Source organism: Trichosurus vulpecula, chromosome 7, assembly GCF_011100635.1.
Source record: "Trichosurus vulpecula isolate mTriVul1 chromosome 7, mTriVul1.pri, whole genome shotgun sequence".
Taxonomy (NCBI): Eukaryota; Metazoa; Chordata; class Mammalia; order Diprotodontia; family Phalangeridae; genus Trichosurus; species Trichosurus vulpecula.
Window position 1 is genome coordinate 170,207,238 of NC_050579.1, and position 72,089 is coordinate 170,279,326.

At 37.4% G+C, this 72,089-nt stretch overlaps 2 protein-coding genes and 1 pseudogene across 2 annotated transcripts in view; 1 reads left to right on the forward strand and 2 right to left on the reverse strand.

The window, feature by feature from the left end:
* Window positions 1-21,374: 21,374 nt before the first annotated feature.
* CCNC (cyclin C) lies at window positions 21,375-41,308 on the forward strand. The gene is made up of 12 exons (XM_036767773.1): window positions 21,375-21,818; window positions 24,911-25,017; window positions 27,059-27,143; window positions 27,381-27,450; window positions 28,850-28,901; window positions 30,990-31,045; window positions 32,051-32,086; window positions 32,788-32,879; window positions 33,591-33,658; window positions 36,700-36,779; window positions 37,677-37,795; window positions 40,065-41,308. The coding sequence occupies exons 1-12, from the start codon at window positions 21,403-21,405 to the stop codon at window positions 40,117-40,119; spliced, it is 1,236 nt and encodes a 411-aa protein (XP_036623668.1). The 5' UTR covers window positions 21,375-21,402; the 3' UTR covers window positions 40,120-41,308.
* Window positions 41,309-57,693: 16,385 nt separating this feature from the next.
* Window positions 57,694-58,129, reverse strand: LOC118858210 (annotated as a pseudogene).
* Window positions 58,130-69,351: 11,222 nt separating this feature from the next.
* Window positions 69,352-72,089, reverse strand: part of TSTD3 (thiosulfate sulfurtransferase like domain containing 3) — a 3,631-nt gene continuing 893 nt past the window's right edge. The window contains exons 2-4 of the mRNA XM_036767559.1: window positions 70,614-70,787; window positions 70,296-70,455; window positions 69,352-69,997 (exon numbers count right to left, since the gene is read on the reverse strand). Coding sequence (XP_036623454.1) covers window positions 69,931-69,997; window positions 70,296-70,455; window positions 70,614-70,787 — 401 coding nt within the window. The 3' untranslated portion in view covers window positions 69,352-69,930. The remainder of the gene's footprint in view (window positions 69,998-70,295; window positions 70,456-70,613; window positions 70,788-72,089) is intronic.

The following is a 72,089-nucleotide window of genomic DNA, read 5'->3' on the forward strand; positions in this document are numbered from 1 at the left end:
GCATATCACAACACTCTCTGTCTCTTGTTTGTTCATAAATTATTTGCCTATCCATAAGTCTGATAGGTAATATGTTCCATGTTCTTCAAATTTTCTTGTATCTAGGTCATCCGTTTCTTTGTATCTAGGTCATCCATTTTAATCTTATCTTGGCAAATGGTGTAAGATACTGGTCTATGTCCAATTTCTGCCAGACTGCTCTCCAGCTTTCCCAATAATTTTTACCGAATAATGAATTCTTATCCTAAAGACTTAAGTCTTTACATTTGTCAAACACAGAGTAACTATATTCATTTGCTGTTGTAGATTGTATGTCTACCCTGTTCTACCTTTCTATTTCTTAGCCAGTACCAGATAGTTTTGATAATGACTACCTTATAATATAGTTTAAGATCTGGTACTGCTAACCTTCCTTCCTTTACATTTTTTTCCATTAGTTCTTTTGATATTCTTGACCTTTTGTTCTTCCAAATGAATGTTGTTATTATTTTTTCTAGCTCTGTAAAATAGTTTTTTGGTAATTTAATTAGGATGGCATTGAATATATAGGTTAATTTTGGTAAAATTGTCATTTTTATTACAAATGCCTTGCCTACCCATGAACAATTAATATTTCTCCATTCATTTAGATCTGATTTTATTTGTATACAAAGTTGTTTTTTTTTTGTTTTTTTTATGGCTTTGTTCACATAGATCTCTGGTTTGTTTTGGTAGGTATATTCCCAGGTATTTTATACTGTCTAGAGTTTTTCAAATGGAGTATCTCTAGTTATCTCTTCCTGTAGGATCCTGTTGGTAATTGTATTGTTAATGTATTTTTGCTTAATTTAAAGATCTTTCCCATTCATTAATAGGCCCATGTGACCTGCTTAAGTCGCATGGAAGTCTAAGTTGCAGGAAGCCTGTGGTAGAAGAAGCTTACTGAATGGGTGGTACAAGAAGGGTGGAGAAGGAATGGTGGAACAGGAAGGGTGGAGAAGAACCGAGGAATTTGATCAGAGCAGTTAGAGCTGCTGGTGGGGGGGGGGGGGGAGGAAAGCAAGTAGGAAGCTAGCTGTGAGTTTTTCTTTGTGGAAAGGTGTAGTATTAATCTGATTAAAGATCTTCCCCAGCCATTCAATTGGGCTCAGGTGGACCTAGGTGGGAAGGCCTGATTATATCTTTGTTTGTAAGTAGGCCTAAAGCCCCTACTTACTAGGTGTTAAGCCAATGAGGGTGTGAAGCCCTCAGGGTTCTAAGGGGAGTTCTTAAGACCAGAGCCAATAGTATGTGTTCTGAGTTCTAGTCAATCAGATGATGGCTAGGACCGCATATAAAGAGAGCCCAGAACTGGGAGCAGCAGGACTGGGAGCAGCAGGACTAGGAGCTGCAGAACTGGGGGCAGCAGAACTGGGAGCAATGGATCGGAGACTGGCAGGATTCAGAAGCAGAGAGCCAGCATCAAGAGTGCAGAGGGGAGAGTGCTGAACAAGAGAGAGTTGTGGAGATCAAGGAACTCGGAGTCAGCAGAGCTGCAGGAGAGAGTGCTGAGCAGAGAGTTAGGATTCATGGGTGATCTTTTACAGGAATGCCCTAGCAGGGGAAGTTACAAGTATGGCTTGTTTCCTTGCTACAATATTTTGTTATAATTTCCTTGTTACTACAGTGAGGTGGGCTTATCGGTTTTGGAATATTATTGCTACAATATCAAATTGGGGGCATTGGTCCTTGAATCTGATCCTCTGGAGTCTAAATCAATGTTATTCTTCCTCTGCCTTCTACCTAGAGAATTCCTTATACTTCTTGATTCCAAACCACTCAGGCATGTCCATGGCCCTCTCCAAGGTCATGAATTTTGCCTTACTGCTATAGAAGGCTTGGGGGTAACAGTGCCCCCTCTATTGTTATTATGTATAGATTTCTTTGTTCCTGTGATGGATTTGATTTTCTGGTGTTGGGATTTGGCTTTCCGGTGTTTGAATAAATGTTTTGTTTCTGTCTTTTATATAGACAGTCTGTTATATTTTGCAATTCAGAATCATGCTAGCATATTCATAGTCATCACCAGTGCTGTGAATATTGCATTGGCAATCCAGTTATATATAGGAGTGCTAATGGTGATACAGTTTTATATAGGAATGCTAATGATTTATGTGGGTTTACTTTATATGGTGCTACTTTGTTGAAATTTTTAATTATTTCAATTAACTTTTTGGTTGAGTCTTTAGGATTTTCCAACTATATCATCATACCATCTATAAAAAGAGATAGTTTTGTTATCTGATGCCTTATTCTGATTCCTTCTATTTCTTTTTCTTCTCTTATTGCTATTACTAGGATTTCCAATACAATATTGAATAATATTGGTGACAGTAGGCATCCTTATTTCATACCTAATCTTACTATTACATATAATGCTTGATAATAGTTTTTAGGTAAATGCTTCTTACCAATATAAGGAAAAGTCCATTTATGCCTATACTTTCAAGTGTTTTTAATAGAAATGAGTGTTGTCCTTTGTCAAATGCTTTTTCTCCATCTACTGATATTATCCTGTGATTTTTGTTACTTTTATTATTGATATAATCAATTGTGTTAATAGTTTTCCTCATTTTAAACCATCCTTTCATTCCTGGTATGAATCCTGCTTGGTCATAATGTGTAATCTTTGTAATATGTTGCTGTAATCTTTTAGCTAGCATTTCATTTAGGATTTTTACATCTACATTCATTAATGAAATTGGTCTATGTTTTTTTCTCTGTTTTTACTTTTACTGGTTTAAGTATCAGTATCATATTTGTTTCATTAAAGGATTTTGGTAAGACCCCTTCTTTGTCTATTATTTCAAATAATTTATTTAATATTGGAATAAGTTGGCTTTTAAATGTTTGATAAAGTTCATTTGTAAATCCATCTGGTCCTGGTGCTTTTTTCTTAGGAAGCTCATTTATGGCCTGTTCAATTTCTTTTTTCTGAAATAAGCCTATTTAGATATTCTATTTCCTCTTCTGCTAATCTGGGCAGTTTGTATTTTTGTAAATATTCTTCCATTTCACTTAAGTTGTTGAATTTATTGATATATAATTGGGCAAAATAACTCCTTATAATGTTTTGATTTCATCTTCTTCAGTGGTATATTTACACTTCTCATTTTTGATACTAGTAATTTGTTTTTCTCTCTTTTTTGAAGTCATATTAACCAATAGTTTGTCTATTTATTATTTTTTTCATAATACCAACTTCTAGTTTTATTTATTAATTCAATGGCTTTCTTACACTCAGTTTTATTACTCTCACCTTTAAATTTTAGAATTTCCAAATTAGTGTTTAATTGGGGATTTTTAATTTATTCTTTTTCTAGTTCTTTTAATTGCATACTCAGTTCATTGGCCTACTCTTTCTCTTTTTTATTGCTGTAAGTGCTTAGAGATGTAAATTTTCCTCTCATTACTGCTTTTGTTGTATCCCATAGGTTTTGATATGTCATTTCATTAATGCCATTTTCTTTAATAAAATTCCTGGTTGTTTCTAAGATTTGTTCTTTAACCATTCATTCTTTAAGATTGGGTTGTTTAGTCTCCAATTAGTTTTTTCTATGTTTCCATGGTCCCTTATTAAATATATTTTTTATTGCATTGTATTATGTAAAGGAAGTGTTTAATATTTCTGCTTTTCACCATAAAATTTTTGTGCCCTAATATGTGGTCAATTTTTGTAAAGGTACCATGTGCCACTGAGAAAAAGATGTATTCCTTTCTATTTCTATTCAGTTCTCTCCAGATAAACATCATATCTAGCTTATCTAAAATTCTATTCACTCCCTTAACTTCTTATTTATTTATTTTTTTGCTTAGATTTGTCTAGTTCTGAGAGGGGAAGATTAAAGTCCCCCACTATTACAGTACTTCTATCTATTTCCACCTATAATTCATTTAACTTTTCTTTTAAAAATTTAGATTCTATGGTATTGGGTGCCTATAAGTTTAGTATTGATATTGTTCATTATCTATAGTACCTTTTATTATAATGTAGTTTCCCTGTTTATCTCTTTTAATTAAATCTATTTTAGCTTTGATTTTGTCTGATATCATGATTTCTACCCCTGCTTTTCTTGCATTGACTGAGGCAGAACACATTCTACCCTAGCCCTTTATTTTAACTCAGTATGTATTTCTCATTTTTAAATATGTTTCTTGTAAGCCACATATTATTGGATTCTGATTTTTAATCCATTCTGCTATCTGTTTCCATTTTATGGGTGAATTCATCCCATTCACATTCAAGGTTATAATTACTATTTGTGTATTTCCCTCCATTCTATTTTTCCTCACTATAGTCCTTCTCAGACTCATCCCTCTTTTAGTTTATTTCTAATCACTACTTCCCTAATCCATACCCTTTTAAACAATCTCTCCCTTATCTTCTCCCTTTACCCTCCTTTTCCTTGTTCTACCAACTCCTCCAAGGATCCCTCCCTTTTCTTCTTCCCCCACTCTCCTAAATCTTAATCTACACACCCTTCTATAACACCCCTTATCCTGTTCCCTCACCCTTTTATTTCTGTATAAAATTAGAAGACTTTTATACCCTTCTAGATGTATATGTTGTTCCCTCTTTAAGCCAGATCTGATGAGAGTAGGTTTCCAGCATTACCATCTCTCCACCCTCATCTGATTCCTCTGTATCAGTTCTTCCTCTCACTCCTCATTTGTATGAGATAATTGCTCTTTTTACCTTTTTCTACATAATTTTGCTTTCTAGAATCACCACATCATACTAAGCTCTTCCCCAATCTCTTTCAAATTACACAATTATCATTACCTAATGACAGTCTTAAACATACAGTTTACATTTCCATGTATAAAAAGTAAACACTTTGTCCTTATTGAATCCCTTGTAATTGGTTTTTGATGTTTACCTTGTATTTCTCCTGGATCTTGTATGTCAAATTTTCTATTAAGCTCTGGTCTTTTCACAACAAAATCCTGAAAGTCTGTCAATTCATTGAATATCATTTTTTTTTCATTCAGGATTATACTTAACTTTGCTGGGTAAGTTATTTTTGGCCACAATTCCAGTTCTTTTGCTCTTCAATACTTGGTGTTCTAAAACCTGTGGTCTTTTAGGGTAGCAGCTGCTAGGTCTTGTGTAATTCTAATTGTAGCTCTACTGCATTTGAATTGTTTTTTTTCTTGTTGCTCATAATATTTTCTCCTTAATCTGAGGGTTTTGGAATTTGGCTATGATATTCCTGTAGGTTTTCATCCTGAGATCTTTTTCAGATGATGACCAGTGGCTTTTTTCTATTTCTACTTTTACCTCTTGCTCTGAAACTTCAGGGCAAATTTCTTTAATTAATTCTTGTATTGTATCAAAATTCTTTTTTTGATCATAGCTTTCAGGTAGTCCAATTATTCTTGTATTTTCTCTTCTAGATATGTTCTCCAGATCAGTTGTTTTTCTTATGAGATCTTCCGTATTCTCCTCTATTTTTTCATTGTTTTTTTGGGGGGGTGGTTTATTTCTTGGTATCTGATAATATCATTTACTTCCCCTTGCCCAATTCTAGTTTTCAAGGAGTTGTTTTCTTCCTTAAGATTCTAGATCTCCTCTTCCAGTTGGTTGACTTTCCTCTCATAATTCTCTTGGTTTTCTTGGATTGTTCCTATTTTTTTTTCTAATTTTTCCTCAATCTCTCTTATTTGACTTTTAAAGTCCTTTTTAAATTCTTCCAAGAACTCTTTTTGGGTAGATGACCATTTGACATTACTCTTTGAGGTAGGAGAAGCTTTTTTTTTGCTTCAGTATCCTCCTCTGAAAATGAACCCCAGTCTTCTCTATTCCTGTAGTAGCTATCTATGCTTAGGTTCTTTCTCCTTTGCTTACTCATTTCTTTTTTAGCAGCTTGCTACTATGATCTCTTCTAGTCTTGGGGCGAGGGGGATGGTGCCTCTGGCCTTAGGTCCTTCTTACTGTTATTTTTTTGAGCTTTGCCTTGGGCCCAACTTCAGTACTCCTTCCCCCTCCAAGCCAAAGCTAGGGCCCCTGGGCACACTATGATGGAAATGCTCTTGCTCCCTGAGGACCCTCCAGTGGCTGTGATCTTCAATTTTCCCCTCTGGCCTGAAACTGAAACCAAGAACTCCACTCTCCAGTAAGTGCCCACAGACAACAGTGTCCCCACCCCACTGCACAAGCTAGATCCTTTTAGCCACAGCCAGGACCAAGTCTCAGCAGCACATCTGGGCCTGGCATCTCTCAGCAGCAGAGGATCCTTCAATCTTTCCCTGTTCAGATGTTTGACCCCACACACTCTATGTGAGGTGAGAATTCCTCTGGCTAAGGCTGAGGCTGATGATGCCACCCCACCAAGCTGTCCCCAGGGCTTATTGTTTGTTGTTGTTTCAGCAGAGATGGCCTGGAGGTGTTTGCACTTCCCAGGGCTGAACCTCTGTCCCTGGGGTCTTTCCTCAGGTCTTCTCCAATGGTCTCTGCCCCAACTCTTATTTATTTTTACCACTCTACATTCACCCTGAGGTGCTTTTTTGTCTTGTTTGTGGAGGAAATCTGGAGAGCTTGGAATTTTCTGAGCTACTCCACCATCTTCCCAGGATCTCTGACTCACTGATAATTTCTTATAGCACAATAGCATTCCATTACATTCATATGCCACAATTTGTTCAGCCATTCCCCAACTGATGGGTATTCCCTCAATTTCCAATTCTTTGCCACCACAAAAAGACCTACTATAAATATTTTTGTACACATAGGAACTTTTCCCTTTTTTATGATCTCTTTGGGATACAGACCTAGTATGGTATTGCTAGATCAAAAGGTATGCACAGTTTCATAGTCCTTTGGGCATAATTCCAAATTGCTCTCCAGAATGGCTGGGTGAGTTCCACAACTCCACCAACAATGCATTATGGTCATTAAGGAAGAATTTAAAAGAGAAGGGGTATTTATGTACTTTACGCAAAAGAATTACAATAAAAAACAATTCAAAGGGCAAAGGAAAGATGCTTGGAAGCTGTAGCATATTGCTAGGTATAAAGTATTTAAGCAAAAGAAATACCCAGAAATAACATCACTAAAGATAGGTGTGCTTGATGGGGAAAGAATCTGGGCTGCTCATGTAGAAAAGGAAAAAACAGCAAATGGAGGAGGAGGAAAAGGAGGAAGAAAAGGGCCTCTAGTTTACTAGATGGGAGGTGGCTGGAAAAACTGGGAAGAAATTCCACCAACTGAGAAAGCATGCCAAGGTCAGAGTCTCTTCTGAGAGTTCAGAGACTGCTCAGAGCTTCCACCGTGAGTCCCCACCTAGTTGAGTACAAGAATCATTCAATATAGTCAAGTAAATGTGTTATCCAGTGCATTAAATCAGCTGTAAGATTTAGACCACTCAAATCCAGTCATCTGGAATGTTAGTTCTAGAATCAAGTCATTTGTTTAAAAAATAAAAGCATTGGTTGTTTTTGCTGAACTGTTGTTGTTTTTCATTTTTGTTAAAAAAATAAAAATAAAGGATCATTCACTGAATTGAAGAGGGGGGAAAAGACACATTGGGAAATTAAAGTAATGTAAAAACAAATGAGATCAATGCTGAATCCTGAGACAGAAGGTGAACACCTTTGCATGGGATGGCCCAGGGGCATCTCAGGGGATTTGACTGGGTTAGGGAGAGAAGCTTCAATAGCAGGAAATACATAACTCCCCATTTTTTGGCTAGGACTTCCACTCTACACTAGGGGTCTGAGTTTTCATTGTTGACAAAGATCATTGGAAAGGAAGTTCCTGCTAGTCTTCTTAAATTCCAGGGACCCTGAGGTTATCTCCATTACATGACAAAAAAATTTTGCTTAATTATCTGATTTGCCATGTTGTGTTCAATGCCAAGGCTCGGGATTTGACATTCTGCTCTATTTCTCAGTTACTGATGACTTTGAGAAAATTACAGCCTCTTTCCTGATCCCCTGAATTTGAGGAGCTTAGGAGGGAGTGGGGAAGAGAGAGGTAAGAGGACTGCCTAATTTCTGAAGTCCTTTACAACTCTAAATGTTATGAAGCAATGAATGTTAAACAAAAGACTGAGTTTGTTGAAATTATTTCAGCTATTAATGCAAAGTATTTGAGATGAGGTTTTCTTGTGTTCCCCTATAGTTACATGATTAATTTGCAGGAGGAAAGAAAAATGGAGGAACAAAGTAAAGTGAGAAAAGCAGAAGAGGGAAAAGAGAAAAGTGAGAAACTCTAATGATTTTGTCAAAGGGTTTCTGGCAGGTATCTTTCCCAGGAGGATGTTTAAATTCCAAGCCCTTATCTATGAGATACTTTCTCTATTAATTACCATTTCATCTCCAACACCCTAATGGCCTTTTCTGATTGGGAACATTTAGTAATAATCCTATTATCAACCTGGTGTTGTATTAGAGTCACCTAAGCTAGCTTCTTGCCTTACAAACCCACGCAGGTACAATTTGAAGCTCCTTGGTTCTAAGGCCTATTCTTTGTATCTTTTCTCCACATCTAGGTAAAATGCTTCCATAAAGCAGACCTTCAGCAAATGTGATTGATTGACTGACCAAAAAAAAATTATCCATTGGATGCTTCAGAAAATAAATACAACCAGCAAGTTTTGCCTTTCCTTTATCCCTATAATGTAGCATAGTGCCTAACACATAGTAAGCGCTTAATAAATGCCAGTTGATTAAATTGCAGGGGTTGTGAATTGGAGCATCATTAGTTCTTCTAAGTTTGTTTCTTCATCTGTAAAATAGAGATAATCCTATTTATACTACCTTCCTTATTGGGTTCTTGTAAGGATCTAATGAGATAATTCACACTTAGCAAAGTACCTGGAAGGAACATAGCAGTGCAATTCCTGGCACTATATAAATGTTAGCTATTGATGTAAAGTACTTTCTGAACCTAAATGAGAGCTATTTTTATTCTAAATGACATCACAAATGATACAATCTTCTAATGATCAACCACCTACATATTTTAGATCATCGCAGTTTGCCTAACTTTCTACTGATAAATGAGTCATTTCTGGCAAGAAATAGGAGCTCATTGCTTGTGATTTTATTTCATTTCATCAAAGTAGACACAAGGAGTTTTAAAAGTCTAACCAACAAATAATAAAGGAGTAGAGACAAAGCATGAGGCATTTGCTTGGCAAATGTTTCCTGACATGTTACTTCCAGTGACCTTTTGGGACATCAGGAGTTTGCTCTTTGGGGCCTTCCACTAATCATAGTAAAAGAGAAATGGAAGAGAAGCAGATCTAGAAACAAGAGATATAGAGTTGGAGGAAAGAAAAGAGAAGGGAAAAATCATCTTCCTTTAAAATACACACCCAATACAAATAGATGAGACTCTAGATTAGAGGAATGGGACCCTATTACTCTAGAAAGAATAGCTCTGTTAGAAGTCAGGGGATTCCTCAGTAAACAAGAACCTCATGGCCTTACTTCCATGCAAAGAGAAAAACAACACCATATGAGAAAAGAAACTGGTCTTCTGCTTCAATGACTGCAGGTTCTAAAGAAAAAAGAAACACACCTACAATAATTTCCACTCTTAATTTTCCCCAGGAAATCATCTCTATCCTACCATCCTTAAGAAAAACAATAACTAAGATAATGCTGATCATTCAGCGCTCTTCTCATAGCCAGGCCTGAACCATCAGTCCTATCATGCCGGTACTGCCCAGGTGAATGAGTGGACAATTGCTACTCTACCCTCTCACTGACTCCAAGAAATGTCTCCCCTGACCCTTAGCTCCTATGTCTTTGTGCAGCCTCCTTCCTACAGACTCCAACTCAGTAGCCCTTTTACTCCATCATCAGGAAGCTCTGGTCCAATAGTCTGTTGCAATCAGGCTAAAGCAGGGGACAGAGGAAGGAAGAATTTGATCAGTCCCCTCCACACCAGGAAGGAAAGATAAGAAGAGCTTTCAGTCACCTGGGGAATCTTTTTCCCAGCTCCAGGGGCTAGGTAGAAGAGAAATAAAATGGAAGGGAGTGAAGAAGTTCTTTGACTATTTTCCCCAACCTCCTAAAATCAAGTTTCCATTCCACTGTGGGTCCCCTTTCAAATACCATACTTCCTAGAAATAAACACACTGGTAGACTCTCAAGTTTGATGAATTTTGTACACACAGGCATAGTGATGGCAAATGGGGTAAGCATCAGTAACCAGTAAATGACCACTTGTCAGGGTTGCTATAGAGAAGGGGTTCTTAACCTTTTTGTTTCATAGACTCCTTTGGCAGTCTGGTAAAATCTGTGGAGTCCTTTTCAGAATAATGTTTGTTGTCCAAATTCACAATCAAGGGAAATGTTAAATTTCAATTAGAAGTCAGTGAAAATAAAGGTCTAAGTTTATCCATGGAGGGTCTAGAGTACCTCAGGTTAAGAACTCTGCTATAGGGAAATTCTTACTTAACTGGAGTTAGTCTAAAGGGCTCTTCTAGCACTGAGACAGTGATTTTTATGCCAAACTGTATTTTCACAGGAAAATAAGAAATCACCCTTTCTATCCTAGGTAAGATAATTGAGGCATGGGACTAATTATAGAATCCTGGAGTTAGGGATGCCCTAGTTATTGTGACCTGCACCTTCTGGGTCTCTTGGCTTCAATATACCATGCTATAGAGCCTTCCTTCTCTCTTGACCAAAGTGAAAGTGAGTGAGTGAATTATCCTGCTGGTCTTCTAGCCAGCCCTTTCACCAAGAAGGTTAAGACAGACCACCCAAGAACTAGGCCAAACCAAAGTCTAAATGGAGTAGTGTGGGTGATGTGAAGACTGAAAATACATTTATTGGGATATTGAGTCTCTAAAGAGGAAAAGCTAGAAGCTTCAAGAGTAACATGTGGACTTTATCCCCAGAACATCCCTGATGCTCTGCTTAACACCCCCAGAATTAGTTCTTAATTCCCAAAATCTTTTAAAAGAAGGAAGACCCACATAGGATTTCATTAAAATTCTTTTTTATGATTAGAAGCATGATCAATCAATCAACCAGTATTTGTTAAGTATTTATTAAGTAGCAAACTGTGAGCTAGGTGACAGGCAGACAAAAGTGAAATAGTCCCTGCTTTCAAGGAGTTTACATTCTGTGATGGTGATAATGAAAACAAAATGAATATTCCTATAAGTATTATGTACACATTTACTTTTTTTGATCTGTGCTTTCCAGCACACAGAAATAGACAAAGTTTCCATTCATTCCCATCATCTTCACATCCCTTGTCCATTCCTACTACTCTAAATAGAACCTTTTCTATTACTTAATTTAGTGAAATTTTTTTAAAGGAGACTTTAAAAGGGACATAAATTGAGGCTTATTTGAAAAAATCTTACACTTCCCTGACAGTATCCAGTTTCCTTCTCTGAGCCAGACATAATTTCTGCTAGTTTTATACATTAACATCCACAGCATTGGTAGCTTTAATTCACTTCCTGAAAGAGAAAAATGCAGGAAAAAAATCTATTTCATATATTAAACATTTAAGGATGAATGTGAAATAAAAGTGTGAAAAGTGCATTTTTTCTGTTTGGACACACAGCCATAAACAGAACTGGAAAAGCCTGGGATGGTATATGTTTGGGAATAGCCATGTGAACAACTTAACAATGGAATAAAACGTTTTCTAGCTGTGAATACTACTTATATTTGCATAGAATAATGTGTTGACTTCCCATAAATTTACTGGGCAACGCAGGGAGGGTTATTTTTTACTCTAAGGCACAAGCCATCTAATGGAAAATTTCAATTTATGAATTTGACAAAACACAATTTTACCTACAGTAAAATTTCTTAGCTGCAGTTGCTCCATATTTTCTGTGAACATTCCTCTAAGCAGTAGAGACCCGGTCCTGAGAAAGAAATGAATAACAAAGGGAAAGGTGTCATAGCAAATTCATCAAATCTTTAATTTATTTCTTATTTCTTTGACAGAGCTCATACCAAATGATAAAAGATTCTGGAGATAAAATGCAACAATCACCATTTTTCCAGTTTCCAATATTGATTTCCAATGTCATGTTTCCAAATATTGATATCACTGTAGCTTGTTGTAATAGGACTAAATCATCCAGCCTCAACTCCCAGTTTTGTCTTTATCTTTCTCTAATCCTCTGTGAGATGCCACACTGGCAATGGTACCCATCTCCTAAATCAGGACAAGAGAGAAAAATCAAAGGGTCAAAGTCTTGTCATGAAGTTTCATGATTATTCCAATGAGTTTTTAGCAACACAATGAGGCACGTTGTTTCTCCTCTGGTTACCCACTACTGAATGGTAGTAATACATGAGCCTTTGAACCCTTACCTACCTCCCCTGTGAGTTTGCTGCTCAGCATTCCAGTCTCCCTTCTATAGTGGCTTAATGCTAACGAACAGTGATCATCACAACTCATCATATTGCTTTAATTAGGGACTATTGGTTAAAGTCATAGAAAGCATTTGGGTTTTGGAAATCCACTGATTGTGTTGTCAACTTTTTCTGTGGTGGGTGGGAAGGTTGGAGGATTTATTCTGCTTATAGCCATTCTTAGCAGAATCTCATAAACAGATTGCAGCTCTTCAAATACATTTCATCTTCTTTGCAGTTTGACTGAGGACTGGGATTTGTGGGCAAGTCACTTCACTCCTGAGCTTCAGTTTCCTCCTGTAAAATAAAAGGTTTGGATCAGATAGCCTTTTGGGGTTCCAGTTCTGAAATATTAAGTAAGAGAACCTCCTGTAATTCAACATGAGAGTCATTTCCTTGCTGACTCCATCAGTTGGGTCCTTCTCCTGCAACATAAGATCTGAGCAGATTCAGTGAGGGCAGATTCCTTGGAATGTTCTAATACATAGGTCTCAAGAATGAGCATCTATCTCTATAAATAGAGACCATGGCAAAGAGCGCTCTTCCATCCCCCAAAAGTTGCCTTGGAAGTTTCTGTAGTCCTAGATGAGCATTTCTATAGCCAAGGGACACATAACAATTGCCAAGAACTACAGAATAAGCATTTGCTAATGATGAGTCTAGAGTAGTTGTGTTTTCCTAATTTTAGTCATTTCTTTCTGATTTCCAAGGGATTTAAGTCAGCCTTATGAGGTAGACAAGGACCAAATGAGAAATGGAGGCCCACATTGAGTTTGTGACTTCTCCATTGCCCCACAAGAAGAGAATGGCAGAATTTAACTCTCTTGAAAATATCCTATTGTAAACAGCTCTCTTGAGCTCTCTTGAAAGTATTATATGGTAAATCATAAAATCGTAGATCTAAGAACTGGAACTTTTCCGGAGATTATCTCATCCAGTCTACAGACAGATAAAGCATTATTATTTCCATCTTCCCAAAGGAATTAAAAAGACTTACTTAAGGGCACAAGGTAAGTGACAGAGCCAGGGCTAGATCCCAAGTTGCCCACCTCCCAGGGCAGTACACTCAATAATATGTGGCACAGAAGGGTCTTTTCCAATAATCAGGCCACTTGGGAGGCTCAGCACATCAGACTCTAGCATGACTGCCCACAGAGGAGTCCCACCAGATACAGGCCTCTGAGACAGTCAGCTATAGCAAGCCTGTTGATCAGGAGGCCACCTGGAGCCTGAAGCCTGGAGGGAGGAGTGAAGGGGAAGACGGTTGAGTGAAAGGGATGCCTGGAGTGCAAGTTAGGGGAAGCTCCTGGCACAGTCTCCACACAGCTGTTCCTGGTCCCTAGGGTAGGAGAGGAAGCAAATCTAAATGTTCTTCTCTGTACTAAATCCCAAAGTGGGAGCCCACCAATCTGGATTCTCCATGCATGCATGCACATGAGTGTGTGCACATACATACACATACACACTCCCTCTTCACACAAGATAGTTTCCATAGAAGTTATATATTCTAATACATAAGCACAGGTAGGGATACAATGAAACTCAAAAAAAGTTATATATACAGACATAGCTATACAAGCAACCCATTCTTACTCCAGATAGTGCTTAGATACTAGGAATTGTTCTGGGTTCTGGCTCCATCATTTTTATGGACCCAGTCTGTATTCCTGGGGACTATCCCTAGACGAATTTTACTGTAAAGGGAATTGTAAAACAACAACCAACACCCCCTCAGTCCTATCCTTAACGTATAGAAATAGATTGCTACAAAATATGACTGAAGACCAGAGAAGAGAGAAGAAGAAAAATAAGTGAGGAGAAAGAAGGAGGGGAAGAAAAAGAGAAGGGAAGAAAAAAGGGAAGGGAAAGGAAAGAGGAAAGGGGCTTCTATCAGACTGGAAACTCTGATATTGTTTCAATAGAACTCATTGCCTCTTTTAAATACCAAGTTTTCAGAGAACCAATTAATGAAGACATTAAGCAGGTTAGGCTTATATGATCAATCAGTAAACATTAAGAAAGCACTTAATTTATGCTAGGAACTGTGCTAAGCACTAGGGATACAAAGAAAAAGGAAAAAGAGTCCCTGCTACCAAGGAGATTGCATTCTAATGGGGGAGATAACATATGTAAACAGGCATATACAAAGTACATACACAGTAGATGAAAGTGACTTTGGAGAAAATGTACTAGCAGTTTTAGGGGCCAGGATAGACCCACTAGAAGAGGTGGTGCTTGAGTTGAGTTTTTAAGGAAGCCAGGGATTCTCAGAGCTGGAGGGAGGGAAAGCATTCCAGTCTTGGAGAACAGCCATTCCCTGGAGAAAGGAGATAGAACATCATGTGTGAGGGGTAGCAATTAGGCTGTAATGACTGGCCCACAGAGTGAGAAGAGGGGAGTAATATGTTGAAAGAGTGGAAAGATAAGAAAGTGCCAGGTTGTGAAGAGCTTTAAATGCCAAACAGAGGAATCTTTGTTTGCTCCTGGAGGTAACTAGGACCCATTTAAATTTATTGAGAAAGGGAGAGCGACACAACCAGACCTACACCATAGAAAAATCACTTCGGCGGCTACATGGATAGTGGGAAATGGTGAAGTAGGGTGGATCCTTGAGGCAACAAGTTCAATTAGTTAAGAAATGGTGAGGGTTTGTATTAGGGTTGGTTGGTTGGTTGGTTGTTGTCCTTTGTTCTCAAAGAGGACCAAAATGACATCACTATGCTTGAGTCAAGATTCAATGTGTCCCACTTTGGTTTCAGTTTCAGGCCAGAGGAGAGAACTGAAGGTTACAGCCACTGGAGGTTCCTCAGGGAGCAACAGCATTTCCAGCATAGTGTGCCTGGGGGGCCTAGCTTTGGCTTGGAGGGGAAATAACTAATATGGAAATATTTTTTACATGATAGCACATGTATATCAAACTGCCTTTTCAGAAGAGAAGGAGGGGAGTGGAGTGAGGGAGGAAAGGAGAAAAATTTGGAACTCAAAATCTTGTAAAAATGAATACTAAAAATTTTCTTCACATGTAACTGGGGAAAAAAATAAAATACTATTAGACTTTAAAAAAAATAAGCTGGAGAAGGAAATGGCAAACCACTCCAGTATTTTTTGCTAAGAAAATCCCAAATGGGGTCACAAAGAGTCAGACATGACTGAAATGACTGAACAACAACAAGCCAATTGAATAGGAAGTAAAACCTTTTTTTTTAAGGAAGTTAGGAATAGGTGAGGGTTTGAGGAGAAAGATAATGAATTCAGTTTTGGTCAAGTCCAGTTTAAATGTCTACAGGACAACCAGTTCAAGATGTACAATAGGCATTGAAGATGTAAAACTAGAGGTTAACAGAGAGTTTAGAGCTGTATTCTAGATTTGAGAATCATTAGCATTTGTTGGGTCCAATTCTTCCTGATCTCATAATGAGGCAATTGGGGAAGTATAAACAGATTGCCTGGCAGAAGTGAAGTCCCAGTTCAGATTATGTAGCATAACCCTAGAGTGGGCCAAATCAGCAAGAGGCCCCAATTTTCATCATGATTCCTGATTTTCTCTAGCTTTATTCAGCAGCACCTGAGTAGAAACAAAGGCAATGGATAGTGGAAATAATATTAGCCTAGGGTTTGACAGGGTAAGATCTTAGAAAGGATAACAAGTATGAGACTCAAGAGGACAGTATAGAGTTGAACTGGTTCTCCAAGGGGTCAAGGTAGGGAAGGAAAGAGAGTGTAGCCAGGGCAGGGGTGATGGCCTGGAAAAGAAACGAGGGGGTAGAAGGATTTGAGGTTGCAGTGTTCACAAAGAACAAGGTTTGGAGTTGGAAGGTATTGGGAGTGGTGGAACAACTATAGATTATGCTAGCTAAAAGTATTTCAGAGTTCATAAACATTACTTATGGGTGATAGCAAAATCAAGTGGGAGTAGACGGTGTAGAGGAATAGATCATGGGAAATGAGTAGGCTGAAGAGTAGATTACGGAGGACTATCGATATGTATGTCGTGGTCCCCTAGTTTGAGGGCAGGAGTTGGGGAAGAAAACGACTGTGAACCAAACAGAATTCATTGAATAAGTAAGGAGAATGTCCTGGAGATCTTTAGACAATGAATAGTTACTAGAATCTTGATTGCGTGATAATCATGGATACAATGGCCTTAAACCTTTGTTAGTTTTCTACATTTCTTGGCTATCAGACCCTTATTAGAAATATGTGATACAAAAATGAATCCTTTATTTTAAATAAAACTTCAATGGAACACTTGCTGTAAAACTCTTGTAAAATAATTTTAATGCCTCTTGGCTGATTCTTAAAAATATATTTAATAAGTAGTGGTAGAGGGTGCCTGGAGCACTGCTGTTACTAGTTTAAAATTCTTTTTAGAACCCTTCACTCATATCATTTGGACACTTAATAATTGGCTTCTGGCCTTAAACCTTTGTTAGTTTTCTACATTTCTTGGCTATCAGACCCTTATTAGAAATATGTGATACAAAAATGAATCCTTTACTTTAAATAAAACTTCAATGGAACACTTGCTGTAAAACTCTTGTAAAATAATTTTAATGCCTCTTGGCTGATTCTTTAAAATATATTTAAGATCCATTTTATTCTCAATCTAATAATAGTATAAACAACTCACTGAAAAGGATGTAGTTGTGCACTATCAGTAAATGTTTTAAAACTGGGGAGTAGGGGTGAAATTGGATGAAGTACTTTACCTTGTAAGATATTTCATAATTTTTATTTTTATTTATTTATGTAGACCAGTATCTGGGAAGATTGCTTTGATTTGTTATATTTTCACTTTTAAAAATCTGCATTTAGTTTTCAAATTGTAAATTTGCCAGAACCATAGAACTATTTTTAAAACTTTTGATACCATAACATACACTCTAAATGAGGATCACTAGAGATATCCCTAAATCGGAGATAGCATACTCATGGTTTTTTTTTCTTCTATATTTGGGCTTTGGTGCTCAAACCAAGTACCTGGATAATAGTTTCATCATCAGGATCTTGCTTGTTTCTTCACATTTCCTAATTTTATCCAATAATTTCTAACAGGCAACAGAACAAAAAAAAATGTATAGTGGCATTATTTTATTATTTACATTTATTTTCCTGAGACAGACCAACAACTAATAAATTGATTGTGCACCCAACAAACATTATTGAGCACTTTCAGAGATGTGCTGGATGAACCAGAGGGTTTATATGGTGAAAAAGTACAAGGTAAAGTTGAAGCCAAGTCAGTCAACAAGTATTATTAGGATGAATAGGCATATTGGGGTCATATCCTGAAGAATAACAGCAACCGTGGATAGAATAAGATCTTCTACCTTCCTTAAACATTTCTGAAGAACAAAAAAGTTGTATTGTAAATCCAATATTTCCCAAGAAGCCAATCAGAACTTTGAATATTAAAGAATTTGAGATTGCAAAAATGTGCTTAGCTTGTAATAACTGCTGGTACTCTGCTTGTCAGATATCCTTTCAGTGCTTAATAACTAAATGAGGAGGAATGCTGAGTAGGTGCTCAATGGTCAATTAGGCATCCAGGGAAGTCTATCAAGATTAAGAGGTGAGAATCATGAAGTCTCTTCTGATCAAATGTAATTAAACAAATATTTATTAAGTGCTTAGTATTGTAAGGTACTATAATAGGCAATGGGGAACAAAGATGCAACAAAGACAGAGGTGTTAAGTGACTTACAGTCCAATAACAGGGACCATTTTAGATCAAGAATAAGACAACTTTTTATCAAGTGATGGATTTCTTTTATTGTTGTTCAGTTATGTCCAGCTCTTCATAACCCCATTTAGGATTTTCTTGGCAAAAATACTAGAGTGGTTTGCCATTTCCTTCTCCAGCTCATTTTACAGATGAGGAAACTCAGACAAACAGGAATAAGTGACTTGCTGAGGGTCACACAGCTGGTGTGAGGGTGGAAGTGAATTCAGGTCTTCCTAATGCCAGGCTCACTGCTCTATCCACTGCACCACCTGGCTGCCCAATGGATTTCTACTAATCCCAATGATTCTACACAAAGGCTTTCTTTGGAAATCACAGAAAAGCAGACAAGTTTGTTATCTGTCATTATAACTCTTTCTGAGTCACAGACAAGTAGGACAGCTTACATGAACTTATTATATATGAAACATACATTATTTATATTTTATATGTGTTATTATATAAAAGAAAAGCAAGCTGTGCATAAGAAATCCACAGTTTCATATACAATACTCTTCTCTTACACTATGATTACGGAAACGCTCATTTTATTTGGTGTCTGTTATGTAGAAGAAAATTTTTTTTCCTTTGGGAAACTTTTGGTCTTCCTGCCTCAAGTTTCCCACCTCTCCAATATATTCTCTGTTCAGCTGCTGAAATAAATCTCCTAAAGGTCTGACCAAGTTACCCTCTCCTACCTACTCAATAAACTCCAATGACTTCTGATTGCCTCCAAGTTCCATGGAACTGAGTTTAGGAAATGCTGCTATGTAGACCTCTGCCCTCCCTTCACTTATCGGAAATTATTCTCCAAACAATTTGGACCTATCAAGAGAGTGTAGGCCCTTGTGTCAAAAAGGGTGAGGTATAATATAGTATTAAATTATGTCACTGATAGCAGGAATGTAGGATGTCATATACTGAAGACATTAAAAAGGCTTCCTACTAAAGAACATTAAAAAAAAGAACTATTTAAGACAATCTGTTTAATCGAATTAAGAACACTAACAATAAGCCTGGCACTGGTAGGTCCACATGTTTTAAAAGTAGCAGAGAGAATTCAAATGACACCATGTGTGTTTCTTCCTCTGTCCAGTCACTTTGGAAACTGAAGAAATAAAATCAGAATCATTGTATTGCTTCAAAATTACATTTTGTTTGTCTCAAGGGCCATGAAGATGCAGAAAAAAATCATAGTTGGCTAAGAACTTATGTTTAATCAAACTCAGACTACCCCTAGAGCAATTTTAACTAAAATGAATATTAGGGGCATTTCATTCATGTCTTTCTTCAAGCTTGCCAATGATCCTATATTTACCAAATCCAATGTTTTGGGGTGTTTTTCCTCTGTTCTCATCTTTCTTGAGTTCTTTGCATTTTTTGACAGTGTTGATAACCCTACTCCAGGATACTCTCTCTTCCCTGGGTTTTTGTGACACTGCTTTTTCCTAGTTCTCCTATCTGTGACAACTCTTTTTCAGTCTCTTTTGTGGGATCATCACCTGTAACCTGCCCTTATGCTGGGGATACCAAAGGTGAATCTTGGCCCTTCCTTTCTCCCTAAACTCTCAATGAGCTTAATAATCAATCAATAAACATCTATTAAGTTCCTACTATGTGCCAGGCACTGTGATAAGTACTGGGGACCGTTGTTTGTCCTTTGTTCTCAAAAAGGACCATGACATCAGGAAGGTGATGCCATGACTTGAAAGTGAATTGGATTTAAGTGAGGGAGGGCTGTGCAAAGTCACCAGTCTCACTTTCTCCTCCGAAACCATCTGGGTTTCAGTGGTAAGACGTAGATCAGGATGACTGGAGATGGCCCCTGCCACACAAAAAGAGGCAAAAGATAGTCTCTGCCTCCAAGCAATGACATCATGGGTTCAATTATTATCTCTAAGAAAGGGACACTCAAACCCACATATACAGCCCTCATTCTCTTCCGAGTTCCATTCCCATGGGCATCGCCAACTACCCATTGGATGTTTCCACCAGGATATCCTACAGGCACTTCAAACTCAACATATCCAAAACAGAACTCATCTTTCCTCCTGATCAGCCTTTCCTTCCTTTCTTTTTATTTCTGTCACTGAGCCCTTCCTGACTTCCTTTGTCTTCCTAATTCTACTTTCCTGGCACTCTAAGATCCAGCTGCGTTGGTCTATTTGCTGTTCTTCCCATCTCCCTGTTAAGTGCTCTAGTACTGGCTATTCCCCGTGCCCAAGAATACTCTCCAGAACCTTTGCCTCCTTGTTTTCCTTGATTCCTTCAACACTCGACTCTAACCCCACCTTCTGCTGAAGGCCTTCCTCATCCTCCCCTTCCCCACCATTCCACACCAGACCCTTCCTTTTGACATTGCTTCAATTTGACATCGGGCAACTAGGTGGCTACTAGTAGTGTGTGGGGCATGGAGTCAGAAAGACTCAAACGTGACCTCAGACACTTTCTAGCTGTGTGATCCTGGACCAGTCGCTTAATCCGGCTTTCTTGTCTCCTCATGAGTAAAATGAGCTCTGTCTTGTATGTATATAGTTATTTGTATGTTGTCTCCCCCATTAGAACGAGCTCCTGGAGGGCAGGGTCCCAAACGTTTGCCTTTCTTTGCATCACCAGTACTTAACACGGTCTGTGACGGAATACGGGTTTGATAAATGTTTGTTGACTGACTAGACTCCCCCACAAGCTCCCCAAAAGAACTAAGCTCTCTTCCGAGCTGTTCCGCACTTTTCGCAATGCCCGAGGGCACAGTGAGTGCTTGTTGAATTGAACTGAGGGTGACAGTGGTCGCGTGGTAAAACTTGGTGCTGGATTTGCAATCAGAGGATCCAAGTTTGAATCCTAACTCTTCTACTGAATAGCTATATGACTTTGGTCAAGTCTCTTAACCTTGCTGGGTCTCAATTTTCCCATTTGACAAATGAGGAGGGAGGGTAGGGATGGGAAAGTTCGATAACATGACCTCCGAGGTGCCTTCCAAGTTTAAATCCATTAACCTGTGAATTCATTGTCCTAATAATCAACATGGAAGGGGGGGCTGGGGTGGCGGATGATAAGAGTCCTTGACTATCTTAGTCTTGTTTGGCACTGCGTACAAGGCCGCCTTCCCTCTCCCTTACTCCAGTCCTGTGAAATGCTATTTCAAGCAGCATGGCCAGGGCACCCAAACCCTCCTTCGCTTCGCTCCGCTCCGCACGTCGCCACTGCCCATACCTTTGGTACCGCTACCACATGCACAATGTCAAGGAAGTGAGCGGAGCGCAAGCGCACGCGCTAAAGTGAGCGCCAGGACGGGGAAGTAGGTGAAGGAAAGACCCAGGATGGGGACGCCTGCGCAGTGGCTGCTAGCTTCGGCGGCTCCAGCGGCGGTCGCTTGCAAGCTTCCCGCGAGACCTGCCCTCACGGCTCGGCCCACGAGAGCTCGGGCACCTTCTCCGCCGGCCCCGCCCCCTCGTCTCTCCCTCTTCGGCTCTAGCTCCAGAGTCGCCCGGCCGGACCGGAACTTGTGTCTGTGGGAACGGCTTTGTGCGGCGGTGTGTTGCCGGGCGGCCCCGAGGAGGACGGGTGCTCTCCGCTTCCTTTCGCTCCCGCCGCCGCCGCCGCCGCCGCGGAGCCGAGCGGAGCGGGGCCGGCCGGCCGGGCGCTGGCGGGGTCTATGGTCGCTCGGTCGCCTGGTGCTCTTCACCTCGGGGAAGCCGCTCTCCATGGCAGGGAACTTCTGGCAGAGCTCCCACTAGTAAGTGGATCCCTTTTTCCTTTACCGGACGGGCTCTGTTCTGCGCCGGGCACGGGCCTGCGGCTCCTCCGGCTCCTCCAGCCGTCCGGACCCCCAGCCTCGTCCGCGTCCCTCGGGGCAGGGGCCGGGACTGGGGTGGGAGGCGGGGTTGGGGGGGGGTACCCTGGAGACGGCGCAGGGTTTTCCTTCGTCCTGTGCCTTTTCTCTTCTCCCTGGCCCTGGCTGAGGACCGGCGGAGGTGGCTGCATCCAGACCCGGGGGAGTTGAGGTGTAGGAGGCAGGAAAGGTGAAGGAGCGGCGGGGAGGGAGGGCGGAGGAGGAGTCCGGCCCAGGGTGGGGAGCGGAGGGATCAGAGCAGACGGCCAACCCGGGACTAAGGTCTTGTTAGGGAAAGGGGAGGAGGATGGGGGGACCCCATGCGTGAGGGGCCATTACATGGGGTCCATGGCCCAGCCTGCCCAGGGATACCTCCTTGGGATTGAAGTCGCGGCCTTTTGTCATCCCTCTGCCATCCCGAGGAATATTAAGTGGCCTCGAGGAGGGTCTCCTTGTGCCTGCTCGGTCAGTAGTTCTTTCCTGAAAACTATTACTGAGACAACTGCTTCCTGCGACACCTCCATCGGCTGCACTTTTGTGCTGAGATCTTTTGTCTCCCTAGATGCCGGGGGACACCCCACGTTGGGGTAGCCCTTTGCTGTTTACAAAGGGATTTACATACATTATCTCCTGTGCCCCACAGCCATCCTGGGAGGCGAGGATTGCTTCTTCTGATGGACACGTATTGAGAGGCAGCTTTAGAGGATAGAGGGCTAGCTTTGAAATCTGGAAAACCTGGGTTCAAGTTCTTCCATCAGGCAAACTACCTATGTAGGAAACAGTTTCTCAGTGACCCCAGGCAATTTTCAAAGCTTACTAAATACTGGCATTTAACTGTATCTTTGGAGGGAGTTTGTACACCAGGATTTCCATACATGTTTATTTCATGTTGATTAATTACACACCCTCCCACCCCACCCCACTCCCCATGGCAAGCATTACCCCTTTTGACAGATGAGGATGCTTCAGCTAAGACTTTAAGTAACTTGCGTAGGGCCACACATCCAGTATGTGACTGAGCAAGAATTAAAAGAATTAAAAACCAGCTTTTATGTATGATTAAGTATCCTTTTCAAAAGGATCTCTGTAATTGTGTTGTTCTAGGCAGACCAGCCCATCCGTATATATACTTTAACATATACGTATACACACACACATCCCGGCCTATATACATTTAGACGTCTATATATAGATATGTTCCTGTTTTATGTTCTGCCCTTTTTTAGTAATACATTGGTGATCAAGTAATTATGAGAAAGCAAATGAGAGAAACAATTTTTCCTTTTCTGTAAGTTAGAAAACCAAATTTGGGTGGACAAAAATTATCTAGGTCTCCAGAAATATGACATCTCACTAGTTTTTAATGTTGGAGTTGATGTACTTATTCATCACTTTAACTTTGATCACCAGTATTATTACTCAAAGCCCTTCCCTCTAGTTTAGCCCCTGCATCATAAAGAATTGAACAGGAATTTTGGAAAACTTGTTTGCAAAATATATCCTTAACTTTTTCATATAAAGCCATTCTGTGGCAGTGAATGTACTACAGAATTTCTGAGTCTGATTAAGTAACTTTAAAATCACATCATCTTTTGTTCACTGAAATACTTTTCTAAGGAATGAATAAACATTTTCCAAGTGTAGGTTATAGAGAAGTGAGGTCTTGTAGATAGACTTTGGCTTTTTTGTTTTTCCTTAGATCAACTTTCAAGAGCTAGTTGGTACCATATACAATAAAGCAATCAGTTGCCAGAGAAAAACAGTGCTCTTGCATATATTAATAGTGTATGAAAGACATGAAGGAATAAGTTGTTGGGGTTTTTTTTTAATGGAAAGTGACTACTTGTCAAATGCAGAGCTTGCAAAGTTGTTGGGGCAGCTAGGTGGCACAGTGGATAGAGGGCAGGGCCTAAAGTCAGGAAGACCTCATATACTTACTAGTTGTATGACCCTGGGCAAGTCACTTAACCCTGTTTGCCTCAGTTTCCTCATCTGTAAAATGAGCTGGAAAAGGAAATGGCAAACCACTCCAATATCTTTGCCAAGAAAGAAAACCTCAGAGGGAACCTGAAGAGTCAGACATGACTGAAGAAAAGATAATAAGTGGTAGGTTTTTTTTTAATGGAAAGTGACTACTTATCTCAAGTGCAGAGCTTGCAGAGTAGCTATTAAAAAATAGTGGTGCTGTATTCGACAAGTTAACAGAAGAAAACTGGTTTAGATGTTTGTATTTCTGTGAGCTGTATTTCAGACAGTAAATCAAGCAGAATATGCAATGTTATAAATTCTTTTAAAATGTGTTAAAGGTTTGTTAAATATCAAGCTACAGCTCTCAAGGCATTCTCAGTTTCATATATGTATGTATGTATGTATGTATGTATGTATGTATGTATGTATACAGAGACAGAGACAGAGAGAGAGAGAGATGTAACCATATTCTTCCCAGAGCCCCAGCTTTTTGATTGAAAGACATTGTGTTAGATTTGGAGTCAGATCCAAGTTCCACCAACTTGTTACTTGTGTGGTCTTTTCTAAGTCACTTAATACCATGAGTCGTCTCAGTTTCCTCGTTTATAAAATGAGAAGATTGAACATAAAAATTTCTGAGGTTCCTTTCAGCTCTAAATCTATGCTACTCTGATGAGCGCTAAAAAAAAATAAAAACTTTTTCCTCTATCTGTGATTGAGGATCTTTAAGGGGCAGGGTGCGAAGTCTTAGGATTGGGAACAGGACTTAATCATACTACAGTTAAATATAAGTAGTTGAAGAAATGGGATGAGATAAAGATTATCGAGAATAGGTAACATTTCCCTTATTAATCAGAATGTTTTGGAATGTCCAAGTTTTAAGATGTTTGAGAAAAGTATTTTCTCTTCTGAGAATGCTTCTTGCACACAAAGTGTGCTTCAGAAAATGCTGGCAATCTGTAATCAAAATGTTATTTTTACTGCCTTAGTAGAAGTTCAATAGCACATTTTAACGTCTTGTTTTCTAGTTTACAATGGATTTTGGATAAACAAGACCTACTGAAGGAACGCCAGAAGGACTTAAAGTTTCTCTCAGAAGAAGAGTATTGGAAACTGCAGATATTTTTTACAAATGGTAAAAAAAATTATTTTATTTTCAGTTTTGTCTGAATGATAAAGTTGATCATATCTGAATTAATATTTCTTTACGTAGCCATTTCGGGCCATACTTAGAATTTTTATTCACATATTTATAATATGTTTCTAGTACTTTTCATAGTTTTAAAGTTTTCTAAATTGAGGTAGGGTTTTTTTTTGTTGTTTTGTTTTGTAACCAATACTTCAAAGACAATCTTTAAATGGCTTATCCTTGTGGAGCAATTCTCAACCTATGGATTTTGTTAGCAGAATCTTGTGTCATATTTATAGTATACCTAGACTCCTAAATATAGATAGCAAAGTGGAGTTGTTCCTATGTGAAAGCTTTCCAAAACAGGAAATTCATTAAGACTAATGTTACGCTGTGGCTGTGTGGTATATGTTAAAAGCTTGCTGGGTTGATTTGAAAGCTTTTTTTAAAAAAATTACCACATAATATCAAAAAATTTGTCTCCAGAATTCTTACCTATGGCATTTTGTGTTACAGTACTAGATGGGGAGCTTTAATTTTATTTCTACAATACGAAATATGTCTTTGGTGTTCTGTGTCCAGCAACTCTTAATTGTCGTGATTCAGCCAAAGCTGCTGCCTTCTCATCCTTCACTGATTACAAGAGACAACTGGTGACCTTTGGAATAGATAATCTAGATAATCTCAGTGTTGGCTCTCTACTTTCCTACTAGCTGCCATAATGAAGGATGTAAGTCTAGAGCCAGATTTGAGCTCTGGATTTGCTATTTCAAAGGTGTCAATTCTCACCAGAAATTATCTAAATCCTTTTTTCTTTAAAAAAAAAAAAGATAAAAGGTGAGGAAAATGGCATATGTGGGCAAAAAAATGGGTTGACAACCTTACCTTAAAGTGTCAGAAAGGATTCTGGCCTGATTCTCACTGAGTCCTTCCTCACTGCTTCCTCTTTGCCTACCTACTTCTTGCCTCTGAGGTGTCATGCAGACCCAGCTCTGGGGCTTTATACCCATCAGTACCTCTTAATACAGTTATAGGTAATGCAACTGAATGTGAAACACTGTTTGGGCTGGACCTGTCCTAGGCATTATGAGCTAATCTGGGTACTCAGACAAGGCAGGTCAAATCAGTGGTCTTGCCCTGTCCTACTAGCATGCTCTGTGTTCTAGAAGAGCGCTACATCTGATTCTTTTATCTTCCCAGAATATATAATGTCACTTGCCTTTTTTACTTGCTTTTTCTTTATCTTCTCTCGACTAGTGCATATGTGCATACATATACACAAATATGTGTATTACTTAGAGACTTCATAAGAGCCACCAGGGTGTTTTGTTGACTAGCTGAAAAATATGTTGTTATGGAGCAACTGAGAGTTTCCTTTGGTCCCCCATCCCCTCTCAGTAGACAAAATAAGTATGATTTCTAGAATACCAGTATCTATGAATTTAAAAAAAATCACATTATTATTTTCATGATTTTTAGCTTAAAACAGTTTCTTCACAGTAGCTGCTTCTGTTTTTCATATAATATAGAAGTTGTAGTGAAGTCAGGAAACCCAGGTTCAAATTCTGGCTCCAACCTTAGGTATATGACTTGGGCAAATCACTAACCCCCTCTTAGGCTACGTTTCTTATCTGTAAAATGAGGATAACAGTGTTCACACACCTTCCTCATAGTTGGAAGAAGCACCTTATAAACCTTGAAGTTAAATACAGTTGTTATTAATTATATTTGTAATTGTGAATGCAGTGTGAAAACATTAAATTCCTCCAGGCTCTTGTAGTTGTTTTCATTGTAAAGGATCAACAAGCCAAAGTACTTTGAGGGTGATTGATTGGCCTAGTTTTTATAAGTTAAGTTTAATATAGAACTTTTATGTACTGCTGTGATCACTGTTGCTCTGTTTTGTTGAAAGCAGAGCACTCTAGGAAGCATAAGCATTCTCTTTGTATTGAAAATGATTGTAGCTAAAACCTCTTTTCAGTCATTTTTAATGTGTTTTGTCATTATCATGTTATAATTGTTATTTTTTTTTAATTTTTTCTTAAAGTTATTCAAGCATTAGGTGAGCATCTTAAATTAAGACAGCAAGTTATTGCCACTGCTACAGTCTATTTCAAAAGGTTCTATGCCAGGTAGGACTATTTATTTTTTTACTATGATGATAGAACTTTTTTTTTTTACATAGATTAATAAGGGGTTCTTTTTTAATCACCTTTAGACATTATTTAATGCTGTTGAGCTTTAATATAAAATAATGTTACATTTCTGAAATAAGTCCCTTGACTTTTTTCCTAGCATAGAAGTCTGGTTAGTTTTATAGTACATATGCTTTTCTATGAATAATAAATATCTCTGATTGACATTTTTAGATATTCCTTGAAAAGTATAGATCCTGTATTAATGGCACCTACATGCGTATTTTTGGCATCCAAAGTAGAGGTATGAAGTATTTTAATTTTATGTTAGTAAATCATTTGAACTATAACAAAATATTTTGAGTTTTATAGCTTTTTGGTTAGGTTTACTAATTTAGGGAGAAGCTATGTGAAGTGTATCTCCTCTTTACTTTATAGCCCTTTGACATAGTTATTTAATGAAAAAGAAAAGACGTTATTTTCCAGGTCTTCAGAACTCACTAACATGGAACTTTACCTCCAATGTGAAAGACCATGGTGGAATTTTTTCATAACCCTGTGTACTATCTCATACTATCACTTGAGGATTTTTATTTATATTTATTAAACATCTTTTGTTATATGACTTTTTAAAATGGCCATTTTCATTATTTTATTTTGATAATTAAGCTAAAAATATAGTCTTTTAGATTTAATCATAGTAGTCTTTCTTTACTTTATGGATGTATGTTCATATTACGGCGAGTATGATAAAAAGATTATCTTGGTCCTTTCTTCTACTCTTCCATGAGATAATTTCTCAAAACGTAGTTTCTGGTACTTGTATAAGCACAGTCTTCTGTGAATTAGAATGATCAGATGTTTCTGCCTTGTCCTGTTCTGCTGGAGTCAGGTATACTGGCCATTATATTCAGTAAATTATCGAAGTAGTGTACTATCTGGTCACTATGTGAATAGTAGAGCTTCATGAAGTTCATTTGAGAATAGAGTGTGATGATATACATGGTATGGATTTGTGAAGTAGCATTGAGGTATTTAGGCCCTTGTTGAATTTGGATTGCATATTTAGTTTTATTCTTAAATTATTTAAAGAACATGAAATGGGAACCATAATCTACCCGATGACAGCCCTGGAAATAGAGCCTGGGTTATCTTGGACAAGGCACTTTTATACGTTTCATCAGTTTGGAGGAGATAATAACTGTAAAATCATTTGAGATTGAATTTATAAAATACTCTTTAAAGTTTCTCAAATATCATTATTAAATAATACTTATTAAGTTACTCGATCCCATTTCAATTGGATAGGAGACATTGTATATTTATTTCAACCAAGAATAATAAAATTGTTAAGTTTTCGCAGAAATTGAGATAGATTAGCCTTGCTGTTTGTTAAAAAAACATTGCAATTATATGTAAAAAAGCATGGTTTTCATCTTTATTTCTATCTTTAGCCACTATTAAATACTGTATAGTTTTTCTTTGAATTATATTTAACTCACTATAAGTACAGATAATGAATGCCATGTGAAGGTTCATGATAACCACTTCAAAGCTCAAAATAGGAAAAAATAAATAAGAACAGTATATCTACATCTGGTAGAAAATGAAAAAATAGTCGGTATCAGACCTGAAATACCCATGTACTGATCATTTTGACTAAGGACATGGTATCCTTAACTCCTTTTTTTTTTTTCTTAAAGGAATTTGGAGTAGTTTCAAATACAAGGTTGATTTCTGCTGCTACTTCTGTATGTAAGTACAAAAAAAAATCTCCCAAGAAGCTACTTCTCAAGAAACACTTAGAGGATCTAATCATTCTTCATTTTATGGGGCACTGTCACACATTAAGGTTTGGAGATATTGATGAGTTACTGTAAGTCTCCCACATTTACAAGGAAGTAGTTTTGTTTTTAGCCATTGATAAATTTAAAAAATTTAATGGGTTTGTTTTTGTTTTTCAAACAAAGTGTTAGTTTTAGTGTTATCTTAGTGACAATGCTTTCGGTTGAATTGAACAAGATAAAAATTAAGGAATCAAAATTTTAGGTCCAACAAAAATCAATTCAAAGAAATTATACATGTAATTTAAGAGAAGGCATGGTTCATAAATCTTATTTAACTGAAATGCATTTTATTACCTCCTAATACCTAATCAGCTTGCATTTTTCTTTAAGGATGTGGTATACTATTTTTATTTACTAATTACTTAGCCTTTTGGTCTGAGGTCAAACTGGCTCTTGCCTCTCTGCTCTCCACAAGGAGAAACAGAAAAGATTTTTTTGGAAGCCCCACTAGCCAACTAATCTCTGTGTTTTAGGATCATTTCTTTACCTTCAAAATCTATTTAAAAAGAAGCTTTGTTTGATTTAACCTCCAAAAAACATTACCTTAAATGACATTAATAGATGTAATAGTAACCATCTTGTTGGAAATGATAGTCCCTCTTTCCTCTCCCTTGGTCACACCATGTCTGTTGTATCCTGGGCACATTTTAGAAAGAACAGTGAAATGGAGTTTGTGCTAAGGAATGCAGTCAGGATAATGATGGAACTATTTACTAAGTCATCTGAGAATCATTTCAAAAAACTGGTGGTGTTTAGCCTGAAGAAGGCTTAAGAGGTAGCTTATAGCACCTACTTCTCAGGGTTGCTGTGAGAATCAAATGAGATATTTGTAAAGCATGTAGCACAGTGCCTGGCACATGGTTATGATGCTACATAAATGGTAGCTGTTATATGTGAATATTATTATTATGAGATACTGTAGAAGAAAGCTTAGGTTTATTCTGTTTATCTCTGAATTGCAGAACTAGGACCAATGAGTGGAAGTTATGAGACTAATTTTGATTTCATCGTTAGGCAGATGATTAGCTACTTAGTTTAGCAGCAGAATTTTGAAATGTCAGACAATTGCTTGGCTCTTCAACATCTGTTTCATATGTTACCAAAGCATTGGACGATCGTCTGGGAAAATCCTAATTTTAAAATATTAATAGCACTTTGGGCTATAAAATCAGTAATGTTTATATTTCTAATACCAGAAACTAAAGTTATAAAATTTTTGAGTAGCATTATTGAAGATTGGGAAGTTTTATAATGAAATATAATATTTACAAGGAAAAATATTACTTTTACTTTAATAATACTGCATTATCATTTAGAATATTGTATGAACCATTATAATTTAATGGCAAAATGGTGAAGTGTACATTTCCTAGTCTCATTTCCCATACCCAAACAAGAGGTCTTGAATCTCTAATGTTGGGTAATTTTGCCTAAAAGAAATATTCAGTAATGATTGATAACCAGTAGGAATGTTATAGTTATCAGTAAAAATATAAATATTCAGAGTATTTTCATTCATTCTAAATCATTGGATACTCAAGTTTTAGAATTTTAGAGCTCAAAGATCATCTCGTTTGATTCCAGTGTTTCACAGATGAAAGAACTGTGACCCAGAGAGTTAAGCCATTTGCCTAAGGTCCATTACAATAATTATATGAAGGATTCTTAATTTACCATGAATTTCAAGCAGAATGTTACATGAAGAATCCCTGTAGAAGTTGCTACCGTGATCCAAAAATAGAATACCATAAATTTGAAGGAAATTAACATTTGGAGCCTTAATTAAATCTTTGAATTTCATGAAGTCTATATTATTTATGAATTTGCATGATACAGAAATTGAGTTTAATTCTCCTCCCAGGCACAAGTGGACTGGACCATTTAGCTCTTTTTGCTCTGAAATGCCTCTCCACATTCCAGTGTCTTAAAGAACTTTTGGTTCAATTTTTATTTAATACTATCCCAGTTTAAGTTGGTGTTTGTTTGTTTTCTGCAGTAAAAACTAGATTTTCATATGCCTTTCCAAAGGAATTCCCTTATAGGATGAACCATGTAAGTATACCATATAAAATAAGACCACATATCAGAATCATATTGAAACCACTAGTGTTGGAATAACTTTATCTTTCTCGTAGAAAGACAAGTTCTAAGAAATGTAAAACTAGAAATTATGACTATAGAAGTCAGAGTTAAAGTTGGAGAGTTTCTAACATATAAAAACTTTCATGACAATAGTTAGCCTTGTGAATACTTTTGTAATTTTTTTCCATATTCATTGTCTTAATACAATGGATTATTGTGAATTTGTCTTTCTAGCCATCTTTTTAGCTCTTGAGCAAGATTCACACGTTCTCTATAGATTTCACCTGCCAAGTGCCTCTTCGTGGCATAGATCTCACTCTAAGTTTTCTAAAGTATGTAATTAGAGTATAAGTACTTGCAGGTCCTGCAGAACTTGAAAATTTTTGAGTACACACCTATCACTGAAGTGTTTATCTGTTACCAAAAATAAGCCTAGCTAAATATTACCAGAAAATTAGTAGCTATCAGGTGATGGAGTTTTTTGGCTGCAGCAGCTCATAAAGATTGGCTTCCCTGGATGTGTTTTGCACTAGTGGAGGAAATCATACACTGATGAAATCATGGATGTTTAGGAGTTAAGTTATTACCTGGTTCCTTTCCGTTTCATTTTTAGTATTTCCTTTTATAATTTTAGAGTATAACATTTGAAACATTGCTAATTGTCAATTTATAATAATGAGTTAGCTTAAGGACTGTAGCATTTCAGGATACCTTGAGGACACATGTTATTGGGAATATCTGAAGTCCTACATATAACATATTTTTAAAGTATGAAACAAAAAGACCTATAGGACAAACGTATTTCATAAGAAAGCATAATCACATTAAAGTAATATTTTATTTCTTCTCATTTTCTTTCAGTATCATGCAATAAAATACAATATGTCCATATGCTGTTACTAAAGATGAAGTAGACATGTTATATCTAATTTGTGATCTTGTGAAAATTTGATAAAATCCTATTTTTTTAAACAGATATTAGAATGTGAATTCTACCTTTTAGAACTAATGGTAAGTGCTTATATTTTTCCCCTAGTAACAAAAGAATTAAAAATTAAGTTTCAAAACCAAAGTGATAAGGAACCTGAATTTTAAGAGAGAGGTACATGCAGGTGGCTCTTATAAAGCCCCCAAATGATTTGTGGTAGCAGAGGTAGTTATGAGTGGCCTGATAGCAATGCAATCCACAGTGTCTCTGGAGACTACAAAATGCTCTTCATTTGTATTGGTAAGATAAGCTAGGTCAATTTTTTGTACTATTTTCATTGACAGTAAAAGAATGAAAAGCAAACCAGTGAAGACATTAAACCACTGAAATTATTTGCACAATTCTGAGTATATGTGTGGTGTCATTTAAAGATAGATTATGTCTTGGCAGAATTCTGTTCCTTCAGTTGGGAATTATGGCTTAATAGGCTAATAAGAGGTTTTAGTGTGTTGCAGATGTGACACTTTGAGTCTCTAAGGGAATGGATGCTGACTGGCTGCCAACCGATTTACCAAGGTATATCCCAGAGAGAGTACTACCTTCACTTATTAAAGCAGAGCTTAGGGCTGACATACTCTTATTTTTAGACTAAAAGGGAAGCAAACATGACTTAGAGAAATCCCAAATTCATTTTTAAAAATTTAGGATTCAAGTGGGTTTTAGTATGTTTCTATGTTGTAATAAATCTGACTATACATACACATATTTTTCGAACTGTTTCTAGGATTGTTGCTTGATAGTGTATCATCCTTATAGACCTTTGCTCCAGTATGTGCAGGACATGGGCCAAGAAGACATGTTGCTTCCCCTTGCATGGTAATTAGAACAGAAGTTATCAATAGTGTAACATATGATTAGATAGGAAGGTTAACAGCCTATGTGAAGATTTTGTGTTTTGTTTGTTTTTTACAAAGCTAGCAAAATGTTCTTATATGGGTGAAATTCCTCAGTATTTCTTCAGTTACAATATATTATAGCTATTGAGTTGAACTTTACTAGTATTTAAATAGCCATCCTAAAAAGAGAAGTAATTTTAATTATCTGTTAATATGTGTTAATTGTTCTTATTAAATATATAACTACCTTTTCAATATTATAAAACAAAAATTGCCTGTAAGATAATCAGAACATTTTTAGACTTATATCCAAAACATATTCAAATATACTGTATAATAATTATTTTTAAATTTCCCTATTTGATTTCTTAGTGTTTTTGAAAATTGGAAAACTACACATATATACACACACATACATATATAGTGTATTTTTTAAAATTCTGTCTTTTGTTGTTTTAAAAAAAAACTTTTACCTGGACCTAAATTTAATTAATTTAAAAATACCATTGAAATAACTTTTTGTTTACTTATCTCTGTAACTCCAATGTCCATCTTCTGTCCGAAGCTTCATTTAGAAAAGATACTTAGTTTTGTATAGGAAGATGAAAATAAAGTCCTCCCTGAAAGGAAATGTACAAACCATATGTTGTATTTCTCTTTTCAGTAATAACTATGATTTTTGTTTGTATAGGAGGATAGTCAATGATACCTACAGAACGGATCTTTGCCTGCTGTATCCTCCTTTCATGATAGCTTTAGGTATGTAAGAGTAGACATGGTGAACCCATTTATATTGTATGACAAATTTCACATATTAGAATGCAAATCATTCATCCTTGTTCAGTTCTTTATGATTACTCACTCATGTTTACTTTTAATGTTCCTCTTTATTCCCATGTTTGCATTTCAGAGTTTCTACACAGTCTGCTCAGCTTTATCAGGAATGCTTGAAAGATCTCTATTTCATTTAAGATCCATTTTTTTTCTGCTGTAGGATTATACTCAGTTTTTTGCTTTTTGGAATATTGTGCTTTTCACTTCTTCATAGTAGCTACTGAATCATATGTGGGCCTGACTAAACTCTTTTCTGTCTGCGTGCAAAAAAACTTTTTAGACCTAGAAGCTTTGAGTTTTGGCTGTGGCATTCCTTGGGGTTTCCATTCATCTTGGAGATTGTTTCAGAAGGTGATTGGTAAGGTCTGTTTGCCGTTTGCCTCCTGGTTTTAAGATATTTGGGCAGTTTTCTTTCATGATTTCTTAAAATGTGATGTCTAGCCTTTTTTTTTTTTGGTCATGACTTTCAGGGAGTCCAGTTATTAAATTATCTCTCTTGACCTATTTGCAGGCCAGTTTTTATTTTCTTCAGTCTTTTGACTTTATTTTAATATTTCTTATCTCATGGAATCATTACAATTCTTTTATCATTCCTTCTAGGAATTATGGCTGATCTTGTGGCCAACCTGTGCTTTTCTTTGAGGCTTTACTCATAGGTGTTTGGAAGCTAATCTCCTCTTCTGAGTTTGGATCTTAGGCATCCCTAGCATCATAATTGTTCTTTTTCTTTGTCTTTTCACATTAACCTACTCTGGTCAGCCCCATGTTGTTGCTGGTTTAGTGGGGGATTTTGTGCTGCCTGCCTGGGCCTGAAGCACTTGCTTGTCAGTTGAATTGTGATCTTAGGCTGGAAAGATGACCCACTGGAATTTCTCCTTTGATTTTTAATCACCAACCAGTTTGGTATTCTTAAGATTGTTGCTGGACTAGTTGTGGAGGGAGTTGGCTATATATTGCTTCCTCTTAGTTTTTCATCTTGGCTCAGTCCTCGATGAATTTTAAAAAAAAATGTTTTGATGACCCTCTTTCTTTTAATAAACCATCAATTTCTCTCTCTCTCCCACCCATCTCACCTTCCCCCAAAATGGGGGGTGGAGGTGGGAAGAAAAACATTGCTCTTGTTACAAAACAGATTCCCACATTGGTTTTGTCCAAATATGTACGTTTAATTCTGCATCTTGAGTTCATCAATTCTTCAGAAAGTGAGAAGCTTGCTTTGTCATCAGTCCTCTTAAGTCATGGTTTAGTTGTTGCATTGATTAGAGTTCTTGAGTCTAAGTTGTTTTTCTTGTCTTTCTTTCTTCTTTGTAATCATATAAATTTTTCTCCTGATTCTGCACACTTCACTCTGTATCATTTCATACAAGTCTAATCTGTTTCTCTGCAACTGTCCCTTTCTTCATTTCTTAGAATGCAATAAAATTCAGTTACATTTATATACCACAGTTTTTTTAGTCATTTCCCAATTCATAAGTATCTCCTTATTTTTCAGTTCCTTGCTATAACAAAAAGCTGCTATAAATTTGTTTGTATATGTTAGTCCTTTTCTTAAAAATCTTTGAGCTCTTTGGGAAAGTACAAGCCTACTGGTAGTGTTAGCACAACTTAGTAACTTTTTGAGACATAATTCCAAATTGGTTTCCAGGGTTGTAGGACCATCTCACAGCTTGAGGAATAATTTGTTAGTGTGTCTATTTCCCCTCCAACAATTGGTTTGATTTTTTTAATCCATTAAGTTTTAAACATTTGATCAAAGTTGTTGCCCTTCACAGGACAAGCTCCTTAAGCCAAATTTGATACAAGATCACATCGTTCCATTTAGTTAACCGCTCCCCAGATTTGGCCTGAGGAATGTCTTCTATTCCCAACCCTTCTAGCCTTCTTCCCTTTTCTTTATTCATCTGTACATTAAGCAATGAATGAATCACCTTGTTACTTAGTTGTCTGTCTCCCTTGATTAAGGCCTCTGGAGGTCGTTGGTGCAGTGAAGAGTATTGGGTGTTGAGTCTTTCTAGACTAAGTTCACATCCAGCCTTAAGTTACATACTAGCTGTGTGATGTTGGGCAAGTCACTTAATCTCTGTTTGCCTTAGTTTCTTCATGTGTAAATAGGGATGATAATAGTACCTACCTCCCCAGGTTGTTATAAGGATCAAATATGAGATATTTGTTTAAAAAAACACTTAGCATAGTACCTGGCACATAGAAAGCACTATTTAAATGATTATTCCCTTCCCTTTTACTCTGGCAGGCATCTGGGCCCCTCCAGACCAGGGATTTGTCCTTGAGGTGCTTGGATGAGGTCAGAGCATCAAAATTTAGTCATAGCTATAACCAGCCCTAGACAAAATTATGAAGTCAGTAAAGTTTGTCTTTGAGCCCTCCTATCTCCTGAATTTTTATTTTTTATTTGTTACAACACTAAATTCTATTAGTGTTCATTATGTGATGCTCATGTAGAAAGGTTTGTTTTTTACAACTTAGAAGAAGTTAAAGGGAACATTTTTGCTGATTAATGTATCTAAAACAGATTGCAAGATTGATTTCCTAACTATTAGACGAAGGCCATTCCATTAGATAAGTCACCCTCTGAGTACAATAGCAACTGACTGCCATCTGTACTATATTGCTCTGGGGTGGTTAGGTACCTTATATTCCATTTTATTCTTCAGTGTTGCTCTTTTGACAAAGACGCCATGGATATAGTACAGAGGAGTAAGACTTTGGCCTTTACTGTTCCCTTAGGTTGGCTTAATAATCTATATTGTAATGATAGCTCTATTAGATCGAATGTATGGAGTAATTAATATGTCTGTTTAGAAGGGGAGATGGGACACTTATATGTGTTTATTTTTGAGAGATATTATTAGAAAGTATAAATGAAAATAACCTCATCTGTAGTTGTAAGAGTATGTGGTTTTTGTGTGTGCAGTTTTTTAAGAAATCTTTCTCACCCTCTTTTCCAGCTTGCCTACATGTAGCCTGTGTTGTACAACAGAAGGATGCTCGACAGTGGTTTGCAGAGCTTTCTGTTGATATGGAGAAGGTATTCTTTAGTGTTCCCTCCCGTTTGCTGACTTGAACTTTCTAAGATTAATGTTTTATTTACTTAGCATATTGAGCCATTATCTTTTTGAAACGACTTTGCTTAAAGATTATTAATTAAAACCTTTGAGAAACAGAACTTTAGCACACACAAAAAAATTATTGTTGATTCTGTTAATGTAATAATTGCCCTTTTTGGCTTAGGGCTAAATATGATGGGGTGCCAGTATTTCTGGTTGGAGACAATTTTGACTTGTATCTAGTGCGCGCGCGCGCATAAATATATATAGGTATATTCTTGAATATTTTATATTTCTGCATGAATGAGTGATACTTCCAGATAGCTGCTATACTTAAATTGTATCCTGTTCCCCTGTTAGACCTACTGCATTAGAAGTATGGGTGGGCGGCAGAACCAAAAGAATTTATAACGCTGTGTTAAGGATTAGTCATTCAGGCGAGAATGACAACTAATATGAAGCTTTAGGTTGATGAACTTTAAGAGTTGTTAAGAGATGAAGTCAGAGCCTTCTTGGTTATATCTCTGTTTTCTATTTGAGACCATTTGGTTTAAGACCAAAAGGACTACAGTAAAAAAAGTACAGCACCTTTTCTGGTAGATTGAGGACTTAAATAGATGGAGGTGGCAAGAAGTAAATTCTGTAGTATATTCTTGGGGGAAAGAAGAAGTAACCTGTCAACGTGTGGTTAAGAGAAACTTCTCAAATGTATTAAGGTTTGCTGACCCTCATTCTGACATTTCATCTCAATAACAAGCACATTGCACTTTTTACTGTGTTCTGACAAATGCACAGGTTTTATGTTGTGTGTTCTCATTACACAATAGAAGTCTATGCTGTAGCTACTGAGTAATCTGTCTTGGAATTTTTTTTTTCAGATTTTGGAAATAATCAGGGTTATTTTAAAATTGTATGAGCAGTGGAAGAATTTTGATGAAAGAAAAGAGATGGCCACTATCCTTAGTAAGATGCCTAAACCAAAACCACCTCCAAACAGGTATGTTGTGGAATTTAATCACTGGTTTCATTTCATATAACCCATTACATACAACATTATAATTATGGTAGATTATATTGAACAGTTGAGTTGCTATTTATTTTTAATTTTAAAAATTTCCCCTATATAAGTGATTTGTAAGAAATGTTTTTTTAAAACTCACTTCAATAATATCTTTAAATAAATTTCACTATAGACATGATAGTGATATTGTAGATAACCTTCAAGATATATCATTTTGAACTTAGCAGGTATTTAAAATCCAGGGGTTAATTTGATCTAAATTTTAGGTTTAAAGGATTTGTTAGTAGTCCTGTGATATATTGGATCTATACTATCTTGTCCCCTGCACATCCTAGCCAAACTGGATTTCCTTTGTTCTCTTCATATACCTTCCAGTATCATGCCTCTGCTCATTTTCCTGTGCTTGGAATGCAACTCTACCTACTTCTCTTACCCAACTTCAGTTCAGCCTTTCAAACCCAATCAAAAAATAACTTGCTTTGGGAAACTTTCTGAAATTCCTGTGTTGTATTTCACATAACACTTTGCTTGCACCATTCTGATGCACTTATGTATTATTTTATACTATAATTATGTGTATATGTAGCATGTCCTCTACTGAAAATGTATGTTACATAAAGTCAGCAACCAAGCTTACTTACACTTTGTGTCTACCTTACACAGTGCTGCCTAGTAGGCACTTAAAAACTGAATTGAATTATAAATATCCTGCTGTGCTAGAAAAAAAATAACTTTAAAGACAAGAGCACCACTTTTTTTTCGTATCATTTAATGCATTTCTAAATTGGAGATAATGATAGTCTTGAATGCATGTGACATTATTTGTATTCCCTTATTCTTTGGGGCTATTCATAGCCCCAAATTGCTTGATATTTTTCTGGAATAACAATAACCCTTACTGGCATACCATTCTAAAAATCCCAGGGCTACAGAGAGCTTTTCAAAACCTAACCTACTTCAGATGTAATAGTAAGACAAGTCTTAGTTGAATACCAGTTTTTTCCCCCTGCTTTTGAAATGTAATGTGACCAAATTAGTTTTGCCAAAAACATTGTTCATCCTTAAGAGTATCGCTTGCCATCTAGTAAATCTAAGTGACTTATCTGAAACTGAGGACAGACTACCTCCCTTAAAACTGTGATGGTTTGACTTAGCCTATAATTTAAGATGCGTCACCTTTGAGGCAAAAATTGTAAAGACCCCCCCACCCATGGGTAGGCCAGGAAATGACTAGGGCAATGATACTATGATTAGAAATTCCTAATAGCAATGCATCATTAATGTGATGATGAAATAAAAATGGTCAGTTAAATGGAATCTTGAAGATGATTTAGCTAAATGTGTTTGAAATACTGCTGGTTTTCCCAATTCAGTAAAACATCATCACTCCTTACAAAAGGCTGGGAATACATCATAAATGGTGGTGTAGGTCAATTGGTGTAGTCCTAGGAAAAAAAGATTGTGTAATGTAAATAAGAAACCAATACAGCTAAGTAAGGTCAAACAGCAGAAAAAAGTAAAGAAATTACATCTGTTTTGTGTCAGTTAACCAGAAACCAATTAAAATGATATTTTGTCACATTAAATGATAGTTTTCCAAGTCCTTAATACAAGGAACTGTCCAAAAAAGAAACCATCAAACAGCTATCGGTTAGGTTCATTTATTACAAAATTAAATTGAATCACATTCCACTAAAAATAGGGCCTTTTAAGCATCAAGATGGTCATGAGCAAGGCAGTAGCCCTTCCACCACAGTTTCTGATATTTGCAATGTTTTCATTTTGACTATTGGGGGAAAAACAATGAGTTTTCAGTACTTTTTTTCTTGTAATTTATAAAAATTTTCCCTCATTATTAAATGTGATTTGATTATGTCTCTAGACCAATACATTTGTCTGTAGAAACTCACATCTTGTTTTTTGTACTGTTGGTTTGTGGGAATTAAGTTTTGATAGACAAAAATGAACTTGTAAGAAGACTTTTTCCAGGACAGATCTATTCCATATTCGATGGATACACCTACCATGATGAAACCAAAAGTTAATTTTCATTTCTTGATCTGTCCATAAGTTGTCTTATAGATAAAAACCTGAGACCAAAAATTGGCTGCCTAAATTTTTAAATAATTATGCATAAAATTGTCTTGTAGGGTTATAGCAACAATAGCTTTTATTAAAAAAAAATGGATTTATCAAGCTGTTTTACTTTTAATTTTTTAAAATCTTTTTCTCTCTTCTTGAACAGTGAAGGAGAACAGGGTCCAAATGGAAGTCAAAATTCTAGCTACAGCCAGTCTTAAACCATTCCGAGGACCTTCACAATGGACTTTTTGGAATAAGACAATGTGTTTTTGCTGTGCTAAAGAAATGAACGGGTTTCAATAATGTCTTCAGTGGAACACAAATGAGAATGAATAGCTTGTTTCTGTCAAGCATTTTGGGAACTGTTTTTATTTTTGCAAAATAGTTTAAATTGCTTTCTTTTAAGTTTTTTGTTCACTTTGGCTCTAGAAAAAATTAAGACCCTTTTCATTGCAGACATTTCTGTAAGTTAATTAAAGTACAGACAGGTAGCTACAGATAGATACTTCAAATTAAATAGCTATTTCAAGAGGGTATTCTTGTTTGCATTTAGTTTAAAATTACAGTTATTAAATTTGGGATTAAGGAAGGGAAAGCTTAAAGTAACCAGGAAACGTGGTGCACAATTTAAGAATCTTTTTAGTCTTTGAAAGAAGGTTGTGCATTAACTATTCAATACCTGAGGGTTTTCTTCTTAAATTATTAAAAACAATTCTTAAAGAATGAAATCCATTAAATCCTGATTTTGCTAGTTTCATTGCCATTTTCAGGGGAAAAAATTAAGTACCCATACATATAAGACATACTTTATTCAAATAGTTTCTTGATCTGGGAAATAGTTACCCAGCTTTGCAGAAAGGTGCAATATGTACAGTGTACTTTCACAGTTTTTTAATGTTATGTGATTTCCTTAACCATTTTGAATGCTGGGAACACTTTTTTAAAAATCTGTATGTAAATTATTTGCAAGTAATAATCAGGTATTTTGGAAGTAAAACAATAGTTGAGAAAACCCACCATAATCTGGACAAAATTTGTAAAAGTTCATTTTATCTTTATGTGGGAAGTTAATTCATTTGTTTTTTGTTTTTCACTAAGGATTTAAGTTACTTACAATAGGTTTTCCTGAGCCAGGAACACAATCAGGTTTCAAGCCAGTTTGATACTGGCCATTATTAACTCTAAGCTAAGTGTAAGACTTCAGAGAAAGTGTCAGTGAGACTGCTCACTATAGAACTCAATAATAATTTTCTTCAGACTTGAAGGAGGGTGGTACATAGGACATTAATGTACAACTTAAGGATTTTAACATTTTATAAACAGTTTATGGTCAATGGATTATAAAATTAAATGTTGACTTCCTAGTATAAATTTGCAGAACAATAAAAGCAAGTTCTTCAGCTTCTGTGTGAGTGTTGAATTTTATATTCTTTGTAAATCTGCCTGTTTCTTATTTTTATTATTTACTTAATATTTAATATTTTAGTTTTCAACATTGATTTCTACAAGATTTTGAGTTTTGAGTTATAAATTTTATCCCCATTTCTGCCCTTTCTTCTGTCACCCCACTTCTCCCCCCCACCCCCCTAGCTTATCCCTTTTCCCCTTACTTTCTGGTAGGGCAAGATACATTTCTATACCCCATTGCCTATGTAATTTCCAAGTTGCATGTAAAAACAACTTTTTTTTGAGCATTTCTTTTTAGAACTTTGGGTTCCAAATTCTCTCCCTTCTTCCCTCCCCACCCACCCTCCTTGAGCGGGCAAGCAATTCAACATAGGCCACACATGTATCATTATGCAAAACACATTCATAACAGCCATGTTGTGAAAGATTGACTATATTTCCCTCCATCCTATCCTGTCTCCCTTGACTCACTTTTCTCCCTTGAAACTGTCCCTTTTCCAAAGTGTTTGCTTTTGATTACCTCCTCCCCCAATCTGTCCTCCCTTCTATCATCCCCCCTCTCTTATCCTTGCTTTCCTGTGGGGTAAGGTACCCAATTGAGTGTGTGTGTTATTCCCTCCTTAAGTCAAATCCGATGAGAGCAAGATTCACTGATTCCCTTTCACCTGCCCCCTCTTCCCTTCCAGTAGAACTGCTTTTTCTTGCCACTTTTATGTGAGATAATTTACCCCATTCTGTCTCTCCCTTTCTTCTCCCAATATATTCCTCTCTCACCCCTTAATTTTATTTTTTTAGGCATCATCCCTTCATATTCAACTCACCCTGTGCCCTCTGTCTATATTATATAAGTATATTCCTTTCAACTACCTTAATACTGAGAAAGGTCTCATGAGTTACAAATACCATCTTTCCATGTAGGAATGTAAAAAAAAAACAGTTCAACTTTAGTAAGTCCCTTATGATTTCTCTTTCTTGTTTACCTTTTCTTGCTTCTCTTGATTCTTGTATTTGAAAGTCTAATTTTCTATTCAGCTCTGCTCTTTTCACTGAGAAAGCTTGAAAGTCCTCTATTTTATTGAAAGGCCATATTTGCCTTGGAGCATTATACCTGGTTTTGCTGGGTAGGTGATTCTTGGTTTTAATCCTAGCTCCTTTGACCTCTGGAATATCATATACCAAGCCCTTCGATCTCTTAATGTAGAAGCTGCTAGATCTTGTGTTGTCCTGATTGTGTTTCCACAATACTCAAATTGTTTCTGGCTGTTTGTAATATTTTCTCCTTGACCTGGGAACTTTGGAATTTGGCTACAATATTCCTAGGAGTTTTCTTTTTGGGATCTTTTTCAAGAGGTGATAATTTCTTGAAAGATGATGTCTAGCCCCTTTTTTTGATCATGGCTTTCAGGTAGTCCAGTAATTTTTAAATTCTCTCTCCTGAATCTATCTTCCAAGTCAGTGGTTTTTCCAATCAGAGATTTTACATTATCTACCATTTTTTCATTCCTTTGGTTCTGTTTTATATTTTCTTGATTTCTCATAAAGTCACTGGCTTTCACTTGCTCCAAGGTGATACTTTTTTTAAGGTGATACTTTCTTCAGTGGTCTTTTGGACCTCCTTTTCCATTTGGCTAATTCTGCCTTTCAAGGCATTCTTCTCCTCACTGGCTTTTTGGAGCTCTTTTGCCATTTGAGTTAGTCTATTTTTTAAGGTGTTATTTTCTTCAGTATTTTTGGGGGTCTCCTTTAGCAAGTCATTGACTTGTTTTTCATGATTTTCTTGCATCACTCTCATTTCTCTTCCCAATTTTTCCTCTACTTCTCTTACTTGATTTTCCAAATCCTTTTTGAGCGCTTACACGGCCTGAGACCAATTCATATTTTTCTTGGAGGCTTTTGATTTAGGCTCTTTGACTTTGTTGACTTCTTTTGGCTGTATGTTTTGATCTTTGTCACCAAAAAACGATTCTATAGTTTCAGTCGAGTCCTTTTACGCTGCCTGCTTAAGTTCCCAGCCAACTACTTGACCCCTGAGCTTTTTGTCAGGGTATGAGTGCCTTTGGAGTGGAGAATACCTTGTCCCAATCTTTAGGGTCCAAGCACTGCTGTTTTCAGAGCTACTTCTACCCCAGTCACTGCAAGCTCTTCCACCAGCACTTCTCCCCCAAGAACCACTGACCAGGATTGTGACCCAGACCCAAGCAAGGCAAAGCAAGAGAACTCTGCCTCTGCACCAGCAAAGCAATCCCTGCACTCCCTCTCTGATCTGCCACTTGATTCCTCCCACCGGGTGGCCCTGGGGCTGGAAGCAGCTGCTGCTGGAGCTCTGGAAGGAGTCTCAGGAGCTTCCTGCTGCTGCTGCCATGCCACCACCACTGCCCCAAGGCTGGGGCTGGACCACACACTTCTCTCGCCCAGATGCAGCAGTTTTCCCACTAACCTGCTCCATTGTCTTTGGTGTTTGTGGGTTGAGAAGTCTGGTAACTGCTGCAGCTCAGTGATTTACAGCCCTAAGGCCTGCTCCACCTGACTCCCAGTCTGATTGGCCCTGGCACAGCCCCTGCTGGGCTGTGCTCCACTCCCAGGATGGTGCAATAGACCCTTCCCAATGACCATCCAGACCATCAGGCTGGAGATTTGTTTCCCTCTGTTATTTTGTGGATTCTATAGCTCCAGAGTTTGTTCAGAGCCATTTTTTACAGGTGTTTGGAGGGATCTGGGGGAGAGCGTAAGGGAGTCTCTGTTTTCCTGCCACCACCTTGGCTCCACCCCTGTTCCTTTCTTTTAGATTTAAATTATTATTATTGTTGTTTAGTTATATCTGACTCTCCATGATAGCCATGGACCATAGCATGACAGGCCCTACTATCCTCCACCATTTCTTAAAGTCTGTCCAAGTTTGTGTTTGTTGTTTCTATGACATTGATCCATCTCATCCTCTGCTCTCCCTTTTTCCTTTTGCCTTCAATCTTCCCCAAAATTGGGGTCTTTGCCAGTGAGACCCATCTTCTCATTATGTGGCTAAAGTACTTAAGTTGTATTAATAATTATTAAAATATGGTCTCATATTAACAGAACAAGAAATAGAGGACTTAACTCTACCTTAGAAAAAGCTATAAACTCCCAGAAGAAAAAAGACCACCAGATGGATTTACAAGCAAATTCTGTTAAACATTTAAAGAACAATTCCAGTCACAAACTGTTGGAAAAAATAGGAAATGAAAGGGTCCTACTAAATTCCTTCTGTTACATAAATATGGTCTTGATACCCAAACTAACGGAGAAAGAAAGCTATAAATCAATATCCCTAATGAATATGGATGCAAACATTTAAAATAAAATACTGGCAAGATTATAACATCACAAAGATTAAACTATGACCAGGCTGAATTCGTACCAGGAACATAGAGTTGATTCATTATTAAACAAACTATAAACATAATTGACCACATTAACAAAAACAACAATAATCATGATTCTATCAGTAGATGCAGAAAAATCTGACAATATATAACACCCAGTCCTGTTAAAAAAAAAACTTAGAAAGCAAAAGAAAACATCTTTTCTCAAGGTGATAAGTATTATCTAGTAAAAACAAAGCGCTAGATCTGTGATGGGAATAAAGTGGAGGCCTTTCAAGTAAGATAAAGGGTAAAGCAAAAATGTGCATTATCACCATCATTATTCAATACAATGCTAGAAATGCTAGCTGTAGTAATAAGAGAAATTGAGGGAATAAATATAAGCAAAGGACACAATCACTTTTTGCAGATAATAGTTTACTTACAGAATCCTAGGAATCAACTAAGAAAACTTAATTGAAACAATTAAGCAGGGTTGAAAGATATAAAATTAATCTATGCAAATCAGTTTCAGTTACCCAAAAACTCCAGCAGGAAGAGATAGAAGTTCCATTTAAAGTAACCATAGAGAGTATAAAATGTTTGGGAATCTACTTGATCAGACACATGAACTATATAAATTATAATACACATCTAAATAATTGGAGAGAGATTAATTGCTCATGGGTGAGCTAAGCCAATATGATAATACTGCCTGGCAGGATATACAGTTGTAAAAATCCAAAAGATAGATAATTTTTCATTTATCTTTATGAATCTCATAAGGTAAGACTGCTGGTCTTCTTACCTAGTCTTTCAATGATGCTATCAACTTTCTATGTACAGACTTGAATTACTAAAAGGATTACGTTTCTAAAGAGTCAAAGAAGTCTCACTAAAGACATAACAATTTAAAAACTATAATAAACAGTAAATAGTTTGAAATATATAGTGTAAAACTGCTGAGACTGTGACTTGTTTTACTAAAGGCACATATCCTGTTTTGAACCAATTAGATGCAAAAAATAAGATTCTAAGAAATGAAAAAATTTAATCACTTTTCTCCCTAGATTTGATCATGTCCAATCTACTGCAGCAAGTCCCTTTCAGCTTTATCTCATAGGGATGTAAGAAATCAAAAGGTTAGTTTATTATAGTAGGAAATTTTTGTAAATAATAAATACCATGACTATAATTTTTTTCTGGCAGAATCTTCCTCTTCACCCTATTCCCTATACTCCCATTTTATCAGTCTCATCTCTCACTATCTACATCTCCACAATACATCATCATCCCCCAGAGGAGCATTAAAACCTTGAGAATTCGTAACTATCCAAAATTGTTTTACCTCCATGATTTCCATTAGAGCACTGGCCCTGAAGTCAAGAGAACCAGAGTTCAAATCTGGCTTCAGACACTATCTGTATGACCCTAGGCAAGTCACTTATCCCTGTTTGCCCCAGTTTCCTCATCTCTAAAATGAGTTGGAGAAGGATCTTTGCTAAGAAAACCCCAAATGGGATCATGGAAAGTCAGACACCTGAAAGAAAGGATGCAATAACAAACTTCACATCCCTCTTCCTTCTAGGTGGCACATTGGATAGACAGCACTAGGTCTGGAGTTAGGAAAACATGACTTCAAATCTGGCCTCAGACATTTACTGCTTGTGTGACCCTGAGTATGTCACCTAACCTCTTTATGACTCAGTTACCTCAACTATAAAATGGGGATAATAATAGCTCAAGGTTGCTATGTGGATCAAATGAAATATTTGTAAGGCACTTAACATGGTACCTAACATTCAGTAGGTGCTTATTAAAGGCCTGTTTTCTTCTTTCCTTCCTTTTTTCCTTCCTTCCTTCCCCAGATCCCTCATAACTGGAATGCATGCCATCCTCACTTCCATCTCCTAGAATGCTGCTCTTTTCAAGATTCAGGTGTTATCTCCTATGCAAAACCATCCTCCAAGCAACAAACCTATATAAAACATTAAATGTCAAGCATTTTGCTAAATATGGGAAGATACAAAAAGCAAAAACAGCTTATCTTCTAATGGGGGACAGAGCATATATAAGTCAGAGCATTCAAGATAAAGACTCGACGGAAGGTAACCTTAGAGGGGATGGCACTAGAAGTTAGGGAGACCAGGAAAGGCCACCTTGAGGAGATAGCACTGGAATTCAGTCTTAAAAGAAGCCAGAGATTCAAAGAGTCGGAGGATGAGAGGGGAAATGTGAGGAACAGCCAGTATACAGGCATGGGGTTTGAAGATGAAGATGAAGATGAAGAGCAAATAGACCACAGAGTGCACAGAGGAGAGTAGAATGGGAGAAGACTGGAAAGGTGGGAGAGGCCAGGTTTTGACTTTCTTTATATTTGATCCTGGAAGTAACAGGGAGCCACGGTTTGATATACACTTCTAGGAAGATAATTTTGATAGATGAATAGGATGGATTGGAAGGAGAGACTAGAGTAAGGGACACCAATTATAAGCCTATTGCAATAACCCAGGAAAGAGATGATAAAGGCCTGACCTAGGGTTATGGCTTTATAAGTCAATACACGGGGTCATGTACAAGGAGATATCATGGAGAAAGAAACTGCATCATTTGGCAACTAATCGGATATGTGTGGTGAACAAAAGAGGGGAGCTGAGAATGACACTCAGGGTTTGAACTTGGTTGACTGGAAAGATGGTAGTGCCCTTCACTGTAATAAAAGTTGGAAAAGAGGAAAGTCGGGGGTGAGGAGGACTATGCTGAGTTGTTTTGGACACAGTGAATTTAAAATCACAATGGGATATCCAACTCAAAATGCCAGGTAGACATTCAGTAATATGGAGCTGGAGAACAGAAGAGAGACAGAGGCTGGATATATAGATCTGGAAATCATTTGCATAGAGATGGTAATTGAACACGTGGGAAATTATTAAGATCAAGTGAGAGTGTAGAGATGTAAGAGAAAAGAGAATCAAAGAGAGAGGCTTGGGGGTCTCCCACAGTGAATGAGCATGACATGAATGAATATTCTACAAAGGAGACCTGAGGAGTGGTCGAATAGGGAGGATGAGAACCAAAAGAGAGCAATCATGAAAACCTAAAGAGAGAAAGTATCCAGGAAAAGAAAGTGCTCCACATCAAAGGCTCCAGAAAGGTCCAGAGGGGTGAGGATTGAGAAGAGGCTATTAGATTTAGCAACTAAGAGATCATGGATAATTTTTGATAGAACAGGGGTGGTTGAATAATAAGGTCGGAAATCATTTTACAGAGGGCTTAGAAGCAAGTGAGAGAAGAGAAAAAGTGGAGCCACCAATTATATATGCCTTTTAAAATTAAAATGTTTTTTCAATTGTCAAAAAGCCTCTTCTTCCTCCTCTTCCTCAAATTCATCTCCCAATTGAGAATGGAAAACAAATGGAAAACAAAACCTATTATAAACATGTGTAGTCAATCAAAATAAATTTCTGCATTGGCCATGTTCAAAAGAAAATAGCTATCAATATAGCTATAGTGTGTGTGCATGTGTGTGAGTCTCATTCTGTACTCCTAGTCTTTCATATCTCTATCAGGAATTGGGTAGCATGCTTCATCACTAGTCCTCTGAAATCATGGTTGGTCATACTGATCAGAATTCCTAATTCTTTTAGAGTTGTTTACTTTTTGCTATATTTTTAACTTTGTAGTTATTGTATTGTAGAAGTTGTCTTGATTCTATTTCATTGTGAAACAATGAAACAATTCATACAAGTCTTCTCAGGTTTCTCTGAAGCTATCTCCTTCATAATTTCTTACAATAAAATAGTATTACATCACATTTACATATCATAATTTGTTTAGCTATTCCCTAATTTGTGGGCATCTCCTATTCCCATTCTTTGCCACCTCATAGAGCTGTATTTTCCCTCTAATTCCCTCTTCTTCTTCTCCCTTTTCTGTCTAAGCTCCCTTTATGATCTCTGATGATGATAAGACTCAGATGGGGCATATGTGTCATCTCCCCATATTACGGCATAAGTTATTTATCTTTGTTTTGTCCCTCACAATTGTACATTTTTGTTCACTTTTTTTGGTTTCTCTTTTCTGCTGGGTTAGAACTTTGAAGTTTCTATGCCATTCTGATTTTTTTCATCAAGAATGCTTGTAAGTCAAATAAAACCAATGCGACCAAGATTAGGAGGGAAGCAGAAAATTGGGGAAGAATTTTTACAACCAGTGTCTCTGATAAAGGCCTCATTTCTAAAATATATAGAGAAGTGAGTCAAATTTATAAGAGTACAAGTCATTCCCCAAGTGATAAATGGTCAAAAAATATGAACAGGCAGTTTTCAGAGGAAGAAATTAAAGATATCTATAGTCAAATGAAAAAATGCTCTAAACCACAATTGATTAGAGAAATGCAAATCAGAACAACTCTTAGGTACTACATCTCACCTGTCAGAATGGCTAACATGACAAAACAGGAAAATAATAAATGCTGGAGAGGATTTGGGAAAATTGGAATATTGTTACATTGTTGGTGGAGTTGTGAACTGATCCAGCTATTCTGGAGAGCAATTTGGAGCTATGCCCAAAGGGACTATAAAAATGTGCCCACCAGTACCACTTCTGGGGCTATATCCCAAAGAAATCATACAGGTGGGAAAAGGACCTGTATGTTCAAAAATATTTATAGCAGCTCTTTTTGTGGTGGCAAAGAATTGGAAGTCAAGGAGATGCCCATCAATTGGGAAGTGGCTAAACAAGTTATGGTATACGAATGTAATGGAATACTATTGTGCTATAAGAAATGAGGAGCAGACAGAGTTCATAATAACCTAGAAAGACTTACATGATCTGATGCTGAGTGAGGTCAACAGAACCAAGAGAACATCATACACATGATTACAGACACATGGTATTTGTGATGACTTACTTTGATAAACTTGGCTCTTCTCAGCAATGCAAGGTTCTAAGACAACTCCAAAAGATTCATGATGGAAAAAGCAATTCACATGCAGAGAAAGAATTACAGAAACTGAATCCAGATTGAAGTAACCTATTTGCTCTTTTTTTGTTTGTTTCTGTTTTGTTTCTTCTTTTTCATGGTTCATTCCATTGGTTATAGTTCTTCTTTCCAACTTGACTATTTTGAAAATATGCTTAGTCTGAAGGTATATGTAGAACTTATATCGGAATGCATGCAGTCTTGGTTGGGGAGGGGGGAAAAGAGGAAGGGGAAGAAAATTTGAAACTCAAAAACTTGAATGTTGTAAACTAAAAATAAATTAATTTTAAAAAAGAATGCTTATAAGTTCTTTATTTCATTAAAGATACATTCCCCCCCCATAACATTATACTCAGTTTTGAGGTGTAAATTACTCTTGTTTGTAAGCCTATATCCTTTCTCCTTTGAAATATTGTATTCTAAGCTCTCCAGTCTTTCAGAGTGGTGGCTGCTAAATATTTTGTGATCTTTTTCGTTGTCATTTGAAATTTTTTTTCTGGCTTTATTTTTTTTCTTTGATCAGGAAGCTCTGAATTCTGGCTATAGTATTCCTGAGAATTTTTATTCTGAGTTTTCTTTCAGGTGACTGATGGATTCTTTGGATTCCTACTTTGCTTTCTGGTTCTAAAAGATCTAGGCAATTTTCTTTTATGACTTCTTAAAATACGTTGCCTAAGTTCTTGTTTTGGGGATGGCTTTTAGGTAGTCCAATGATTTCTTCATGTTTTCTCCTCAATATGTTTTCATGTCAGATGTTTTTACTATGAGATACCTTATACTCTCTCTTTTTTTTCAGTCTTTTGACTTTGTTTTATATTTCTTGTTGCCTCATGGAGTCATTGGCTTCTATACATTCCATTCTAATTTTCAGGGAATTTGTTTCTTTTTTTTTCAGCATTGATTTTCACAAGAGTTTGAATTACAAATTTTCTCCCCATTTCTACCCTCCCCCTGACACCAAGAAGGCATAAATTCTGGTTGCCCTGTTCCCCAGTCAGCCCTCCCTTCTGTCACCCCACTTCCCTCCCATCCCCTTTTCCCTTTCTTTCTTGTAGGGCAAGATAAATTTCTACGCCCCATTGCCTGTATATCTTATTTTCTAGTTGGATGCAAAAACCTTTTTTTTTTTTTGTTTTTGAACATCTGTTTTTAAACTTTGACTTCCAAATTCTCTCCTCTCTTCCCTTCCCACCCACCCTCCCTAAGAAGTCAAGCAATTCAACATAGGCCATATGCGTATCATTATGTATAACCCTTCCACAATACTCATGTTGTGAAAAACTCACTACATTTTGCTCCTTCCTAACCTATCCCCCTTTATTGAATTTTCTCCCTTGACCCTGTCCCCTTTCGAAAGTGTTTGTTTTTGATTACCTCCACCCCCATCTTCCCTCCCTTCTATCATCCCCCCCTTTTTTAATCTTCTTCCTCCTTTTTTCCTGTGGGGTAAGTTACCCAATTGAGTATGTATGGTATTCCCTCCTCAGGTCAAATCTGATGATAGCAAGATTCACTCATTCCCCCTCACCTGACTTCTCTTCCCTTCCTACAGAACTGCTTTTTCTTGCCACTTTTATGTGAGATAATTTACCCCATTCTATCTCTCCCTATCTTCCTCTCTCAATATATTCCTCTCTCATCCCTTAATTTTATTTCTTTTAGATATCTTCCCTTCATCTTCACCTCACCCTGTGCCCTCTCTCTCTCTCTCTCTCTCTGTCTATATATATATATATATATATATATATATATATATATATATATATATATACACACATACATACATACATATATACATACATACACACTCACATATACATATATATACATAAACATATATATATATGCATATTCCCTTCAGCTACCCTAATACTGAGGTCTCATGAATCATATACATCATCTTTCCATGTAGGAATGTAAACAAAACAGTTCAACTTTAGTAAGTCCCTTGCAATTTCTTTTTCTTGATTACCTTTTCATGCTTCTCTTGATTCTTGTGTTTGAAAGTCAAATTACCTCTGGTCTTTTCACTGAGAAAGCTTTTAAGTCCTCTATTTTATTGAAAATCCATATTTGCCTTGGAGCATGATACTCAGTTTTGTTGGGTAGGTGGTTCTTGGTTTTAATCCTAGCTTCATTGACCTCCAGAATATCATATTCCAAGCCCTTCGATCTCTTAATGTAGAAGCTGCCAGATCTTAGGTTATTCTGATTGGGTTTCCACAATACTCAAATTGTTTCTTTCTGGCTGCTTGCAGTATTTTCTCCTTGATCTGGGAGCTCTGGAATTTGGCGACAATATTCCTAGGAGATTTCTTTTTGGGATCTATTTGAGGAGGCGATCCGTGGATTCTTTCAATTTCTATTTTGCCCTGTGGCTCTAGAATATCAGGGCAGTTCTCCTCGATAATTTCTTGAAAGATGATATCTAGGCTCTTTTTTTGATCATAGCTTTCAGGTAGTCCAATAATTTTTAAATTATCTCTCCTGGATCTATTTTCCAGGTCAGTGGTTTTTCCAATGAGATATTTTACACTGTCTTCCATTTTTTCATTCCTTTGGTTCTGTTTTATATCTTGATTTCTCATAAAGTCACTAGCTTCCACTTGCTCCAATCTAATTTTTAAGGTAGTATTTTCTTCAGTGGTCTTTTGGACCTCCTTTTCCATTTGGCTAATTCTGCCTTTCAAGGCATTCTTCTCCTCATTGGCTTTTTGGAGCCCTTTTGCCATTTGAGTTAGTCTATTTTTAAAGGTGATGTTTTCTTCAGTGTATTTTTCAGTATTTTTTTGGGTCTCCTTTAGCAAGTCATTGACTTGTTTTTCATGGTTTTCTCGCATCCTTCTCATTTCTCTTCCCAATTTTTCCTCTACTTCTCCAACTTGCTTTTCCAAATCCTTTTTGAGCTCTTCCATGGCCGGAGACTAGTTCATGTTTTTGTTGGAGGCTTTTGTTGTAGGCTCTATGACTTTGTTGACTTCTTCTGGCTGTATGTTTTGGTCTTCTTTGTCACCAAGGAAGGATTCCAGAGTCTGAGACTGAATCTGGGTGAGTTTCCACTGCCTGGCCATATTCCCAACCAACTAACTTGACCCTTGAGTTTTTCAGCGGGGTATGACTGCTTGTACACTAAAGAGTTCTATGTTCCATGCTTGGGGGGATGTGCCAGCTCTGCCACACCAGCACTCCTCCTTCCCCAAGAACCCCCAACTCGGACTGGGCTTAGATCTTCAGCAGGCTGTGCACTCCTGCTCTGATCTGCCACTTAATCCCTCCCACCAGGTGGGCCTGGGGCCGGAAGCAACTGCAGCTGTACCTCTGTAGCTGCCCCACCTTCACTGCCCCCGGAGTGGTAGCCGAACCGCAAACTCCTTCCACTCCCGCAGCTTTTCCCACTAACCTTCTCTTGTCTTTGGTGTTAGGGAATTTGTTTCTTGGGCAAGTTTTTGTACTTCTTGTACCAAGCTGTCAATTCTCTAATTCTTTCTTCCATAGCTCTCATTTTTTTTCCAATTTTTGCTTTTAGTGCTTCCATTTATAATCCCCTCCCCTTAAAAAAGTATCTTGCTTCATCTCTTTTCAAAATTCTAGTTGCATTTGTGGCCACGCTATGTTTTTCTCTGAGGCTTTTCTTGCATATGTTTTGGAGTCATTACCCTCTTCTGAGTTTGTGTCTTGAGTATCCTAGTTACATAACTTTATGTGGTGGAATTTTTTTCTTTGCTCATTCTTCCAGTTTACTTCCTAACTTCAGAATTGATGTTAGGACTAGGTTCTGTGAACTTATGGAGGAAAGGTCTGGGCTAGTCCTGCTGTTTCTTTCTTGGAGTATTGAGTGTTGTTTTATTCCAGGATCTTAGGAACAGCACTGGATGTAGACCCACAAGCTTTTGGTGCTCCCAAAGTCATCTTATCCATGAAGAAATCTGATTGCTATCCATCCTGGGCCGAGCTCTGCAAGTTCTTGGCTGAGTATAAGCAATAGTAAATTGCTACTGGATTCATCCCCTATCAGTCAGATGGGAAGTTCTCCTGGTTCAGTGACAGAACTATGGACTTGCCTTTGCACTAGATTCTTCTGTAGTCTTCAGACTGTGCTAGAAGATAGAACTGAGACCCTGCTCTACTACTGGGGTCTCTGCTACACCTCTGCTGCTTGCTTCAGAACTTGCTCCTCTTAATACACTGCCTATGGTCATCAATTGGTCCTTACCCTGGGTTAATGGTCCTTCCCCTGGATCTCTGACACGGCACTGGATAGCAGGTGACAAAGATGCCATTTGGATGTAATTTTTACTGCATTATGGTAAAAAAAAAAAGATGCATTTAATGTTTCTGTCTTTATGCATTGGTTTGTGAGGGTTTATGCCCTAATACATGGTCAGTTTTGGTGAACATTCTTTGTACAGTTGAGAAATAGGTATACTTCTTTCTATTCCCATTCCATATTCTCCAGAGGTCTATCATATCTCACTTTTCTAAAATTCTATTTATCTCCTTAACTTCTTGCTTATTTTAGAATTAGATTTTTCTAGGTCTGAGAGGAGTAAATTAAGGTTCCCCTTAGTATAGTTTTACTGCCCATTCCCTCCGGTAACTCACTGAACTTTTCCTTCAAGAATTTAGGTGCTATGCCATTTGGCACATATGATTTTTTTTTGTTTTTTTGTTTTTTGGCAGAGCAATTGGGGTTAAGTGACTTGCCCAAGGTCACACAGCTAGTACATGTGTCAAGTGTCTGAGTCCGAATTTGAACTCAGGTCCTCCTGACTCCAGGGCTGGTGTTCTACTCACTGCACCACCTAGCTGCCCCATATGATTTTCAATATTGATATTCACCATCTTGGTATCTTTTAGCAAAAGTTTCCCTGAGCATCTCTTTAAACTAGGTCTATTTTTGCTTTTGCTATGTCTGAGATCATGATTGCTATGCTTGCTTTTTTTACTTCAGCTGAAGCATAATACATTCTGCTCTATAATTTTAACTCAGTGCATATCTTTCTGTTTCAAATGTGTGTCTTGTAAATAACATATTGTTGGATTCTAGTTTCTAGTCCATTCTATATTCTTGCATTTTATGGGTAAATTTATCTTATTCACAGTTATAACCGCTAAATGAGTATTTCACTCCATTCAATTCCCTTATACTTATCCTTCTCTTTTTTACTGTCTCACCAAGAATCTGTTTTGCTTTTGCCCACTACCTTCCCTAATCTACTCTTCCTCTCATCCCCCTACCCTTTATCTTAACTCTTTTCCCTCCTACCTCCCTGTGTTGATATGAATTTCTGTACCCAACTGTGTGTGAATATATATATATACACATGAGAGTGAGGGTCAAGTGTTGCCCACCTTCATCTTCCCCTCCATTGTATAAACTCCTCCTGTATGTCCCATCTTTGTGAGGTAATTTTCCCCATTTTCCTCTCCTTTTCCTACTCTCTCAGTGCAGCCATCTTTCTCACCTTTCCATTCTTCTTCTGGGATCACCCCAACATAATAAACATATACTTATGCCCTTTGAGTCTACTCCCCTATACCAGCCCTTGTGATGATAAAATACTGAGGTGTTACCTTCATCATCTTCCCATATCAATATATAAACAGTTTAAGCTTATTTAGTATCTTATGATTTCTCAGTCATATTTACTTTTTTATACTTCTCTTGGGTCTTTTGTTTGAATGCCAGATTTTATATTTATCTCTGGGTTTTTCATTAGGAATGCTTGAAAGTCCTCTATTTCATTAAATAAACATTTTCTCCACTGTAGGTTTATACTCAGTTTTGTTGAACATGCTATTTTTGGTTATGATCCTAGATCCTTTGCCTTCTGAAACATCATATTCTAAACCCTATGCTCCTTTAGAGTGATAGCTTCTAAACCTTGTGTGATCCTGACTGCAACTCCACAGTATTTAAATTATTTCTTTCTGACTGCTTGCAATATTTTCTCCTTTGCCTGGTAGTCCTAAGTTTTAGCTATAATATTTCTGGGAGTTCTCATTTTTTAAAAAACATTTTCATATTAGTCATGTTATGAAAGAAGAAGCAGAACAAAAGGAAAAACAAAAAACAAAAAAAGTAAAAATGCTTTGATCTGCATTCAGACTCCATCAGTTCTTTCTCTAGATGTAGATAGGATTTTCCATCATGAGTCTTTTGGAATTGTCTTGTATCGCTGTATTGCTGAGAAGAGCTAAGTCAATCATAGTTGATCATTACACAATGTTACTGCTAGTGTGTACAATGTTCTCCTGGTTCTGCTCACTTCACTCAGCATCAGTTCATGTAAGTCTTCCCAGGTTTTTCTGAAATCTGCTTGCTCATCATTTATTACAGCACAATAGTATTCCATTACATTCATATACCACAACTTGATGAGCATCCCCCCAATTTCCAATTCTTTGCCACCACAAAAGAACTGCTATAAATATTTTTGTACATGTAGGTCCTTTTCCCTTTTTTATGATCTCTTTGGGATATAAACCTAGTAGTGGTATTGCTGGATCAATGGTTGGATCAGTTCACAACTCCACCAACAATGCATTAATGTCCCAATTTTTCTCCATCCCCTCCAATACTTGTCATTTCCCTTTTCTGTCACATTAGCCAATCTAAGTGTGAGGTGGTACCTCAAAGTTGTTTTAATTTGCATTTCTTTAATCAATAGTGATTTAAAGCATTTTTTCATATGACTAATAAACAGCTTTCATTTTTTCATCTGAAAATTGCCTGTTCATATCCTTTGACCATTTATCAGTTGAAGATGATACATATTCTTATAAATTTGGCTAAGTTCTCTATATATTTGAGAAATAAGGCCTTTATCAAAGAAACTTGCTACAAAATTTTCCCTCAGTCTTCTGCTTTCCTTCTAATTTTGGCTGTATTGGTTTTGTTTGTGCAATGCAAACAAATTATCTATTTTACATTCTGTAATGCTAGTTCTTGTTCAGTAATAAATTTGCCCCTAATCGAGAGCTCTGACAGATAAACCATTCCATGCTCCCCTAACTTGCTTAAGCTATCACCTTTTCTGTCTAACTCATACCCATTTTGACTTATCTTGGCATATGGTGTGAGGTATTGGCCTATACCTAGTTTCTGCCAAATTACTTTCCAGTTTTCCCAGCATTTTTTGACAAGTAGTGAATTCTTCCAAAAGTTTGAATTTATCCATTTATCAAATACAAGATTACTATTTTTGTTTCCTATTGCATACCTAATCTATTCCAGTGATTCACCACTCTATTTCTTAGCCACTACCAGTATGGGTAGGCCACCTTCCTTCACATTTTTTTCATTAATTCTCTTCATATTTTGACCTTTTGTTCTTCCAGATGATTTTTTCTGGCTCTATAAAATAATTTTTTTGGTAATTTGATTGGTATGGCACTGAATAAGAAGATTAATTTAGGTAGAATTGTCATTTTTATTGTATGGGCTCAGTTTACCTTGAGCAATTAATATTTTTCCAATTATTTAGGTCTGACTTTGTGTGAAAAGTGTTTTGTAAATGTGTTCACATAGTTCCTCGGTTCATCTTGGCAGGTAGACTCCCAAGTATTTCATATTGTCTACAGTTATTTTAAGTAACTTATAAGATCCTTTGCACTTAAGATTATCATATTCCAAGCTCTCCAATCATTCAATGTAGAAGCTGCTAAATCTTGTGTTATCCTGAATGTGGCTCCACAATATTTTAATTTTCTTTCTGGCTGCTTGCAGTATTTTCTCCTTGACCTGGGAGCTCTGGAATTTGGACATAATATTCCTGGGAGTTTTCATTTTGGGATCTCTTTCAGGAGGTGACTGGTGGTTTCTGTCAATTTCTTTTTTACCCTATGTTTCTAAGATATCAGGGCAGTTTTCCTTAATAATTCCTTGAAATATGATGTATAGGCTCTTTTATTTATCATGGCTTTCAGGCAGTCCAGTAACTATTAAATTATCTATCCTCAATCTGTTTTCCAGGTCAGTTGTTTTTCCAATAAGATATTTCACATTTTCTTCTATTTCTTTTTCATTCTTTTGATTTTGTTTTATTGTTTCTTCTTAAAAAAAAACAAGTTTTGGCCCGTTTATTAAAGTATATTTTTGTACAGTTTACTTCTCACTGGTCTGTTCTGGCATGCTTCTAATGATATCAGAATCACTTGGATCAATGATAGCCAGTGTACATACTCTGTAGTACTTCCCACATGCTGTACCCAATTCAATGTTATTGCCACTGTAGTGATGTACGCCAGTTTTGGCCAACATAGCATAATATTCAATCTCTGATTTCCTCAAGGCTGGGCAGTTGTTGGCTAAGATGACCAACTTGGCTTTGCCTTGTCGGATCATTTTCAGGGTCTGTTTGTAGCCCAGCACGTATTTGCCGCTTTTCATGACCAGCTGGAGCCTCTAGTTGATGGACTCCAGCGACTTTTTCATCTTCTTTGCGGCCACCATCTTCCTGCCTGCGGTGCGGGAGGACCCTCAGCCAGAGACCTGCCGCCAAGTTGGCCGGGAAGCGAGAAAGGCTGTTTTATTGTTTCTTGATGTTTCATGGGGTCATTCTCTTCCATTTGCCCAATTCTAATTTTTAAGGAATTATTTTCTTCAATAAACTTTTGTACCTCCATTTCCATTTGGCCAATGCCACCTTTGAAGGATTTGTTTTCTTTAGTGAGCTTTTATAATTTTTAGATGTTTTCCCCATCTGGTCAATTCTGCTTTTTAAAGAACTCTACTCTTCAGTGAATTTTTGTGCCTTTTACCTCCTATTCTGTTTTTTAAGGTGCTATTTTCTTCAATTTTTTTGTGCTCCTTTTATTAAGCTGTTGACTTTTTTTATGGTTTTCTTGCATCACTCTCTTTTCTTTTTAAATTTAAATTTTTTTGCTAATTTTTAGTTCCAAACTGTCTCCTCCCTCTTTACCCTACATAGGCCACTATTTCACATACACATACATGTGTATGTATATATATAAAACCATACTATACAAGCTTCTATTTATCAGTCCTTTCTCTGGAGGTGGATAGCATCTTCATAGGTACTTTGTAGTTAATTTGAGTACTTATAATACTCAAAACAACTTAGTCATTTACATTTATTCTTCAAACAATATTGCTGTTATTGCATACAGTGTTCTCTTGGTTCGGCTCATTTCACTCTCTTCATTATTTCATGCAAGTCTTTTCCTGTTTTTCTAAAATCTACTTGCTTGAACCGGGTTAGAATATTGTACACATTAACAGCACTATTGCATGATGAACAATTATGAATGACTTCATTGTTCTCATCAATACAGTAATCCAAGATAATTCCAAAGGATTTATGATAAAAGAACTGTCATCTGAATACAGACTGAAGCATACAATTTTTCTCTTTCTTCCTTCATTTCTTCTTCTTTCTATTTTGTTTAGGTGTTCTTGCACAAAATGACTAATATGGAAATGTAATTACATAATTGCTTACTGTTTCAGGGAGGGAGAGGGGAAGGAGGGAAGGATAGAATATGGAACTCAAATGTAAAAAAAAGAACCAATGAGTGTTAAAAAAAATTGGTTTTGCATGTAATTGGAGGAAAATATTATGTAAAAAAAATTTTTTAAATAAAATCAACTTGCTCACCATTTCTTATAGCACAGTAGTATTCCATCATAATCATACCACAACTTGTTTAACCATTCCCCAATTGATGGGCATCCCCTCAATTTCCAGTTCTCTGCTACAAGAAAGAGAACTACTATAAATATTTTAGAACATAGTTCTTTTCTTTTTTTCCCTAATTAATTACCCTTGGAAACTGATGTAATAGTGGCATTATTGGGTCAAAGGTACACACAGTTTTATAATGCTTTGTGCATAATTCCAAATTGCTCTCCAGAATGGCTGGATCAGTTCACAGTTCCTCCAAAAGTGTATTAGTGACCCAACTTTTCCATGCGCCCGCCAACATTTGTCATTTTCTTCTTCTATGATTTTACCTAATCTGATAGGTGTGAGATGGTATCTCAAAGATGTTTTAATTTGCACTTCTCTAATCAATAATGACTTAAAGCATTTTTTCATATGACTATAATATGTTTTGATTTCATCAGAAAACTGCCTGTTCATATCCTTTGACCATTTATTTATTATTGAGGAATGACTCATTCCTATAAATTTGACAAAGTTCTTTATATATTTGAGATATGAGACCTTCATCTGAGAAACTTCTATAAAAAATTTCTCCCAGTTTTGTTATCCTGCTATTGGCTACGTTGGTTTTATTTGTACAAAACCTTTTTTTAAATTTAATGTAATCAAAAGTATTCATTTTACATGATATCCATCTCATAAATTCTTCCATCCATAAATCTGATAAGCAATATGTTCCATGTTCTTCTAATTTTCTTGTGCTATCTCCCTTTATATCTAGAACATGTATCCATTTTGACCTTAACTTGGTAAATGGCGTAAGATATTGGTCTATACCCAATTTCAGCCAGACAGCTTTCCAGTTTTCCCAACAATTTTTACTAAATAGTGAATTATTATCCCACAAGCTTAAATCTTTACATCTGTCCAACACAAAGTTACTATAGTAATTACTACCATGTATTGTATGTCTGCTCTGTTCCACTGATCCACTTTTCTATTTCTTAACCAAGGCCAGATAGTTTTTTCTTTTTTTAAAGTTTTTAAATTTATTTTAAACTTATGTACAAAATAAGAAAAGAAAAAATTGCCATGTACACAGCAGAACATAAGAGAGGACTAAATACAAATCAATAAATTTCCATTTAAAGAAAATCTATATAATAAATTCTACACATTGTTTTTGAAGCTATCCAGCTTTTCTTTGTTTCCTTGTAGGTGTTTTGTTCTCTGCTGTGCAGTTTTTATTTTATTTTTCCCCTCCCTCCCTGCCAAGAAGGCTACCATTAAGTGTATATATATATGTGTGTGTGTGTGTGTGTGTACATGCATACACATATACATGTATATTATATAAATATACATATATGTTACACATATACATATACAGAGATGTCTATAAACATACATATATACACACATATACACTCATACGTGTATATGTCAGACCATACTATATTTCTACTTTTTATCTGTTTCTCTGAAGCAGGATAGCATCAACTTTCATAAAGTCCAATTCTTTCCATGTTTTTCTAAATCAAACAGTTCACCATTTCCTATACCACAGCAATATTACATCCTAATCCCATTCTATCTGAGAGTTTGTCTATGAAAGTTTTTTCCCAATTTTCTGCATTCCTTCTATTCTTGGCTGCATAGGTTCTATTCATATAAGAAAATTTTAATATAAAATAATCAAAAATATTCATTTTGCAATTCAACAATGCTCTCCCCTAATAATATGTCTTAAGGTCTGATATTACTGAATCTGCTTCCTTTACATCTTTTGTCCCTAGGTTTCTTTGAATTTTCTTAGCTTTTGTTCCTCTAAATGCACTTTGTTATTTTTTCTAACTCAGTAATATAATTTTTTAGTAATTTAATTGGAATGACATTGAATAAATGAATTGGTTAAGTACAATTGTCTTTTTTATTACATTGGCTTTACTACTCATGAACAATAAATATTACTTCAATTATTTAGATCTAACTTTATTTGTATAAAAAGTGTTTTATGTTTATATGCATAGGGTTCCTATGTCTGTTTTGGAAGGTACACTTTCAGGTATTTTATACTGCCTAGTTATTTTAAATGGTCTAAAACAATATTGAATAATATGGCTGACACATAGTGTCATTTCTCTATTTTTCTCTTTTGAGTAAATCTATTTTAGTTATAACTTTGTCTGATATCATGATTGCTACCCCTGCTTTTTTATATAAATTCTAGTCCTTACCTTTATGTTCATGTGTATCTCTCATTTTTATGTCATTTCCTGAAAGCAACATATTGTTGAATTCAAATTTTTAATCTGACATCACTTTGATTTTATGGGTAAATTCATCCCATTCGCATTCTAAGGTACAAGTACTTGTATGTTTTTCTGCTTCCTATTTTTCCTCACTATCTTTCTCACTCTATTCTTGTCCCTCCTCACTCCTCTGCTCTACTTCTACTTGCTACCTTGCCCTCCTATTCCTTAACTTACCCATCCCTCTAAGAATCCCTCCTTTATCCTCCCCCCCATCCGATCCCCTTGCCCTCATTTCATTCTGTGTGTATATATACACACGTATTTGATTTTTAAAGTCCTTTTTAAGCTCTTCCAAGAACTCTTTTTAGGCTTCTGACCAATTTACATTTTTCTTTGAAGTTGAAATACCTATTTTGACTTCATTGTCTTTCTGTGTTTGAACCCAGATCTTCTCTATCACCATAGTAGCTATCCATGGTCAGGTTCTGTCTCTTTTGCTTGTTAATTTTTAAAGGCAGATTATTTCTTGGTTGTTAACTTTATGTTAGAGTGGGGCTCTAGTCCTGAGGTGTGGAAAATAATGTCTCAGGTTTCAGGTTTTGTGTGCTGTTGTCCTCTGAGCTCTAACTGGGGGCCTGTCCTCAGGTACTCCTCTCCATCCTTGAGCCATAACCAGGGCCACCAGCAATGCTATTACCAAAAATGGTTTTACTCCCTGCAATCCCTCCCATGGTTACATGTTTAATCTCGCCCCTCTGCCCTGGAACCCAAATTCTCCTCTCCAGGGAGTGACCACAGCTAGTAGGGCTCCCTCCACTGTGTGACCAGACTCACCAGCGTGTTCTTCCTCCTCCTCCTCCTCACAGCCATAGCCTGGGACCACATCTGGTTAGCACACCTGGGCCCTGTCAGTGGAAGGTCCTGCAATCTTTCTCTGATCAGTTTCCTCTCTCCTTCCCCCCCCCCAACACTGTACCTGGGGTGAAAGCTCCTGAACCAGAGGCTGCCCCCAACACAGCTGCCCTCAAGATTTGTTGTTTGTTGATTCAATGGGATCTGCACTTCAATAAGCTTAAACAACCACCTTGGGAGGTCAGGTCTTTCCATCGTCATTCTGTACTGAATTTGTGTTTTGATCTTCCATGTCGCTATAGTAACTTTCTATGATCAGGTTCGTGTGTGTGTGTGTGTGTGTGTGTGTGTGTGTGCATTTTCCCAGCCTATTTCTTGATTTTTAACTTTATGTTAAAGTTGGGCTCTGCTCCCTGGGAGGAGGGAACAATGTCCAAAGCTTGAGATTTTTTATTCTGTTGTTTTCAAAGCTAGTTCTGTGAGGTCTGTAAGTTTTCAGTTCATCTGTGGTGCTTTGATCTAAAGGGAGGTGTAGTCACTGGTCTGTGAGTGGCCAAAAGCACTGTTTTCTGCCCTGAAACTGTGAGCAGTTGGGGGTTCAGCATTCAGTCTGACATTCTTTACTGTTTGCTGTAGAGAATGATATAAAGGACTAAGGCAAAACTGCTGTTATTCTGCCATCTTGACTCTGCCTCCCAAAGAGGCCAATTGGCATCTATTTCCACCTTGCCCAATGGTATGGATTTGGGACCTTATCTTGCCTAGTGCAGAGCTTCCTCCTCTTTCAGTTCCTAGATGGCAGAATGCTCTGTGAAGCACATTTCTGGACAGACTCCTTCCCCAGTGTCCGTAGACCTCTATGCATTTCTCCCTATGCCAACGTGGCATCATGATTTGTTCTTGGATTTCCCAAACAGGATTTAGTCTGGTGCATTTTCTAGATCTATTTGGAAGAATTCTGAAGGGGAAGCTCTGCTGCAGTCCTTGCTGCTCTACCACCTTGGTTCTGCCTCCTGTCTGCACCTTTTTCAAACAATTTAGCTAAGGTGAAGAGACATACAGGACAATAGCTGTGGGCATGGCAAGATCAAGGAAAAGCTTTTTAACGAAGGAGATCTGGGTGTGTTTTAGGCAGCAAAGGATAAAGCAGATAGGGAAAGATCAAAGAACTAAAGATACAGTGGGGAAAACTTCAGGGGGTAATATACTAGAGAAGATGGGTGGGAATAGGATCAAGAGTACCCGAAGAGGAGTTAGCTCTGGCAAGCAGAAGAGGCACATGATTCTGAGACTGCAGGGAAGGAGGAAATACTGTGAGTTAATGTCTAAGGAATGTGAGATGAGAAGGTAAGGAGCTCTTGGTGAATGGCCTTGATTTTGTGGTTTTTTTTTTTTTTAGGGGGGTGATGTATAAGGTGTGGACCTCAGCAGAGAGGCTAAATGAATGAAATGGCATAGGAGGCTTAAGGAGAAAAGAACAGCTCCTGTTATGAATGAGAGAGAAAATCAATTAGAGAATAGTGTAATCACCTTGCTGCAGTGAGCACCCAGTTAAGACTAGCTAGCTTAACTTTATAATATACTCAATCAACAATGCTTTATGATTCCTTCAGTTCCATTTAATGGTACATGAGTAAAATTGCAGGAGGTGGACCTAGAAACAATCCAGGGTTGAAGTCTAGCAAAGAAGGATTGGTGATAGGAAAAGAGAGCACAGGATTCAAGAGTAAAAGATAGTAGAGCTGAACTGTTTCACCAGCAGATTCGGATCTGCAAAGGTGGAGAGTATAGCCAGAGCAGGATGAAAGACTGATAAAATATCAAGGAATTTGGGGATCTGAAGTCCCAGTGAAGACAGAGAATAGGTTTAGGAAGAATGAGGCATAGAGACAGATGGAAAGTTAAAAGATTATGATCAAATAGAAGAAATTCAAAGTTCTTGAATATGAAAATGGAATATTTGTGAATGATGGTAAGATAAAGGATACAATCACCTCTGTGTAGCTGATGTAGAGGAGGTCATGGAAGCTGAGCAGACTGAGAAACCAGGAAGTTAAGGAAGTTGAGGTGACGTCAAGGATCAGATGATAAACCTGGAGTGAATCAATCTCAAAGGAGAAGAGGTTGCTGGCTGAGATTGTACAAATAAGGGGAAAATCTGAAAATGTCAGTAAGGAAAACGGAGTATTACAACTCCACCATCTCCATCAGTGAGTCCAAGGAATAAGTTAACGTGCAACCAGTAATGGAAAAGGATGCAACATAGAGGGAGCCAGAACTCAGTGAGTGCCAAAACACAAAAGGAATAACAAAAAATAAGAAGTTTAGATGAAAGCAAAATTGTTAATTATGGATCAGGAAGATCTGAATGGAATACTGAGTAATTATGGTTGAGGGAGATGGACAGATGAGGTTGGGGAGAGAAGTTTGTGCTTTCACAGCTGAGGGTTTACTATCACTAGGATATAGAGGTAGAGGAGAGCAAGCTAACCAATGAGGATGAGTGCAAGCAAAGGAACAATGAAGTCAGCCAGTGAACAAAGGTGCGTAGAAGGTGCAAGGTCAATGATTTGTGCTGGCACAACACTCAGCTTGCCTGACCTGCCCTGTTGCTGTGAACTGGAGGGAGTCTGTGGGTGGTTTGCCTTAGATTCCTTGAATAATTAGGAAACTTCATAAGGAGGTGGGAAGTATTTTGTCCCAGACCAGAATTCCCTCACATGAGGTGCTAGCACTCTTTTCCAAGACAGGAGATGGTTTAATCTCTCCCAGAGCTATTTACGCTTCCCTCCCTATTCAACTACCTTATAATACTTATCTGTGTACATATTGCATAATACTGCCTCCTACTTTACTGAGAAAATATATAGTTTGTGAGCTTCTCTAACTCTTCTATTCCACATCTCAAAAATCCCTCCATATTTTCATTTATCCTGTTGAGTTCAACTTCCAAAGGATGAGAAAGCACTTCTTGCCAAGGCTAATCTTTTTATTTTCCCCTTGATTCCATCTCTCATTTCCTCCCATAGCACATTCTACTGATCATTCATTCCCTCTTCTAAATCAATTCTTTCCTTGTGGCCTACAAACATGCTTGGGTCTCTTCAATCCTAAAAAAATATTGTTTGGCCTAACTTTTATCTCTTTTTCTTTTCACTGCTAAATTCCCAGGAGAGTAGTCTATGCTTACCACCTTCTCACCAACCTACTCACTTTAAACCCTTGAAATCTAGCTTCTGTCCTTATGTAAAGGCAATCAGTGAATGGGAAGATCTTCCCCGCCCATTTGAGTGGGCTTCAGGGGCAGGGCTCTCAGGGTTCTGGGGGGAGTGGCTAGGACTGGAGCCAATGGCAGGCACCCCGAGTTCTGGTCCATGTGATGACATTAAGCCTGTGGTGGGAGGAGTTTGCTGAATGGTTGGAGCAGAGCTAAGAGGCAGTTGGTGAGAGCAGTTAAGAGCTGAAGGAGAGAGGAAGCAGTCAGCTAGCTGGAACACAGCTTGGAGATTGCAGTGGAAGCAGCAGTGATGGCGGCAGGCACTACAAAGAAGCAGGACTGACCCTCACAGAGACTGGAGAGTGCTGAGCAGGGGCTTGAGGCCAGTGGGTGGTCTTCTTGCTGGAGGGCCCTGGCATGGGGTGGGGGGGGAGAGCACCAGTATGGCTTGGCTTGCTGCCATAGTGTTTTTCTATGGCCTCTTGGTCATTATTGTGAGATGGGCATACTGGTTTTGGAAGGTTCTTGCCAGGATGTCGAATTGGGGACACTGGTCTGTGGGTCTGCTACTTCTGAGTTTCAATAAATGCTTTAACTCCTCTGCCTTCTACTTAGAGAATTCCTTATATCCTGTGATTCTGGACCATTCAGACATATTCATGGTTATCTTTGAAGTCATGAATTCTGCCTTAATGATATACCTTACCACTCTGTTGAAACTATTCTTTCAAAAAGTAACCAATGGTAATTAGGAAATTTCCTACCAGAAAAACCGGTGACCTTTTCAATCATCCTTCCTCTTTCTGAGCTTTTGATAATAATGTTGACTACCTCCTCTTCCTGATTATTCTTTTCCCCTTTGACATTCATGATATTATTGCCCTCTTCTGGTTTTTCTGACAGCTCCTATGCAGTCTCTTTTGCTGGGTCACCATCTAGCTCCCACCACTAAGTGAATTTCCCAAAAAGCCCTTGTCTTGGGCGCTCTTTTCTTCTCTCTGCACTCTCCTCCCTGGGTGATCTCATTCATCCTCATGCCTTCAGTTATGTCTACACAGATGACTCAAAATCAACCCTGAATCCCTCTCCTGAACTCCAGTTCTGTTACATATCCAACTACCTTTACTTGGCTATGCTATTACTCAACTCAATGAATTTATCCCATCCCATACACCTCTAAACCTCCCTATTTCTGTTACCGTACCACCATTTCCCAGATCTGAAACCCAAGTCATCTCTGACTTTTCTCTCTTACAAATACCATGTCTAGTCAAGTATCAAGTTCTGTCAATTCTACTATATTTCTTCATTCATTCCTTTCTCTCTATTCCCACTGCTACTGCCTTGGTTCAAGCCCACACCATCAGGCACCTGGGCTATTGTAAGTTTACAGATTATCTTTCTGTCCTGAGATTTCCCCCTCTAATCCATTCTTCATGCAACTGACCAAAACATACAGTATTGGTCCCCTGCTCAAAAACTTTCAGTAGCTCCTTATTATCTAACACAAAATTAGAATTCCTTAGCCTTCCTCCAACCTACTGTCCAGGCTAATTTCATATTGGCTCACAAACTCAATATATCAGCCAAAATGGACTACTAGATATTCTCCAAACTTGACAGACCTTCTTCCAAACTGCACCCTACACACATGCCTCTAATAGACTCCCTCTTCATTTCTCTCACTCATAATACTTGTCTCCCTTCAATGTATTCTCCAATTCCCTCAGCCGAGAGTTTTCTATCCCTATTCAAATGTTTCTAAAGTACATGGTCTGGGTATCTCTTTTACTTCTATGCCTCTCCGTGTACCTGCAAAATATCCTCTAGCAGACTAGAATTTTCTCAAGAGATTTCCATTTGGCTGATCTCCAGGACTTCATTATTCTCTATCTCCCTAATTATCTTCCTTCAAAGTTGCATCAACTCCAACCCTCCCTTCCTTCCTTCAAACTGGAGACGGGAGAGGGGTGGATATCACAGAGTACCTTCCAATCCTTTAATTAAGGAAGAGGCTCAGTGCAGCCATCTGGATTCCCATCCAGCTTCCATCAGGTCTTTATCATTTTCTCTCCCTTCCCAACCTTTTCAATTTATTTTTAAGTGTTGTTTTCTCCCATTATATTATGAATTCCTTGAGGGCAGGAATTATGTTTTGCCTTTCCTTGTATCCCCACTGCTTAGTACATAGCGCCTGGCACATAGCAAGCACTTTAATAAATGTTTATTAGCTGACTGACTGGATTGTTTTTTGCATTCTCAGCACTGGCGAAGTGCCTCATATATAACAGGGGCTTAACAACTACATGCTGAATTAAATTCAAATTTTTCAAAATTTCAAAAAACATGTTTTTGATTCTCAATAATCTCTCTATTAAATAGTTAAAGAAAGACGTGTCATCCAAATATACAGCTGCTCATTGAAAGGCAGCCACATGCGGTTAATTGCCCTCTTCTTCCACCTCCAATCCCCCCCATAACAACTGCCCCTACCCTGAACACTTTCCCCATCAGCAAGCTCTCAACCTTGGGCTTACTGCTGCCAACAGTAATGGAAGGTGCACCAATGCCCAAGAGGCATTGGCCCCATAGACCTTTTGCATCCTGTGCAGCAACAGCAGCAACATCAGGGAAACCACTCAGGCCAGTGTTGAGCCAACAAGTCTGGATGCTGAGGTAAGGCACAAGTACAGCCGAGCTATGGCCTGTGGGGGCCGCTGCTAAACAGCTGATTGAGGGGAGGGTTAAAGAAGCCCAAGGGGGTCTCAGAGGAGAAAGGAAGTCTAAAAAATATCTCTGGCTTTTGGGGCTTAGCCTCTGTGGAAGCAGGTTGTTTCTACTCTAAATAAAACCTCTCACCCTTTTCTGGAATCTTCTATACTTGAAAACTTCCATTCTCTATGCCTGCACAGCTGAAGCCTCGTTGACCAATCCCCAGTATCTTCAAACCTGTGATGTGAGAGATGGTAACTCAACCAAGACTGAGAAAGAATCTGTCCGCTTCAAATAAAACCCATGGCCCTCTCAGCAACTGCTGTGGTTAAGGTCCTGATATGGAAGTACAGGGAGCTGCCCTGGTTTGCAGGCATTGGCATATTGCTCCCATGTGTCTTTCCCTTGATGCCCCTGACCCCATGTTCCCAGCCCAAGGTAACAGTAATATTGGCTAGCATTTACATAACACTTTAGAATTTGCAAAACACTTTATAAATATCAACTCAATTTATCCTCACAAAACCCTAGGAAGAAGGTGCTATTATTATTATCATCCCCATTTTACAGATGAGGAAACTGAGGCAGAGAGAGAGAGAAAATTAATTGCCTATGGGAATACAGTTTGCAAGTATCTAAGGCTGAATTTGAATTCAGGGTTTCCTGACTCCAAATCTAGAATCTATCTGCACCACCCAGCTGCTTTTAAGCTTTCCTTTGCATGAGATTAAAAAAACATGCAGAAATAAAGGCTTACTGTTTTAAGCATTCACCAGCCAAGGATGGGGAATCTGCAGCCTCGAGGCCACATGTGGCCTTCTAGGTCCTCAAGTGCGGCCCTTTGAGTCCAAGTTTTACAGAACAAATCCTTTTATTAAGTGGATTTGTTCTGTGAAGTTTGGATTCAGTCAAAGGCCCACATGGAGAACATGGAGGGCCATATGTGGCCTCGAGGCCACAGGTTCTCCACCCCTGTAACTAGTCTGTCTGATTCTTTGGGAGAAAACCCATTAAGTCTCCAGATGGCTGCAAAGAATGAGACATGTCCAAATTAGGTCTCTTTGTCACACACAGATGACGTAGAAGTTTATAACTTTTATTAATTTATCACAAAATTCAGTGCAAAATCTCACAGATATGAAACAGTTGCTCTTAATATTTTAAATTTCCATATTATATTAACCATTTCTCAGCCTACTGGTCTTTTTTTTTTGACAAATATCCTTAAAACTGAAATAGAATGTTTACTTATTTATTAATTCTCCCTTTTCCCTCTTCAAAAAGTTCAAGTTCAATTTTGAAAAAGACAATATTTGCTTTAAGTTCTTAAAATGTACAAGTGGATTGGTTTTACTACTAAACATCTGCAATTCATTAGGTCCTTCATACATTATCTCAACTGATCTTCGTAACAACCATAAGAAATCAGACAGAGTAAAGATTATTATACCCATTTCACAGACCAAGATGTTGGATCAGAGTTTAAAGTGAGTTTTCCCAGTTACACAGTTAGAACTAGAAGACTCAGATCTTTTGACTCCCATGCTTTTCCCCCCACTATATTCTGTTCTTTCTATAACATAATTTACCTTAAAAATAGTTTTCAAAATTGGGATTTCAAAATTCATTGTCATGTCATTTTTTCTTCTCTGGATATTGATAGCTTTCCCATTCTTTCCAACCTCCAGGATAGTGCCGAGCACTGAAAATAGACATGGAACAATTAGTACTATCAACATTGTTAGTAAATGACATATAACTATTTACCACCTACCCTTTACATCACAAGGACTAATAAATAGGCTTTTAACGTGTGGTAAATCATACTTATATAATGAAAAGATAACTGCATAAATTAAAAAGTAAATCTTTACCCATCATGCCATTGCTAAAATAATCATAGGAAAACTACAAAGTATGTAAATTCCAGTTGAAAATGACTTCATCAGAAACTCTGAATTATACATTTTTGAGTCAGCTCTGCTGCATTATCTGCTTACCTTTCGTAACCCAATGATAAGGCAGTCTTTAGAGCTTTCTCACTTCTCATTCCTCCTAGACAAGAAAACACCAGGCTATCAGACTTAGAAGGCATATCTTGATTGTACTTCTCTTTAAAGTCCTCTGAATCCATTTGTAGAGCTTGACTTATTTCACCCACTAAAAGAAAACATTTAAAAATTCAAAATGAGTTATAGGGATAATTTACTGGGAAAATATCATATAGAATGTCCCCAAGGTCTTAGTGCAGTTTAAAGGTTAAAAACTGCACTAAAACTTTTGGAATACCGTAATAATATAAGGAAAGCAACACTTACATGGTATATTAAGAAACCCTGGAATTTTTCCATATTCTAGAACTTCCCACGGCTCTCTAACATCAATCAACAAACTGGATTTGGAATGAAGCAAATTTTTCAGTTCTTTGTAGGTGACATTCTGAGAAGCAGCAGTACAAAAATGATGGTGGCCTTCCTCTGATGATCTCAACTCTAAAAAAATTCCCAAAATGTAAGTTATTCCAGAATCTTAGGCATTGTGATAATGATATCATTAAATGTAGCATCTGACTATGAGAAAAAAATCAATGGCTTTTCAGCTAACAAAAGGCAAAAGAATTCCTGACCTGAGTTTTAGAAGGAACGATGAATTCTAAAAGGCATGTTATGAAAAAAAAAATTTAGAAAAATGTTAGCTTCTACTTGAACTTTGAAACCTATACTATATTTTTATTCTCATTTCGTATTTTTTTAAATGACGATGAATTCTTAGAACTGAGTGGCAAGTGTAGATTTGGCATGGCTGATTCTTTATACCCTCATGATTTATAAGAAATTATGGAATAATTTTAATTAAAACGAATCTTCCTATAAAAAACAAATATACACTATCCTATTTTAATTTGAGTAGGGGAAAAGTCAGGTGCGGGGTCTGAATTTTAGAAAACTGCACTAGATTCCTGTACTTCACTTTGGCTCACAATCAGAGACCAGGGCCAATATCATATGTTTTAATTTTTCAAATCACTCTGCCTGTAAGGCAGATATTTCCCCAGAACATCACAGAGGTTAAAACCCTGAATTGAATCATGAACATAATTCTACAATTAAAAGCATATATTGGGAGATTACAGTCCAATGTTTGTTGCCCCATTGCCCAATTCTCACCATGCATAGGACGTTCACTATCAGCTGGGTGCTGACCCCCAGCTTTCCCTTTTCAGGTGGAAGTAGTATCCTGGGGCCTTGTCATTTGCCCTGACACTTTCCCCACTAGAACCTAAGTACTACCTCCCCTTTCCTTCTGCCATGAATTGAAATACTTTACGTTGTATATTATAAGAAATGTTATAAGGAATTTTAGGCAGTGATAGAAAAAGTTCCAAATTCTAGGCCTGGGAGAGGAGATTCTCCAGCAGCTAATCATTTTTATAAAAACCAGTTCAGACCTGATTTGTCCTTTCAGTGTAGCTTGATTTATTCACCAAAGCCATTATAACAACAGAAAATTTCCTTCCTCTTTCTCCCCAAATAAACTCTTCTCTCCTCCACCCCCTTCTAAAACATTGATATTTGGCAGGGAAAACATGAAAAATTGCTTTCCCAAAGCACATACCTAAGAAGATTCTGACAAGTTTGGCAGGTAAAATTTAAAAGATTCTGGCAGGCAGCCTCTGTATGCAATCAACCACTGCCCTGGCATAGAAAACTATGGGATCTGGGTTGGCTAACTCTGCTGCTTACTACTTACTACAGAGGCACTTCATATTAATTTCTCTGGGCCTCAGTTTCCTC

Excerpts from the sequence above, each read along its gene's own strand:
- CCNC (XM_036767773.1), top strand. The coding sequence starts at position 21,403 with ATGGGGACGCCTGCGCAGTGGCTGCTAGCTTCGGCGGCTCCAGCGGCG. Across the intron at positions 25,018-27,058 it reads GCAGATATTTTTTACAAATG|TTATTCAAGCATTAGGTGAG; the intron begins GTAAAAAAAATT and ends TTTTTCTTAAAG. Across the intron at positions 37,796-40,064 it reads CCAAAACCACCTCCAAACAG|TGAAGGAGAACAGGGTCCAA; the intron begins GTATGTTGTGGA and ends CTTCTTGAACAG.